Source organism: Anastrepha obliqua, chromosome 5, assembly GCF_027943255.1.
Source record: "Anastrepha obliqua isolate idAnaObli1 chromosome 5, idAnaObli1_1.0, whole genome shotgun sequence".
Taxonomy (NCBI): domain Eukaryota; kingdom Metazoa; phylum Arthropoda; class Insecta; order Diptera; family Tephritidae; genus Anastrepha; species Anastrepha obliqua.
In genome coordinates, this window is record NC_072896.1 from 48,565,603 (window position 1) to 48,637,691 (window position 72,089).

Here is a 72,089-nt window from a genome sequence, read left to right on the forward strand (position 1 = left end):
CGGCTGTGGAGGTAGAAGCCGCTGACGGTGTCGGCATCATATTGGCTTCCATCTACATGGCACATGATCGGCCAGCACCACCCGAGAAGGCTCGTCGGCTCGTGCGTGAAGCCAGAAACAAGAACCTGCTGCTCGGATGCGATGCCAACGCGAGGCATGCGTTGTGGGGAAGCTCCGAGACAAACGACCGAGGTGAGTCTTTATATAATTTTATTATTAATACTAACTTATCGGTATGTAACAGGGGTAACTCTCCCACTTTCACCTTTCCTAGTACGGAGTACTTCAGAGGATGGGAGGAAGTGATTGATGTTACTCTACTGTCTGAAAATAGCTCAGTAAGGGTAGATAATTGGAGGGTATCCAATAAAAGGTCCTTTTCTGATCATAGTTGGATCCTGTACGATTTGGATCTTAAGGTAGATCCACCCCTACCGTATCGAAATCCTTTACGAACCAACTGGAAGAGGTTCAAAAATGTAGTAAACAAGAGGATAGGACAGACTCCTATCCCTCAAATCACTCTCACGGAAAACCTTGAGAGTAGGGTCACAACACTGGAAAAGGCATTCAGTAGGGCCTACAAAACGTCCTGCCCCATAAAATTTAGCAAAAAAACTCACCCTCCTTGGTGGAGCAGTGAGCTCTTAAAACTAAGGGGAAAATCTAGATCAACGTTTAACCTCAGCTACTCGACGGGAAATTGGGAATTGTACAGAGAAAGTCGGAGACAGTACAAGAAGGCAATCAGGGCCGCCAAAAAAGAGAGCTGGAGGGAATTTTGTTCGTCATTCGAATCCACCAGGGATTCTGCTAGGCTCAGCCGTGTTCTTTCCAAAGACCACTCAATGGCTTCTTGGGTCAAGAAACCTGATGGAACTTGGACTGCTACAGCAGAAGAATCGCTAGAGCTTCTGCTAAACACGCATTTTCCGGGATGCAGTGCTTACGAAAGTGAGAGGGGAAACATTGGGCGGAGCTAATATAATCCACAGCATCTTGCAAATGAAATTGTTACGAAAGAAAAAGTTGCATGGGCAATCAAATCTTTCTCACCCTTTAAATCTCCGGGGCCAGATGGGATCATTCCAAAGATGTTACAGGAAACCTTGGACTGTATCCTACCATGGCTAGAGGAAATTTTTAAAGCGTGTTTAAACTTAGGCCATATTCCAGATAGCTGGAAAATAGTCAAGGTCGTCTTCATACCAAAAGTAGGTAGAAGAGGACATGAATCAGCGAAGGACTTCAGGCCAATCAGTCTTTCGTCTTTCCTGTTAAAAACTTTTGAAAGACTTTTGGATACGCACCTCAGAAGCTCTTTGGAGAGCTCTGGTATATCAACTGCACAACACGCATACCTTAAAGGCAAATCTACGGAGACAGCGCTTCACGAGGTAATCCGAACTATAGAGGGCTCTCTAGAGAGCAAACATTATACCATGGCGGCGTTCTTGGATATCGAAGGCGCCTTTAACAATGTTAGCACAGATGCCATCCAACAGGCGTTGATAGACCTGGAGGTGGACAGTTGCATCAGTAACTGGGTCATCTCCATGCTAGAAACCAGGATCATCAAAGCTAACATGGGTAACATCAACATAACCAAGAAGGTCCACGGGGGCACTCCACAAGGGGGAGTATTATTTCAACTTCTTTGGCTATGTGTGATTAGCAAAATCTTAATAAAACTTGATGGAGGTGGGGTAAAAGTGGTGGCGTACGCTGATGATGTGGTGGTAATGGTGTCAGGACTGTGTCCAAATACGATCAGTGGGATCATCCAAAGGGCGTTAGGCGAGCTTAACTCTTGGGCCACAGGATGTGGGCTAAGTTTAAACCCGCGTAAAACAGAACTTATGCTTTTTACCACCAGATACAAGGTACCAACTTTTACCCTACCAAATATCAACGGACAAACTCTGTCTTTATCAACCAGTGCAAAGTACTTAGGGGTAATTTTGGACTCCAAACTTAGCTGGAAGTTAAACATCGAAGAACGGGTAAGGAAAGCAGAAATTACTTTATATGCCTGCAAACGTATGCTTGGAAGAAGATGGGGTCTTCAACCTAAGCATACATTATGGCTGTATAAGGCGGTTATACGACCCATTTTAACGTATGGTTCGGTAGTTTGGTGGAAAGCTCTAGGGAGAGAGTACAATACCAAATTACTCGGCAGAATACAAAGATCAGCCTGTGCAATAACGGTCGGTGCAATTAGATCATGTTCTAGAGAGGCTCTCAATGCACTGACACACGTTATTCCAATAGACCTACATATAAAGAAGACGGCAACCATGAGTGCATTTAGGTTAAATGAAGCGGGTCGCTGGAAAGGAAAAACTTATGGTCACGCTAGTCTGTTATCGCGACAAACTCAGTTAACCTCGGTGAGGACTGACTACATCGTCCCGATGGTAACGTTCAATAGGAATTTTGCCACTCTCTTTCCATCTAAAAAAGAATGGAATAAGGGATTCTCTCTAAACAACTTCGATACCACAGTCTATACAGATGGCAGTAAAATGGGCTGTGGTGTTGGAGCTGGTATATATTCTCATAGACTTGGAATTGAAAAATCTGTGCGTCTCCCTAATACCAGCAGCGTCTTCCAAGCGGAAGTACTTGCAATTGGGGAAGCCTGTAGGTTACTAATCGCAGATTTCTCTTTTAAGGGCAATATCGCTATTCTTTCGGATAGCCAAGCCGCAATCCAGGCGCTGGACGCGACTATAACAACCTCTAAAGTGGTGGAGCAAAGTAGGAATAGCCTCACCAACTTGAGTGAAAACCATAGAGTAACCTTGATTTGGGTCCCGGGACACCGGAACATATATTAGAAGGTAACGAAAAAGCTGATGAACTGGCAAGAGGGGGATCTGCCATGAATAGCGCTCTTGCAGTACCAGTATTCACTCCACTAGGTGCGGTCAAGAATGCAATTTCCCTAAAATACCTTCGAATTGCAGATTGTAGATGGAGAGACCAGACGAAATGCAAAATCAGCAGAACGTTATGGCCCACCTACAACCTCAAGCAATCGTTGACATTAATAAACATGAAACGACGGGACACCTGCAGACTTACGGCAGTCATAACTGGCTTCTGGTCTATCGGAGAACAAGCCGCCAAAATGGGCATCCCTCACAACACATACTGTCATAGTTGTAAACAACCGGAGGAAAAAGAAAAAAATCTTCCATTTCCTCTGTGAGTGCCCTGCCCTATGGAAGGACAGAATGTTAACCCTGGGCAACCCGCTGTTCGAGAGTCTCGAGCAACTGTCTGGCGTAGACGTCAACAACCTAATAAGGTTCCTAAACCGCACAGACTGGATATAGTCCTGCTGCAAATAACTGTTAAGCAATTTGGTAACGAGGATGTGGCAACAAAATGGTGCGGAAGCGCTAGTTGTGGATGAATCACCACTCTAACCAACCAACCATTCTAGAGAGTCGTGGGCAGACAATGAACGTTTCAACAGGACTTGGCATTATCTCACAAAGCTCGAGTGAAACAAGAATGGCTAAAAAACAACGTTCCGAACTTCATAACGTCTACAAAACGTCTCTCAAATTTACCAGACACGAATCCGATGGATTACTCTCTTTGGCCCACCGGGCCATTTTAGAGAGCAAAGTCCGAACTAAAAGATTCACTAGTCTCAAAGCGCTGGAAAAAGCCATTAGCCGTGAGTGGGCCCAAAATACCTGCAAGCCATATTCGGGCAGTTTGGGATTCATATCTGGACCGTCTCACAGTGCGGCCGATTCCCGAAAAGCTGGCCAAAACTCAAAGAATTAAGTAATTGATTCAAAATTTCTTACTCGGGGGTGGTCGGGGTCGCTGATTATGAATTTGATCTTAAAATTTTGAAAGTCCACCCCCTTCCACCCCTATTGGCCACCCCCTCACGTGAAATAGCGTATATTCAAGAACATAATCAAGATGCATGTAAATTTATATATTTTCGGGGTCGCAAGGTAGCAAGTGGTAGCAGCTGAATCTTGTTTTATTCAGTAACCATTACTTTTTTGAGTAACCTTTAATAGGTTTCAAAGCAGCATATGACGGCGTTGTATTACTATACAGTTTGAAAACTCAAATTTTATAAAAAAAATGCAAAAAATGTATCTACGTATTGCTGCAGCTAAACATTTTGTGTCGAGGTATTGATATGTACTAAAGATTTCTCGTATTTTACTAACCTTCCGAAGATGATTCCATTTGGTTTTGTTCAATTTACTCCATTACAAAATCTTTCAAATGTGTACAACTTTCACTATTCATCGACAGTAATACGATGCTCAAACGAAGGCCACGTTGGGACTGAAAATACAGAGGATACTTAGGGTACAGGACGTTGCTATGAACGGTTTTCACTACTCAAGGCATTACTGTAGCCAACCCAAAGACAAAAAAACTCTATCTAGAAACTTTTTTTTTGACTTTTGGCCAGCTTTTTGGGAATCGGCCGCACTGTGCGTCTCAAGGCCATATATGTATATAAATTGGAGCGTACACCCTTTTTGGGTGTTTGGCCGAGCTTATCCTTCTATTTGTGGTGTGCGTCTTGATGTTGTTCCACAAATGGAGGGAACTATAGTTTTAAGCCGACTCGGAACGGTAGATATTTTTATGAGGAGCTTTTTCATGGCAGAAATACACTCGAAGGTTTGCCATTGCCTGCCGAGAGGCGACCGCTATTAGAAAAATGGTTTTCTTAATTTTGGTGTTTCACCGAGAATCGAACCTACGTTCTCTCTGTGAGTTCCGAATGGTAGTCGCGCACCAACCCAATCGGCTATAGCGGTCGCCGCGACATAGCTAAGGCAAAAGGTAAATTGATTCTTAATTTTGTATTATTTTCACCCAGTTTTTACTTTGAATTGAATAAAATTAATTTTCCAAACTAAATTTATGGCCTTAACAATGGTTACACTTCGAGTGCCGGACCCTGTACTAACTCTAACTCTACTAGATGATGACTGCCGATTCAGAAAATTTTGTATTATGCGAACACAATTACTCATATTTAATCGAATTATCCTCAATTGTAGCCAAAAACAAAGGAATTTGACTTGTCTGTATAGGAATGATAATTTTTCATTATTTTCCCCGGGGGAATAATCACGAAAATCCTTTTGAAAGATATTAAAATTGGTATTTAACAACTTCAAAATCAAAATATTTCACTTTCAATGGCGTAGCGACATAACCTGCGTATTAACAACTTAATGCATATGCATAAATGATAAATAGCTTGTTCCATGAACGAACATAGCAACAATGCTTATGATTACTGGGTAGTCTTAAGGAATTAACAAAATGACAGCGGCGCGTTGGCTCGTTGCATTTTGCCTCGTGTTAATGCTAACGTCCCGTGCACACACATTAGCCTCGCACGCCGCTCCATCCAAAGTACATATTTTAGCAGTCGCACTCTCTAAGCTGTGGCCCCGTACTCTGGCGTGGTGTTGCAATTGCAAAAGCCAACAATTCACACTCGACATGCCGCCAATTCAGCTCTTAAAGCCGCCATTGCCATGCCGAGCATCCGTTGCAGTGTTGCATTTGCAGTGCTTGCTGTAGGGGCGAAGGAAATGGAACGGCAATCTAACGCCCAACGCTGGAAGTTTCGACACTAATGCGATATCTGCTGCCTAGAAACAATAGCGCTGGCCGGCAATGCTCACCCGTCGCGCTTCGCATCATTTCCGTTCGCTTTTGCCTGTCAGTTGCAAGCCGCAATTGGCGCGGCTGGGTGCATATCGATGTGTTAGTATTGTTGTTGCTGTTGCTGTTGTTGATATAGATGCTGAGGTAGAAATTGTTGCAGTTGCAAGTTACAAAATAAAAATTATTATTATAAACGGAATGAAAACAATGGCGTAAGTAAATAAATGCGGGAATTAAGTCGAAATAATGCACTCAAATGCTAGCGGCGACAACGGCAGCGGCGAGGAAGAGTTGCATTTTGATTTCGTTTTTGTTTTAAGCTTGTGCAACTAAGTGGATTCTGACGATACCATTGTTGTTGTAATTGTTTATTGTAACTGTGCAGAGTGGCTTTCTGCAACTGGATTGCTCTAGTAATTGTTTGTTAGTTCGTGTATATGTGTATTTCTATGTGTATGCGAATGTATATGTGTATGTATGTGTATATGTATGAGTGTCTGTATGTATTTGCATTTGCGTCCACTCGAATCGTCCACGAATGTATTTGTGTTGCGGCGTGTCGAGTGGCGTACTGGATTATGCCCGTTTACTGTAAATGATGCGAAATGGAATCCAGCTTTAAAAGAGAGGAGCAGCTGTAAAATAAACGGAGTTGAGGAATTGAATTTGAGTACTTGGAAATAAGTTATGTTCACATTTTGGCCGGTTAGCCTGCGGATGTCATGAAGTGTGCTTTCCCCTCGAATGACTGCTTGCTAGTGCATTGAGAAAAACAAGAAAAGTATAACACCGCTCCACAGAAATCAAGAAAATACCAAACACACGCAAAATTCAGCGTATTTTCAAAATTAGGGGTCAAATATAGCAAAATTGCGTATTTATATTTTCCCTTTGACAACAGAGCTCTTTTTAAAGAATTTTGAAAGTTCACTCATCTGATTAATTCAAAAAGCTGTTTAAAAAATTTAGTGAAATGTAGAATAATAACATTTGTGTCTAATGAAAGCGACAATTCAAAATTTTTTTTAAGTAAATCGGTGGTGGTAGCAGAGGAAGAGGAAGGCCTCCTCTGCGTTGGAAAGATCAGGTGGAAAAGGACTTGGCTTCACTTGGTGTGTCCAATTGGCGCCGGTTAGCACGAGAAAGAAACGACTGGCGCGCTTTGTTAAACTCGGCCAAAATCGCGTAAGCGGTTATAGCGCCAATTAAGAAGAAGAAGAAATCGGTGGTTTGGTACTCTTTTAATTTTCATTATTATAGTAGAGATCTATGGAATGAACTTAAATAAAATATATGCCTCATTATTGCACAAAAAAAAGGTATATAAACATATACGGCGAACTCCAAAATAAACAAGACTGGCGTCATTAAAATGGCGCCATCTTTTTAATAGGTTTTTTTTTTTTTTTTTTTTTTTTTTTTTTTTTTTGTCGGGACAACTAGCAAGTGCAGCACTCAGACATTAATTGAGTCCATTGTACTACACTTGGATTCCCTTTTAATTTTCTTTAAATCTACCCGATCTCCGAAGAAATCTGAGTAGATCTTGTGGTGCCAAGGAGCCAAGATGGTCGCTTCTTAACACATCAGTGCCAAAGACCTCAAACCTGATTCGGGCGAAGGCGGGGCAGACACACAGGAAGTGATCCGCCGTCTCATCCTCCTCTTCACAAGCTGGGCAGAGTACACTGTCTGAGATGCCCAACCTTTCCATGTGCTTTGCCCACAGAAAGTGGCCCGTCATTAGTCCAACCAGCCGTCTGCACTCCCCTCTGCCTAATGACAGAAGGGTTTGCGACAGTCGATCGGACATGACAGGTAACATCAGTTTTGCCCATCTGCAGCCTCTCTCAGCCTGCCAAGCTCGCTTGTGGGTAGTAGTTACCCATTTGCTAACCGTGGCCGTGATGGCCGCAGAGGGGAGTGGCAAAGCGGGCTCTGGGCCAAAGAAATTGGCCTCAGAGCCCATCTTAGCTAAGGAGTCAGAGGTCTCGTTACCCGCGATACCCACGTGTCCCGGGACCCATGTTAGCATCAGGCTGTTATGTCTGCCGACATAGTTCAGCCTGGATTTACAGGACTTCACTACCCCTGATGTGGTTTGAGGGCTGTCTAAGGCCATAAGCGCAGCTTGGCTGTCGCTGCAGACACATATAGATCTGCCTCTCCATCGTTTTTCCACAACAAAGTTCATCGCTTCTTGAACTGCATACACCTCCGCTTGAAACACAGATGCATGCATTCCAAGAGCAAAGTGCAGTTTTGTCCCGCTGGATTCCACGTAGACCCCAGAGCCGGAGCCATGCTCGGTCCTGGAGCCATCCGTAAAAATGCGAAAACAGTGTTTGCCGGGCTCATTTTCTGAGTCTCCCCACAACTGAGCCTCTGGTAGCACTACACTGTATCTCTTTTCAAGTACGACTCTTGATGGCATTGAGTCAAGGGGCATGGAGAGAATCGTTGGATCGATGTCCATACCTTCTCTGTGTTCCAATGCCGGACAAGGGCCGTACCAGTTCCCACTGTGTTTCAGTCTGCAGATGGCCTTCAGGGCCTCTCCTCGGATGAAAGCATCAAGTGGTGGTAAACCAATCAGAGCATCTAGTGCCGGGCCTGAAGTAGTCGGAAAAGCTCCGGTGCAACAGATGGCCACAGTGCGTTGTAGTCTCGATAAGGTCCTCCTGACTTCCACTAGGGATAGTCAACTCATCCAGACCACTGATGCATAGGTGATAATGGGTCTTATCATAGCTGTGTAGATCCATAGGACCTTGCTAGGAGAGAGACCCCACGTTTTCCCAAAGACACCTTTGCACTGCCAGAAAGCTGTCAGCGCTTTGGATGCCTTTGTCTCAACGTGTGATTTCCATAGGAGCTTACTATCGAGGATTACTCCTAGATATTTAATTTCCTTGGATAGCTGGATTGTGACTCCTTTTAGCTTTGGCAGAACGATTCCGTCAAGCTTCCTCCTTCTGGTAAAGAGGACAATACCAGTCTTGGCGGGATTTGCCGACAGCCCGTTCGCACAGCACCAAGTGTCAATCCGATCCAGAGTTTTCTGCACTTTCCTGCAGATGTTCATAAGCGAAGAGCCTGTTACCAAACAAGCAACGTCGTCCGCATATGCTTGTGCGTAGACTCCCGAATCGTTTAAGGTGGTGAGTAGAGGATCGATTACCATGCACCAGAGCAACGGAGACAGCACACCGCCTTGGGGGCAGCCTCTGTTAACCCCAGATGACACCAGCAGATCTTCCTCTGCTCGCACCGAAACGATTCTTTGGGCCAGCATCGAACGAATCCAATTTACTAGCACCCGGTCTACGCCGTGCCTTCTAGCAGAGTTACACATACTATCAAAAGTGGCATTATCAAACGCCCCCTCTATGTCTAAAAAGATACCCATAGCATAGTCCCTCCTGTCGATGGCCAGCTCTATCCTTGCAACAAGGTTTTGCAGTGCCGACTCGCAGGATTTTCCACTCTGATAGGCATGCTGAAATAGAGACAGAGGGTGAGCCTTCAGCGACTTCTGACGTATGCGCAGTTCCACTAGTCGTTCGAGACTTTTCAGCATGAAAGAGGTCATGCTGATTGGTCTAAAGCTTTTGGGGCTGGTGTAGTCGTCTTTTCCAACCTTTGGGATGAAAGCGACCCTCACCATCCTCCAAGAGCGTGGTATGTAAGCCAGTGCCAGGCATGCCGAGAAGATTTTCTTCAGGGCTGCTGTCACGAACTCTGCACCCTCCTTCAGCATGGCAGGAAATATGCCATCTGGTCCGGGCGACTTGTAGTCGCCAAAAGATTTGATGGCAAATCGAATGGCGGCCACATTCACCACAGATCTGGCAACGAACCAGTCATGCCGAGAAGGTGTAGCAGCTCTGACAACTGCCTCTATCAATAAGGGCTGTTGCCGGCTGATGCTTATCTGATTACCAGGAAAGTGAGACTCCATCAGCAAGCTGAGTGTCTCACTTTTCCGCTCCGTGAAGGAGCCATCAGATTTCCTAAGTGACCCCAGCTTTGCCGTTGGGTCCCTTTTCAGGATCCTAACCAACTTCGCCGTGTCACTCAGAGATTCAATACCGCTGCAGAATTCCCTATATGAGGCTTTTTTCGATTCCCGAATAAGCCTCTTGTAGTTCTTCTGAACATCACGGTATCGCTCCCAGTCCTCTGCAAGGTTAGTCTTGAGGGCCCGGTTTAGGAGTTTTCTCGACTCACGCCTCAACATCTGGAGCTCTTGGTTCCACCAAGGAACGGGAGTCCGGCTCGGGAGAGGTCGAGTTGGACAGGCTGACTCAAAACAGTCGGTTAGGGCAGCGTTGAGTTTCTCAACAGCCGCCTCAATGGCCTGTTCTTTTCGAAGTCTTGGTGGCGCAACGTCAAGGTCCCGCAACGCCTCCCTAAACTTCTGCCAGTCTGTTTTTCTTGGGTTTCTAGAGGGCAATGGCATTTGTGCCTCCTCGCCACACTGAAACTCAATGTACCTGTGGTCCGAGCACGAATCTTCGGCAAGGACTCTCCAGTTCTTGATTGACCACCCAAGTTTTGAGTTTGATAGGGTTAGATCAATCACCTCCTGTCTTCTAGACGTTACAAACGTTGGCTGTGAGCCCTTGTTTTGTATGTCTAGGCAGGAGGACGCGATAAATTCGAATAGTCGAGAGCCCCGTCCATTGCACTTGCTGCTGCCCCAGATTGTATGCTGGGCATTAGCATCGCAACATAGGATGAGGCCCAGACTGCGCCGCTCACAGAACCTCACGAGACTAGTGGCCTTCCCGGGTGGTGGCCCTTCCAGAGCATCGTAAGGAAAGTAAGCAGATGCAATCACAAACTTCGACCATCCGCGTCTACCTCTATAACACGCCTCAGCCGCTACCAGGTTAGTTTAGGTTAGTGCGTTGGAAGTTACATCCCTAGTTGCGCTAAAGTGTCAGTATATTTGTGTCATCGGTTCAAAAATGAGTTTCGAACAAAGAGCTAATATCAAATTTTGTTTTAAAATCAGTAAAACGTTTACCGAAACATTTGAATTGATGAGAAAAGTTTATGGCGAAGATTGTCCATCTCATGCCAGAGTTTTTGATTGGTTTACACGTTTCAAAGATGGTTGTGAGGACATAAATGACAATGAACATACGCGCCGCCCAAACTCAGTAATCACCAAAAACTACATCGAAATTGCTCGCAAATTTATAAAAAAATGAACCGAAATCATCATTGAAACTCATGGAATCGGAATTGATTATTTCCCAAGCATCGATTTATCGCCTTTTAGCTGACCAGTTGGCCTTACGAAAGGTCTGTGCACGTTTAATTCCGCACAAGTAAACTGAGGCCCAAAAAATTGCTCAGAATTAAACATTCGAAACAACTCATTAAAGAGGCGAGAAAAGACGAGAACTTGCTTTACAACATTGTATATTAACTGGATAAAAGTGGTGTTTCCAACATGAACCTGAAACTAAGCGTCAAAGTGCCGAATGGAAGGTCCCAGATGAGCAAGCACTCAAAAAATCACGTTTGGAGAGGTCAAAAATCAAGTCGATGCTCATTTGTTTCACCTGATATGGCTCCCTGTAACTTCTACCTATTCGCAAAATTGCACTTGGCATTGAAAGAAAAACGTTTTGCTTCCGTAGAGGCCATCCAAAAGGCTTGTACCGACATCCTGAAAAACATTCCCGTCAATGACCTGAAACACTCTTTCGAAAAGCTTTTAGATCGCGCAAAACAGTATATCGAGGCCTGATGGGACTATGTTGAATAAATAAACCCGAAGTTAGTAGAATAAAGCTCCAGTCGTTTCTATTTTAGCACAGTCTTGTTTATTTTGTATAATTTCCAGAAGGATTAAAGTTCACTGGCATAAATAAGAAATAAATCTATGCAAAAATATGTATTTGGTATTCTTTTATTTAAAAGTACGGTACTTTAACTCTCGAAAGGAAAATTTGAATTCCTGAAATGAAGCCAAAATCAATTTGTTCACTAAAAAGTATTATTATTGAGAATGCTAGTAATTGTATTTATATACAAATGTAGAAGTGCAAGAAGGAAAAAAGGTTTGTGTTTAGAAGGGCTACGGTGAATGCTCCGCTAGTTTGTCTGAAACAGTAAATCTAATTGAAGACTTTTTCAAATCTAATTTTGTTAGTGATCCTGTGAATAATGATAAGTTATACTGTGCTGCTCTTATATATTGGGGCGATGTCTACGACTGAATTAAATGTCTATCTCAAGTCATCTTTAAAAAGTAACTTTGATTGACTCCTTTTTTTTTAAGAAATGTAGTTCATCTCTTTCAAAGCCTCTATCCTACATCATAAATCTTTCCCTCGACTTTCACAGTCTTTTAAATTTGGTAACAAAAATAATTCTAGATATTACAATACAGTCTGCGTCAGAAGAAAATAACCGGTTTTTTTCTTATAACTTCAAGATATATTTCGTTCTGCTTTCTGCTGCGTAATAGTCCCACTCAAGGGCTACGACGCCCGTGCTAACTCAGGTTAGTGTCACTCGAAACTTTCCGTAAACGCAACCAAACAAAAATGAGTTAAAAGTACGCGAAGCGTTTTGAGGCGGTATTTTAATGGACGCATTCGAAAGGGCCGAAAGTATCTTACGCCGTAACTGCCAATTTAATTAATAATGAAAAAATTCAAAAGAATTGTTTTGTGATATGGTATAAAGTGGACGTTACTGACTTTTCCGAACGCGGCTTGAAGCGCATGACGACAAAAAAGCAGGATAAAGTGATCGTCCAACTCTTTAAGCGGGACCCTTCTTTGTGACTACGCCAAGCACCCATAATTCTTGCTAAAAAGGGAATAGATGTGAGTATCAACACCATCGAACGAAGACTGAAGGAGGCGAACATATCCTACCGCCGCACATCATCAGAGCCACTGCGCTCAGAAAAACAAATTGAATGATGCAAGGCTTGGGCTACCTAAAATATGGAACGCGGTTAGAGTAAGGTTTTTTTCACGGATAATGCATATTACTGGCCTTGGGTTTCACATAAGCAAGCTTGGTCCACGAGCCATACTAAAATCGTATAGCGCATTTTTAAACACGCGGTGAAAGTGAAGATTTGGGGCTGTCCAGGGGGCAGCCAGTCCACGATTTAAAGCAACTTATGCGTCGAGTTAGCAAAATCTGGTCCTCTTTGTCGACAAGCTACGCAGAAAAGCTATACTCGACGACGATGAAAGGCAAATTAGTTTTTGACGTGATAACGTCTTATAATTCGATTTAGCCGGCTGCACGCACGACAAAATGTGTCGTTACCTTGCTCATTAGTGTTACCTTGCTCATTTGTCGTTACCTTGCTCAATTGTCGTTACCTTGCTCATTGCCGTTACCTTGAATGAACCTTCGACATCTTGCTCTCTCCTACTTAAGTGAGCGTATATATGTATGTATATGCGCATATGTACATATATAAATTCACGTATTTGTATTTGCATATGCCTTCTTATTGATTATTATTAATTTGATTTACTTGAAGAATTTAAAATAAAACCAAGTTTGTTAATAATACCTGTTGTTTGAATGTTATTATTATTAATTTTTTTATTATATATGAAGGAAAAAATGTATGGTAATATTTACCATATACCTTATAAGATATGTTGTATACTAATATATGTATATAAACATGCATATACATATACAATTTCGCGCAATTTGCAAAAAGAACAAATCTATATGTAAAGATGCATACAAATCATATGGGCATATCAAATATACGAATCTATTCCGTATGCAAGTAAATGTAACCTAATCTGGTTGAACTGCAAGCGAGAGCGCGGAACGAACGACAAAGAGCACAATCGGTCCCCGCGATCGCCAACGTTCGACATGTTGCTCTCTCCTACTTGAGTGAGCATATCTGTATATGCGCATTTGTATATAAATTCACATACTTGTATTTGCATATGCCTTCTTCCTGTGTGCATGGTAATGAACCATTTCCTGTTGAGAATAGGACGATGATAGAAAAAGTAGGAAATGAAAGGGAGTGTTTCGAGTGTAAAGTGTCTTGAAAAAGGCAAATCGATGATGATGCCTCTTAGTGTTGTTGACTTATTAACGTCTGATGCGCATTCGAAATTGAAGATATCTTTCATAAATTTGATAAATGTTTCGTCATTTTTCACGTTTGTGTAAATGTAACTTGACCTATTCTATTGCAATTCCATTTACCTCCTCCTCTATATCCATACAAAATATCTATCAAACAAATAAAATTAAAATTTTGTTTTAAAAATTGCCATTCCATCAATATTTTCTTATGACGTCGTCAGTAAACCGACTTTACAGACAACCTCTTTTTTTCAGTTCAGTTGAACCAAATCAAACTGGTTTTGTCTCAGGTCGCCACATAGTTAACAACTTGATAGTTTTCTTCGGGACCTGCGTTAATGATTCTTACGTGACTGCAATATTATTTCACCAATCATAACCCCTATTGGCCTCGTCTGGTGTCCCTCAATGTAATATTTTTGGACCGCTCGTTTTTTTGTCCTCCTTATTAATAACTTTACGGCTTGTTTTAAGCATTCTTATTTCGTACCTTACCTAGGTGACTTGAAGCTTCATAGTGGAATTACATGCTTATCAGATATTCTTTTACTATAAAAGGAGTTAGATAATCTAAATGAGGGAGTATCAAAAATATGTTATTACATAACATAAATAAATGTTTTCAAACGCCACAAATTGTTCGATCCTAAACTTTCAGCTTTCTTCTGTTGAAGAATTCCTGGAAATCTGGGGGTCCTTTCTGACTCAGATATATAAACAGCGAAAATGGAAACTTCTATTAGATGTACACTTCCTTTGGGTGGAAATTTTAGCCTTAGTCGGCGGAGAAAAGTTGACAGCCGATGAGCGTCCGCCCAATAAACTTCAAACTGTGTGATCGATACAGTCATCTACTGAGAAAGTAATGGATATTTTTTCCCCAAACTAATATTTCTGATCACATGAAAGGTATAGATTTTAGAATTACAGTTAAAATTTAAGTTCAACACGGCAAACCCATCATTAATCCGATCAACTATTACCAAATCAACCATTTTTTTTGTAATAGATTTAAACTACCTGTATGCTTGTGTTCTTTTGCGCACCGCTACCAAGCTTGTACCGCTGCTCATTTCTGAAATAAAATTTCTTCGTAATCAAAACCAGCTCCTACAATATCCAGCATGTGGTCCCCGGGATAAATAAAGTCCTTCCTATGCATATACATATTTTTTTTCGATGTCAACTACGTTCCAATATTAAGATGACTAGCTCAAATCGCTAAAAATAAAATAAATATTTCAAACACAAAGGTGATAGACTTACAATATTTTCTTCATTAACTATGGTGAAAAAGGAAATTCTTAGGGAAAATTCTGCTGCCACGTCACTTGGGAGATTCGTCAGCCGGAATTTGCATGACAATTTCACACATATTCACACACGCGTCCATTCAGTCGTTGTTCAGACGGCAACGAAGTGTCATTGGTTGATTATTTTCATATATAACCAACACAATCTAAGTTTTTTTGCAAACACATCCCCAGTGACGTTAGCCCATCAGCTGATTCGGTCAAATTATATTAGATTAGAGCCGAATAACGGCCTATTAGGGAGTATACCTTTAAAAATCTTTCCACCTTGGTTCAAAGCCATAAAAGCACAAATACATTTTAATCTTGTAAATTATTGAATAACTTTGAGAAGGCCCAATGGGTTTAAAAAAAGTTGTGTTGTTTTATTAAGCTTGCCTTTTTTCAATCTACTTCAACCGAGAATTGAAATTTGAAAAAGCGAGCCAAGAAGCACCAAGAGAATGGTAACTCCTAAAACACTTAGATTAAAAAGCCACCATTGCATTCAAAGCTCTGGAAAGTAAAACGTTAGATAGTCAAGGGAGGAGAGGAGTAATAGAGCGAAAGTGATAGAACAGGATAGAGACAGAGACAGATATAGCTAGTGTTTGAGAAGTTTCCAAATTCTTTGGCAAATCTGAAAATATTCTTCAGTTTGAGAGAACGAATATTAAATTCGTAGCTGTGCTCTAGCAAAGGCAGTACACTCGCACAGAAAATGTACAGTGCTATTAGTCTCCTTTAAGCAAGACAAATCGGGTCTTCAATGATTCCAATGCTGGTCATACGCTGCCCCCATGAGTTGTGCTCTGTAATAATCCGACCATCAATCGAACGGCTTTTCTTCCAAGTTTTAGTTCGACAGTTCTCTGTTCAGGCTTGTCACAAAACACTTTGCAGTTCTGCAGCGTTCTAGAGTGGACCTTCGCTCTTTCTTAATCGCTGATCCAATTCATGATTCTTATAGAACTGATCCCGATTATTGGCTCTGGTTCTTGTGAGGTAACCGCTGATCGATAGGTGGCCAATTTAACGCCAATTTAATTTCTTTGAACACCGCGGTGTCCTGGAACCCAGACGTGTGAAAGCTTATTCCATCTGGCAAACGAATTAAGCCACTTCTTACATTTTTGAATAATCTTTAAGAGTTTCTTCGCGTTTTTCAGGATCTTCAGTGCAGTCTTTTTCGAACCAGAAACTTTCCACATATTTTTCTAACTTCGATATGGCGATGTGGGTGTATGTATGTATTGTACAAGTAGATTGGGTGGAGATTTGAAGATCAATTAGACCCATTCGTTTTAATTTTTGGTTGCAAATATTCGCTTCATTTACATTTTTGTGGGAAAAATCGTCTACACAGGCAAAAGTGAACAGTCATATTGTATATTACAGATATATTTATGCCTTCATTTCAAATATATTTACATGTTTGCATACCTCTGCAACCATGTGTTTATTTGCTCAAGTCTGTAATGGCTTATACTCATATCCATACAAACATAAATATGCACGAACTCAACCGTAATAGCCACCATGTGAAATATGCGAGCTTATGCTAACCAACTATGCGAAGTTAAGTCTACAGCGCAAGGGTATCAGAGCTGCAGCCAACACCGTTGCCACCTTGTGACCCCATGCACGCAGTCAACAGTCAACTAGATGATGTGTTTTTGCCGTATTGTATTTCATGCATTTTGCTCCATGTGATATGGCGAATGAGTGCCGCGCTGCTTAAATGCATCAACTTCTAATTTCACGTTTGTCACAATTCCACTAGATACCTGTGCAAGTGCGACTTAACTGTTTACGCTGAAATGGGTAATAGCCAGAGGAGTTGGATGTGTTGGTGGATGCATGGCATAATTACGCTGTGCTGTTGAATGTGACTATCCTGATTGTTTCTTAATTTAGAAATTTTCTATGGTTTGTAGCGTCGCTGGGAGGACGTGCATTATACTCCGTCTCTAATGAAAGCATTATGCATAAAAACAGTCGCACATACATACGTAAATACTTGGCGAGTAGTGGTGTGGACCCACTGCTGATGTCGTTGCCATTTGCTTAAGTAATTGTCTGCGCGCCCAGCCTTTTTTGTCGTGACGGAGTGAGTGAATTGCTCTATCTAGCTGGCGAGGCGTACATACATACATTCACACATATATATGTGTAAATGAAATTATCACATCACTGGTTCTATTCGAATGCACGCGTGACCATGCTCATTTACCCTCTGCGGATTATATCAATTTAATGCGCTTTAATTATCTGATTTATGTTTGTTAGATCGCACGACTCCATTAAATGCAATTGAATTAATTTTCATTAAAGGCGCTCTACCGCGTACATTGCATTCTTATGGAGAGTTAATTAGCCACTGTGGAATGTTGCACAACAAGTAGACAAACTACGCCTCATTTATGAACTCTCTCTTATTTCTACCGCCAATGCAGTTCGGATATTCTTCAGATATAATTCTATACGCCGCCTTCAATACCGAAATGTGAAATGAGTGGAATGTTTAAAAGAGAATATATGACTCCACTTCATAAATTAATGAATTTGGAATAGCGGCTTTATGAAATATAATTTTTTTATTGATTTTTATGTATTTTTTTATGTATTGTAATACTCTGCAGTACCAATTACCCTACAGACTAGACAAAAATGTAAAGAAAAACAAGCCAAATTGGCAAATAAAATATTAAAAGAAACGAAAATTCAATATTAAGCAACTAAATTTAAATTTTTTACAAAATTAGGCTTAGATAAAGTGAAATCAAGCAGGCTGGAATTGAATAATGAATTTCATTGCAAAGGGGAATAGGTCCATAGCGTTTTTTTTCTCAAATCGCTTTTGAAGAAGAACGGTCACCAAACCCGTCGTGAATTTGCAGAAAAAATGAACTGCGATTATAAAACTATTCCCAATCCCCTTCATTAAATGGGATATGCCGAAAAATTGGGAACCTGGGTGCCTCACGAGCTCAACGAAAAAAGCAAAGAAAGTCGCCTTCAAATTGCTTCTCAGCATCGCGCGGTCATAAATAGCGCTTTTTGTGCCGAATCGTCATGGGAGATTAGAAATGGTGCCTATACATCAATATGAAGCAAAGCAAGTCGAGAGTTAAGCCGAATCTTCATCTAAAGAATATCATGATATGTGTTTGGTGGGACTGGGAGGGCATGGTGCACTGAGGAATGCTCGGAAAGAATGCCACGATCAACAAGCACCTCTACATTGTCCAGATACACCGCGTGAATGAGGTTACTTGACTGAAACCCCCTGATCTACATAATTAAACCATATTCCTTTACGGCAACGCCAGGCGCCATGTTGCACAAGTCATCAAATCCGCACTCCAAGCGCCCGAACGGGAGGCCCTTCAGCATCCGCCGTATTCTTAGGACCTTGCACCGACCTCTCCCTGTCAAACCATATGAAGGTCGTTACCTTCGATAACAAAGAGGTCCTTAAAAACTGGCTAAGCCACTTCTTTGAGACCAGACTAGGCGATTTTTGGCGGAACGGCATCAAGAAATTGGTCCAGAGGTGAGAAGAGTTTAGAAACAGCAACAACGAATATATAATTGATTAACTTTTTGATATAATTATTGTGTTTTGTTAAAATAAAAGTCTTCAGTAAAAACGCTACGAACTTATTCCCCAACGCAATATTTTTTAAACGCGATTTATTCCATTAATCGAAAGTTGGTCGTAAGGTCTGCAAATGATAACAGTGTATTTTAAGTGAGAACGAACAAGAGCCGTGAACAGCAGTTTATAGGTATACGGATTAGAAAATTCGAATATATTGCGTCCTACCTACCTTGCGACGAATGAAGCCCGAAACCGAATACGATTGAATACGATGAAAGATTTTGATTTGACTAATGTGACCACTGAAAGAAAATTTCGTATCCAATAAAACTCCTCCTTAAAACTCTGTTACACTCTGTAGTACCTTATTAGAAATACCGTTGATGAATGACAATCAGCGTAAGAGCAAAAATAACATTTTTCGTTTCAAATCTTTCTTATTTTTAACTCTCCTGGTTCGTTTTAAGTGTCTGATACAAAAACAAAAATTATTTTGAACTTATCTACTCGATAATTTTATTGGCTCTCGAATGATTCTATTTATTTGATTTTATGTCCATTTGTACTATTTTCTGAAGCAATTACCCTTTGAATCGGATAAGAAACGTGAGAGTTTCCATCAAGTGGATGCAACGATAGCTGGTCATTAGGAAGACACAAGTGTAGGCTAGGTTAGGCTAAGTTAGGTTAACTTAGGTTACAGCATTTATCTATGTACTATGGAACACAGTCTGGCTCATAGCCTTTTGTGATGACGCGTGGCGAAGTTATTCTCTTTTCTTCTAAAACCAGTGTGAACTTTGCAAACATTTTAGAATATCCCTGATTTGGATACTTTATGAGGTTTGCCCTTCGACCTAATGGTCTTTCGTGCCCTTGACCCTGATTTTCACAGTGCTGAGATCCTTCAACTCATTAAAAAATTCTCTAATTGAAATGGTGAATCTTCGAACAGAACTTTTCAAATATCTTAAAAGATCCCTGATTATAGTGAGTACTGAGAACTTCCAGCACATTAAAAATTGCCTACCAAAAATGGTGGCACAGATGGTGCGAGATCGTCTCTTCCTCTTCTTCATGCAGATAACTTCTTTAAAAAAGGAGATAAATCCTCTGGGCATGCCTGCCTATTAGATAGTGTTGCCCTATAACGGAAATCAGTGTGCTAGGACTATTTTTATTAGTTTTCTTTCTTAGTGTGATCGACCTGAGTGGACCTTCATAGTCTGGGGATTGTGAAAGTCGGCCATATTGCATTTGGTGTCCTTAAATTTTTTCAAATAAAGTAGCCCTCACATATGTAAGGGTATGCCTATATCACTGTTTGTGTACTCGTGCAGTCTGGGCAGTTCCGAAATGCCAGTTAGGATCTTAATTTGGTCTTACCGTGGCTGCATCCATTGTCTGACCATTTACTTGTGGTGTTCAGCGTTATTGCCGCACTACTAGCGGTATATCCTGCCTGCAGATCTCCTGGAAGGAAGTCTAATATCGCATATAAAGCGTTTTTCAGTAAGAGCGCTTCAACTTAATAGTAATGCTTTCGATTGCGCGGTTGGCACTGCACTAATTATGAGAACAGATGCGAGGCTGTGAACCTTGTCAACACATCTAATGCTCGTACCCTTCTCAGGGGCATTCTATCATACTACAATGCCATAGTACAGAATTGGCGGAACTACCGCGGTATAGAGACATTGTATGATTCTGGATTCCAGCAATTATTTTTCCCAATTAGACTTCTGCAGTATTACAACGCCCCTATTGCTTTGCCTATTGTATCTGTAACTGTGAGTCCCTAATTTAGCTTCCTATCCAGTACAAGGCCTAGATATTTAGCCCTTTATGTTACTCTAATGGTTTCTCCCTCTAATCATACTTTTTTAAGAGCAGGAAACACAAGTGTAACTTATTTTTTATATTTTTTCAGAAAATATAAAGACAATGTGGTGCTGGAAAGTGTTTTTTTGTACAGATTTGAATACGTAGTGCTACGTTTTTCTGAAATAAAACGTCTCTCTAGAATTTCTCTGAATCTGATCACTTAATTGCTGAATCAAAATCATAAACGGGTGGCAATACAACTTGCTCGCTTTATTTAATTTTAATATTTAATCACTTTATATCCCTTTGCTAGACTTAAGACTGAATATTCACAAATAAAAGTCTGATGATGCTAAGCGGTCTTTTGTTCTATTCTTACTGGTAGCAGTTAAGTGATTGTTCGTCGAGCTGTGCTGCTTGTAGCGCCGTATAGTTGAAATGAACAATCCCCAATCCATTTTCATAAACAAGCCGTTATCATGGCTTGATAATGCTTTCAATTTTTTTTTTTTTTTTTTTTTTTGCGGATAATGAGGAGGCTTAAAATGCCTAATGCACCATCAAAGCTGTCGTCGCAGCAGCGGTATGTGAGGAGACACTGAAAACTTCCTCTCGTTTGGAACCGTCACCCACCCTGGAACCGCTTTCGTATTACTTCAGAGCGGCATTGCATCTCTCTTTTCCATTAACAGAAAGTTCCCCACGAATTCACTGATGATTTCACACGTTTTCTCGTTGCTTAGCTCTTCTTGTCGATGACATTTTCGATGGCTATATGACTGACTATATTCTCCAACGTTCGCCGCTCTAATTTCCGGCGCGTGAATTGGAAAAAGATGAGTTCAATGTCATCTTCGGCTGCATCATGCTGACAATAGTTCCATTATCATTTTCAAAGCAATACGGCCCGTTTATCATATCTGCGTAAATACCGCACAGAACTGCAAATCTTTCATGTTAAAAAGATTGTTATTGAACTAATTCACGGTATTCACGGAAAATTTTTCTAATTTATAAACGTCTGCATTCAACGACAAATTCGCCTCGTCAGGCGTAGTAATTTTTAAGTTTAAGTTTTAATAAAAGATAATTTATTTTGATTGCATTTCAGCGCGTCCTTTCGGAGTGTACAAGTCTGCTTCCACTGACGCCTCCCAAGCGATATGACATGAGGCGATCTTACCAGACTGTCAAAATTCATACGTCCAAACCTGTATAAGCACAAACAAAAAACTTGATTAACTCTGTCGCTGATATTCAATAAAGTCGAATGTGTGACACATTATGAAAGCTATTATTTGTTTGTCCCTTAAAATGGCGAAAAGTTGGTGATCCATAACCGCTTAAATGATGGTATAAACGGCCAGTGAGTAATTTCTGATTTTTTAAGCTCAGTCAAGAGCTTTCAGTGCACCAACAGAAATTGTAAGCCATATAGAAAGCGGAGGCATGCAAGGGAAGAAGCTGCAGTGCTGTTGGGAAGAAGCTGCAGTTGGCAGCCAACCGTTCGTTTATTGCGTGCGCAACTACACGTTGGCAGCACAGCCCCAGTCGATTGTGAAATAAAGCCGGATGACAGCGTTGCATGCTGCACATATCACCGCCTCCCTCAGGTAGTATACAAGTATACATATGCACATATGTTTGTAAATATGTATGAACATTGCTGCACCAGTCCCGGTCTACATGGGGCACATCCATTAAAGGCAATTGGAATGCGATTAAAAGTGAGCATTGCGTACACAGCCAATTTTATGGTTGTTATTGTTTGAGAGTAAAACGTTGATATTGGCGTTAAATTTCGGCGTTCGTTGAAGTCTGCGCTAATTGCTACCCAGCAGCCAACAAAATTAGTCAATGGTGAAAATCAGTGAAGTGTTGGTGCGAAATGATGGCGTCAAATATTTTCAAATAAATTATTGTTTTAAAATAATTTAGTACTGAGTTTAAATACAGTGTAATATTATGGAGAGTATCACTTTGAATGATTCTGATTTTGAAACTTGTTTGGATAACAAAATCGTTAGGAAAACGTACCACCACCATCTGTCAAATTATTGGAAGATTTTGCTCGGCAAAATACCCTTTAAAAATAATTAGCTGACCCGTGTGAATTATTCACAGCAACAATAGTGAAAATTATTGACGTTAGGAAAATACTCATTTAACGTAAAGTTAGTAATTGCAACAACATAAGAGTATGCCATTTCAACATTTTGCCAATAGATAACATAGCCACATTTTATAAAAAATTCAAAATCAGTAACATTCAATTATTTACGAAAATTCGTGTTTTAGAGTACAAGGTGGCACAAAATTAAAATTCATAAAAATGAAGATTTAAAATTTTTGCAAATGGCGTCGTACGTCAATAATATTTGACACTTACGAATTAGACAGCTGCTGCATACAAAGAGACAAGCAATGGACGCAAAAGCGTTAAAATAAACATCGTCAACACTCAAAACTAAAAGTTACTTAAAAAAAAGTTACTCAAAAACAAACTTGTATTATTGATTTCGCGCCATCTTGTAAAATCAGTCGAAATGTTTTGAACGAAATCGCTAATAAACCAAATCATATGACGTTATGTTTTTCAGCAGCTTTCGTATTTATCGTAACTGACGTATTTAAATCAGTTAATATTTCTAGGTAGGTTTCAACCCGTTTCTAAAATTTGATTGAATTTAAGGGGTTATATACAATAAGAATTTTCAAAAAATCGATGTTTTGTGTTTTTTTTTGTTTCCTTAATGTACATATATTTAGAAATACACACAGAAAATTTAATATCGTTCCCGTGAATATTTTCGAAGTTACACGCAAACGTGAACATTTTGATCCTACATAAACGGCTTTTTAAACTTTAAACGCGTTTTTCTCAAAATGGTTTTTTAAAAGTCAGCGACCAACATTACTCGAAAACGGCTAAACCGATTAGTCTCAAATTTTAACACGAGCTTCTTATATATATTTTTTAGTAATTGTGGTCGATTTTTTCTCAACGATAATTTGTTCTTTTATAAATAATTGAAAGCCGAAAATTTTAGTCAAACATCGATTTTTGCTTTTTTGCGTATTCGTTCCATTAATTACTACATTTAACATTGCTTTAATGAAATCTGTTTGGTTTTTTAATTTCAGAGGATCCAGTTCAGAGACATAGTGGCCTCCGCGAAACGTCTTTTTTGAGAGGACCTCCCGGAGATCAGCTGTAGCTCCTTTACAAATAAATATTTTTACAAATACTAAATCTTAAAATACAGTTAAAATACAACATAAAATGTGTGTGTCCAAATTTTTAGATCAATAAATGTAAAAGTTTTCTCAGAAAAAATTCTGGAAAATTCGCTTTTTGTAGGCCTTCTAACTGTAGGTATATAATGTATATAATTGGCGCGTACACCCTTTTTGGGTGTTTGGCCGAGCTCTTCCTCGTATTTGTGGTGTTCGTCTTGATGTTGCTCCACAAATGGAGGGACCTACCGTTTCAAGTCTACTCCGAACGGCAAATATTTTTTATGAGGAGCTTTTTCATGGCAGAAATACACTCGGAGGTTTGCCATTGCCTGCCGAGGGGCGACTGCTATTAGAAAAATGTTTTTCTTAATTTTGGTGTTTTCACCGAGATTCCAACCCACGTTCTCTCTGTGAATTCCAAATGGTAGTCACGCACCAACCCATTCGGCTACGGCGGCTGTATATATCCCCTTAATTTAAGATTGAAAGTTTACAAAAGTACCACTCGGAGAAGAAAAATTTACCAATTCTAGATATATATTTAATAAAAAACGTTAAGTAAGTGGCAACCCTTTAAAAAATAATAAATAAAAAGTGCATTCAAGTGCCTTTCATATTTGAATATTTTAAAAATATTTATTACATATGAACCGCTTAAGGGTACGTAGGTTTGCGACTAAATTTAAAATGTTTTCATATTAGTTGGCAATGCCATCCTCTTGTTTGTCCGACTGCTTCGACTTCCTAAAGATTTCAGCAACTCTATATTAGCCGCACTACCCTGAGGGGAATTCTGCATAAAGACCATGCAACCGTCGCTTGTAAGATTAAGTAAACTAAGAAATTGAAGACAAACAAAGACTAACTAACGATTTATTAAACAAATGGCACAAACCTTTTTCTTAATACAGGGAAATCTCTTCTAACGGACACCTCTATTAGACTGACAATTCCCTTGTGCGAACATTTTTTCCTATACCAACTTTTAAGTATAAATTTCGAAACACATTACTCTCCCTTAAGCGGGCACTCGCTTGGCCGGACACGAACAGTTATTTTTCATAAAATTTACACAAAAATCTCTATTGAGCGGTTGTCCTCTTATCAAAGGATGGAAAAAGACTATTATTTCAAAATAATTAATCTATCTAGTAATACCACTTCAGCGTTTAGATCAAAGAGTGATTTGAAATTTCAAAATTCATTATCGAAACTTTGAAGTTAAGCATATCTTGGTGAGCTTAGAGACTGGCTCGACTGATAAATTGTAAATATTTTAGAGCAACACATTTCGTAAAGTCTGGGTAAAGGTCCGAACGGTAACCAAAAAAAGCTTCTTCCAAAAAGGAGAGTTTGTCTAAAATAGAAATGTGTCGACTGAATTTGAGCCCAAATATGTTTTGCCACTAGACACGCTCGCTCCGTTATTTGATTTACCTATGTAAATTTCGGGTTGGAGTTTTTTACTTATGAAAACATGGAAACTATTGATGCTTATATTACTAACACTGAGAGTATTACCGAAGAGTCTAATGAAATCTTCTCAAACGAAACGGCTCTGACTGCAGTTTCAAACTTTAAGCGATTTTACAGCGATGAACCAACTGCTTTCGGATTGTTAAAAAATGTGGAAAGCCAAAGTCTATCTAATACAAGATGAAGTCCAAAATAAACAAGACTGAGCTAAAATAAAGACGACAGGAGCTTTGTACTGATAACTTCGAGTTTACTTATTTAAAATAGGTCGTCCCTCTGGCCTCGTGAGGGAATTGTGATTTGACGATTCTCCATAACAATTTTCTTCACTTTCTCAACGATTTCATAGGGCTGTTGATGTGCTGCGGCGTCCAGAGCGAGCATCTTCTCGACTTTCTGTGAAAAGCTATCACTTGTGAACATTTTTTTGACTCAGAGAGTCTTCCGTATTCCACTGTCAACATTTCAAGTGTTTTTTGAGTACTTAATTCCATTTTTACACAAAGTTTGATGCAACTTCTTTGATCCCTTTTTTTCGGTAGCAGAAAGTCGCCGAACACGCAAAACACTTGTCTAATTTATGCCTCTCAGAAACAAACTAAAGATGCTATGTTGCTAAAACCGTAAACATATCTTGAGACGAGTGTACTAACATAAAACAAAAAAAAAAAAAATAGTAATCGAAATTCGAATGTACGTAACCCGCGAAATTTGAAAATTCACCTTATTTTTTAAACACACCTCGTATGCCATAATCTTAAAACGGCTGAAAACATATTTAGGGAGTTCGAAGGATACTGTACAAGCCATATTAGGCATTTTCATACCGTTAAAAAATAGTTGGTTATGTTTTCGACTCCTCTAAACATTTATTTAACTATTAAAAACTTTAGGACATATGGCAAAACAACACTTAGGACAACTTGTGAATGAACTAAATGTAGTTCATACTATTTTTCACTTAAAAGCTTATTAGTAATTTCTCGAGCTTTGCACGTAATTTTTTTCAACGCGTAGTAAACAATTTCAAGGAAATGGGGATTTTAACCTCTAAATAAATGTAGGGGCATACAAGACCACTAGAAAAAATACAATAGTTCGACGAACAAAACTAATACTTTATAGGCCTCTCAGCATGCCCATCTTATCGGTGGCGCAGAAACTTGGACGATGACCACATACGATAAGGCGTCGCTTGGAGTGTATGAGAGAAAGATTCTGCGAAAGATTTTGGACCTTTACACGAACGATGAGCTGTATGAGCTTTACGGCGACATAGGAATAAAGATCCAGCGGCTTCGTTGACTGGGTCATGCTGTCCGAATGGATACAAATGCTTCAGCTCTGAAAGTACGTTAGAAAGATCAGATGGAGAAGGACTTGGCTTCACTGAGTTTCCAGCTGGCGCGGGTTAGCACGAGAAAGAAATGACTGGCGGCGCGCATTGTTAAACTCGGCCAAAATCGCGTAAGCGGTTATCGCACCAATTAAGAAGAAGAATAAACTGGTGATTGAAAGTACTTTTTTTGCAACGCTCAAAATCATTTTTTTATTTACAGGGTCTGACACTCTAAGTGTAACCAATCAAAAAAGACATAGATTTAGTTTGGAAAATTACTTTTATTCAATTCAAAGTAAAAAATGTGTGAAAATAATACAAAATTAAGAATCAATTTACTTTCGCTTTGGCTTCTTTCAGCGCCTCGAAACTGGTGAATCTTTTAGTTCGGACTTTGCTCTTCCAAAAGAGAGTAATCCATCGGATTCGCGTCTGGTGAATTTGAGAGCAATTGTGTGGACGTTGTGAAATTCGGAACGTTGTGTTTTAGTCATTCTTGGTTCACTCGAGCTTTGTGAGACGGTATCGTATTCTGTTGAAACGTCCATGATCTGCCACTACAATTTTTTGTCTGCCAACGGCTTCTAAGCAACCTTCAGAATACTTTCCCAATTATTTTTCGCATTTGCCTTAACGCCAGGCTCTATGAAAACGATTGAAAAGCGCCCATCTGCGATTGCAGCCTCACAATCCACTACCTGTGGCGGGTGCTGCTTCCTGGTGGCCAATCGATGACTCAAATTCTCGTATGAACGTTTTGGGAGTTTACGAATTGCTCAATTTATAAAAAACTCTCGTCAGATTCAAAAATTGACCCGAATACTCGGAAATCGACCGGTTTCAGCCAAGTCAATCAACTCCCTCACTCTCTCAAGTCTGACTTGTTGCTGCTTTGGAGTGAGATCATTCGCCGTTTGTATCTTGCAAGGCTTGACTTTGAGATCATTTTTTAGTACGCGGCGGATGCTACGGTCAGCTATTTTCAGTTCCTTTGCCATTTGATTGGCACTTCGTCGAAGATTTCGATGCCCGTGCATCAGCTGCGCGAGCGGTCTGAAGTTAGTTGCACTTCGAGTGCCGGACCATGAATAGTAAATGTGAACAGTTGCCTGGTTACCGAGGCGAGAGTGCACTTACTGTGTGTTTGATTATGGGAGAAACTTCAACTTGTCGCCGTTTCAGCCATACTCACATCAATGCGATCTGTGATCAAACTCTTAAGTAAAATTAATGGTATTGCAGTTTAGCATTTTGAAAGTGCCAAAATTAGGTAGTTACCGGATATTTGGCGTGAAGTAAAGTGTGCCTACGACATTTGGTGCAAGTTTTCTTTATACATATGAAAACTCTTTATATAAATATATATACAAATACATATATACAAGATAATCAGAATAAAATTTTTTTCACTAAGCAAAAAAGTTATTCGAAAACAAAATTGGATGACTAGTTTTGCGCCACTTTGTATAAAGCGTATAAATGCTAAATGCATTTAACCAAGTTGCTGTCTCATACCATACAATTCATTTTCCACATTGGTAAAATACTGGTGCTTACCTAAATTACTTTAAGAATTATGTACTGACATTTTCTCCACTTGACTTTCAAACAGTTGATCATGGTGAAACTGATAGTCAGTTAACACTAAGGGATACTAGTTTGAATGTAGCTCGTGCCATTGCTCCTAGATTTCAATTAGCTTATTTAGATTTGTTTTCCTAAAATTAGCTATTTGGCATATTTCACTCGAATGGGTGAAACAAAACCGATCATTTAAAAATATTTACCCTCGTGCATTAAAACTAAAGCTTAATTTCTCTACCTATGAGACGGCGAAATTCACATAGGTTTTTACATCAAGTAATTTTCAATATTTTCGCTCGTTTCAGTTTCGAATTAAAAAATAAAAAAAACCCTAACAATTCCTTATTTGGCTTGACTTATATGGGTCCCATTGTAGAGTGGGTGTACTGTAGTCGAACATTTTATACTTCGCTTTAAATACCTTTAATCACTTGTAAAATCCTTTTCAAACCACTCCTCTTTTACTTACACAAACGCACAAATCACCTGAGAGCCACTGATCGCCATCGATTTACTATCAGCACCTCCCAGTCTCGCCCTCACCGAATACTGAAAAAATATATTAACGGATATCTCAATATGTATAAGTGTGTGTAAGCATGCACGCTTGTATTTGTATGCGAGAGTAAAGCGCGGGTTCTAGGTTGCGCGGTTGACTGCCGTCTGTTCATGCAGCTACTGCCCAATTCAAAGCGGCATTGTTGGCGGTCGCACACAGCGTATGTTCGATTCGTGTATTTGCTTGCAATAAATCAATCGGCTATTTGAAGTAGATTACACGTTTACGAGCACTTTGCAGTTTTCAGCGTACATACATATTTATATATATAGATGTGTATAAGGTACATTGGAGGTGCTTTCCAAAGTAAACGGTAGTTTTTAAAAATAATCCAATGCACTTAGTAAACGACTAAAAAGATAAAGTGCATTTTATTTTTACTATTGCCATGGGCAGTCCATTGTGCAACCAATGTTTGATTAGTCCCACTAAAGTGGCAACGCTGCAAAAATATCTGGGCGAAAAATATCATAATTCAACTGGTGAACATATTTAACTCTTTGCATCATTCGACGGGATAATTCACGAACAAAAAATCTGTCTCATCACCAAGAATGGAATAGCCCGCAAGTTTGAGAATAAATAATTTTTGTAGACCTGTAACCTTCTTTTTCATTAGAACAACCAGTAAACGTCTTGCCGACGCAAGATATTGTGGACGTAAGGTATTTTGAGTACATCGCGCATTTCGAGCGGTAATACAAAAGTGTTAAGCAAGGGATTTCTTGTTTATAAATGATTAAATTTTCAACAAAATAAGGTTTTAACGCTAGGAACTAATAAACCAAATTTTAAGCGAGAGTCTGTGCTTTGCTATGAAACAAAAAAAGTCGCCACCACCTTCAGGAAATTCAAAATTCGAATTTATTCATCAAAACTGATATTATCCACTTCAAAGTAAACCCAATCAACTGCAACACACTTATGCCGGAGTTTGATCCAACTCTCGAAACATTACTGGAACTCTATTTTCGGTACAGTCATCAAAACTGTCTTCGATATTTCAAGTGAATTCTATGGCTGCTTGATGGTATTTGTTTCGTTCTTGGTCAAAAATTCACGGCACTCAAATGGCACTGTGGGACGGTGCAAAGTCCCTATCTGTTCTCTCACAAATCCTTTCATTTTGGCGAATTGTTTCACGTAAACGCCTCATAAAGCCTAAATAATGGTTTTTATTAACTGTTTCCGAGCTCTCCATTCACTCGTTTGATGTCTCGAATGCGCGTCGTACTCATAAATCCACGCCTCGTCTCCAGTAATGATGCATTTGATGAATGGATTCAGCCTTGGAAATCATGTCTTTGGTGATATGAGCGCGGTTTTTGTTTATGAAATTCAGGCCCTTTGGGATCAACTTTTCAGCAAAAGGCGCAAATCCAAATCAATAACTACAATGTCCTGAATGGATCCATAAGCAACGATATTCTCAGAATATTTCGCATTTTTGTTTAAATCTCTTTCGATTTAAAGTTTAATGAGTTTTTTGATTCGTTTTTGTTTCTTGTGGCAATGTGGCAATTACTGCGTGCTGACCTGTAGGCGTAAACAGTTTGAAGAACTCGTCAAATATTCTGCTACTGTTAAGCCACGACAGTATGCCAGTAGAGTATTCTCTAATGTTTGAAGTTTATTATAAGTAAAGCCATCAAACATGGTACCAAAAGCCCAGTATACATGACGATAGGGTTGGTGTCGAAATTCTGTATGTACAAAATTCTAAAAACAAAATTCAGCTTTTTAAAATTCTGCTTTTTAAAATTCTGCTTTTTTAAAATTCTGCTTTTTTAAAATTCTGCTTTCTAAAATTCTGTATTACAAAATTCTGTATTACAAAATTCTGTATTAATATAATAATGTTAACAATGTTAAAGAGGTAATGTAATTATTTTGAAAAAGTGCGCACTTGTTAAAGAGGTAATGTAATTATTTTGAAAAAGTGCGCACTTTTCCAAAATAATTACATTACCTCTTTAACATTGTTAACATTATTATATTAATACAGAATTTTGTAATACAGAACATTGTGGGATATTCATTGTCAAATTTAGGTATGGTTATTTGTTAGTAAAACTTTTTACACAATTTGAGTATATGCGCCCCATTGTTTTTAACATATTCGTACATACCTATGCACATACCTACGTTAATTATAGTTGACAACATTTATATATTACATTGGTATGTACATAGGTATGTTTGCAATCAAATATTACCTGGAGATGAGAACTTCTATCACAAATGAGGAATTACAATTTCACCACACCTGTCTACAACGGTTCTTATATTGTTTGTTTACCTTCTGTTAAGTGCTGACTTTTTGTGAAAGAGCGTGGTTTAATATTATATTGATAAAAATGTCCGAAATAAGAATTTTGAAAACAAATAAAAATAAGGAAATGTTGGGTGTTGATGGGTATTTCTATTATTTAGAAAGAATAACAAAACAAAGGACATATAATTGGTCGTGTTCCAAGAGAATAGCGTGTCACTGTAAATCTCGATTGGTGATTGAATTAAAAGACGGTATCCATTGTGTGATTAAAAGGTCCGGTGTACATACCCATAGCCCTGAGGCAGTGGAAGGTTTTGTCCGCGATGCTAATATAAAGCTTAAAGAGTTATCTAAAAAAACATGCTTGCCGGCTAGCCAGATAATTCGAGAAACCATTGTGCTAACTCCGAGCGATAGCCGTGATGCTTTACCTTCTAAAATGGCCCAAAAAAGTAAAATAATGCGGACTAGAAAAAAGAAATGGAACATGAAAGAACCAAAAACTGTAGATGATATTGATATGCCACTTAATTTATATGTCCTTGAAGGCGAGCTTTTTGTCTTAGCAGAAAAGTGGGTCGATGATGAACTTTTTATAATATTGGGGACAAAATCTTCATTGGAAATGCTGAGTAGCAGTGACTGCTGGGCTGTTGATGGAACTTTCCATGTTGTTCCTCGCGTTATGAGGCAACTTTTTTCCATACATGGCAGAGTACATGGCGAAATCGTGCCTCTCGTTTTTTGCTTGATGAGCAAAAAAACGTTGAAGTCATATGTCGCTGTTTTTAACGAGTTGCTGACGATTGCAGGTAACCATGAACTAAATTTATACCCTCAGCGTATAATTTGCGATTTCGAAATGGGTATCATATCGGCAATTAAGCAATGTTTCCCAAATACTGATTTACGCGGCTGTTTGTTCCATTTTGGACAAATAATATGGCGAAAGGTTCAGAAGGAGAGGTAATTAAAGCCTATTTTATGGTTGTGTATGTATACTAAGTAATAGTATGTTCTTTTTATGTATAGACTAGCAAACCCGGCCCCCTTCGCTGGGCACACTAAAATAGAATAGATATGGTTTAGAACAGAAAATATATGATTTTCATATTATTTATTTCTTTATTCTTTATTCAAGCGCTTTGGCATAAACAATATTTTTTGTTTTTCTATTTGTTTTTGAGTAAATATAAAATATAAATTGAAAATCAGGAAAAAAGAAGATTGTTTTTAAATGTCAAATCAACGCATATGAATAAACAATCGTCTTTTTTCCTGATCCATTGGAGCTTTTTTAACCATTATCCATTTATATTTTTCAAAAAAAAAAACGAAAAAAATTTTTTTTTCACGAACACATAATTTCATTCGGATTTCACATTAAATTCTCAAATTTCGTAAGAAATTATTCACTGTTCCAAAATCCACTCCAAAAAAATTCACAAACAATTTTTACATGTTGCACTTACGTTTTTTCCTTATGGCATCCAAATCAGAAAGAAATATAGACCCATTGTAACTCACACTGTCAATTTGACAGTTCAGTTCCGCCCCAAGCGTTAAAAAAGTAAGCGACATTATGGATGGTTCAAAAGAACGCTGTACCCGTTGCCAGTGCTCCGAATTACAACCAAACTTTACGAAACCCATTTTCAATACTTACTTAACAATGTGCGTAAGTTTGGTTTAATTCGGTGCAAAGACATGGCGGGTCCACGTTTTGGCATATATTTCGAGACCCTAGTCATCAATAGGTATGAAAATTACCCCGTATTAAAGCACTTATCAACAGCTTTCATTTGATACCCATATTGTACATACACAACCAAAGGTTACCCGGGTCCACGTTTTGACCTATATCTCGAGACCCCAGTCACGGAGCGGCATGAAAAATACTCTGTACTAAAGCATTCCCCAACAGCTTCAATTTGATATCCATATTGTACATACACATCCGAAGGTTACCCGGGTCCACGTTTTGACCTATATCTCGAGACCCTATCTACCAATAGGTATTCAAACTATACGGAAATCATCTTCAATATCTACTTAACAATGTGTGTAAGTTTGGTTTAATTCGGTTCAAAGACACGGCGGGTCCACGTTTTGGCATATATTTCGAGACCCTAGTCATCAATAGGTATGAAAATTACCCCGTATTAAAGCACTTATCAACAGCTTTCATTTGATATCCATATTGTACAAACACATTCTAGGGTCCACGTTTTGGTCTCTATCTCGAGACCCTAGTCACGGAGCGGATGGAAATACTCTGAACTATAGCATTCACCAACAGCTTCCATTTGATACCCATATTGTACATACACATCCGAAGGTTACCCGGGTCCACGTTTTGACCTATATCTCGAGACCCTATCTACCAATAGGAATCCAAACTATACGGAAACCATCTTCAATACCTCCTTAACAATGTGTGTAAGTTTGGTTTAATTCGGTGCAAAGACACGGCGGGTCCACGTTTTGGCATATATTTCCAGACCTTAGTCATCAAATTACCCCGTATTAAAGCACTTATCAACAGCTTTCATTTGATACCCATATTGTACATACACATCCGAAGGTTACCCGGGTCCACGTTTTGACCTATATCTCGAGACCCTATCTACCAATAGGTATCCAAACTATACGGAAACCATCTTCAATACCTCCTTAACAATGTGTGTAAGTTTGGTTTAATTCGGTGCAAAGACACGGCGGGTCCACGTTTGGCATATATTTCCAGACCCTAGTCATCAATAGGTATGAAAATTACCCCATATTAAAGCACTTATCAACAGCTTTCATTTGATACCCATATTGTACATACACATCCGAAGGTTACCCGGGTCCACGTTTGGACCTATATCTCGAGACCCTATCTACCAATAGGTATCCAAACTATACGGAAACCATCTTCAATACCTCCTTAACAATGTGTGTAAGTTTGGTTTAATTCGGTGCAAAGAGACGGCGGGTCCACGTTTTGGCATATATTTCCAGACCCTAGTCATCAATAGGTATGAAAATTACCCCATATTAAAGCACTTATCAACAGCTTTCATTTGATACCCATATTGTACATACACAACCAAAGGTTACCCGGGTCCACCTTTTGACCTATATCTCGAGACCCCAGTCACGGAGCGGCATGAAAAATACTCTGTACTAAAGCATTCACCAACAGCTTCAATTTGATACCCATATTGTACATACACATCCGAAGGTTACCCGGGTCCACGTTTTGACCTATATCTCGAGACCCCAGTCACGGAGCGGCATGAAAAATACTCTGTACTAAAGCATTCACCAACAGCTTTCATTTGATACCCATATTGTACATACACGTCCGAAGGTTACCCGGGTCCACGTTTTGACCTATATCTCGAGCCCTATTTCCAAAATAAAATATAATCCATGTTACTCGTGGATAATGTAGCTTTCGAATGGTGAAAGAATTTTTAAAATCGGTCCAGTAGGTAGTTTTTGAGCCTATTCGTAACAAACAAACAAACAAAGTTTTCCTCTTTATAATATTAGTATAGATTGGCTCAAAAATATGGGACTTCGGTGGAATTCGCACTGCAAGTCCGAATGATTAAAAGCTTAGCTTTCGTACCGCCAAGCGAAATACCGAATTACTTTCAAACATTACTTAATAACTGCGATGATGAAAGTGTAAAAAAATTACTAGTTTGGTTTGATAAAAATTATATTGATATAAATAATAATAATTCCAAATATTCTCCCGAGTTTTGGTCAGTGCATGACCATAATGCATCGCAAACAGAAACGTTTCCTAGAACACAAAACAATATTGAAGCGTGGCATCGGCGGCTGAAAGTTATTGTTGGAAGAAGAAATTCGCAATTTTACCATCTTGTGCTAAGTTTGCAAAAGGAACTTATTTTAGCGAAAACTCAAATATCAAGAAAAGAAAATGGAGAAAGAGTTAGAAGAAAAAGGAAAATAATTAAAAAAAACAAACAGCTGCGAAGAATTATTAAGAAAAGAAATGAATTAAGTCACACTAAATATTTAAAAAGAATTGCAAAAAATATTGTAATTGGCTAAACTAAAATATTGTTATCGCTTAAACATATATGTATATTTATGGAATAAATGTTTATTTTGGTACTTCTTGTATGACGAAAATCACAAAATTTAAATAAAGCAGAATTTTTCGCATTAAACATGCAGAATTTTGAAAAAGCAGAATTTTAGAAAGCAGAATTTTAAAAAGCAGAATTTTAAAAAAGCAGAATTTTAAAAAGCAGATTTTTTTTGCAATTTACAGAATTTTGTCACCCAGAATTTTGTAATACAGAATAATGACACGCTCCCATGACGGGTTGGTGTCGAAATTCTGTATGTACAAAATTCTAAAAACAAAATTCAGCTTTTTAAAATTCTGCTTTTTAAAATTCTGCTTTTTTAAAATTCTGCTTTTTTAAAATTCTGCTTTCTAAAATTCTGTATTACAAAATTCTGTATTACAAAATTCTGTATTACAAAATTCTGTATTAATATAATAATGTTAACAATGTTAAAGAGGTAATGTAATTATTTTGAAAAAGTGCGCACTTGTTAAAGAGGTAATGTAATTATTTTGAAAAAGTGCGCACTTTTCCAAAATAATTACATTACCTCTTTAACATTGTTAACATTATTATATTAATACAGAATTTTGTAATACAGAACATTGTGGGATATTCATTGTCAAATTTAGGTATGGTTATTTGTTAGTAAAACTTTTTACACAATTTGAGTATATGCGCCCCATTGTTTTTAACATATTCGTACATACCTATGCACATACCTACGTTAATTATAGTTGACAACATTTATATATTACATTGGTATGTACATAGGTATGTTTGCAATCAAATATTACCTGGAGATGAGAACTTCTATCACAAATGAGGAATTACAATTTCACCACACCTGTCTACAACGGTTCTTATATTGTTTGTTTACCTTCTGTTAAGTGCTGACTTTTTGTGAAAGAGCGTGGTTTAATATTATATTGATAAAAATGTCCGAAATAAGAATTTTGAAAACAAATAAAAATAAGGAAATGTTGGGTGTTGATGGGTATTTCTATTATTTAGAAAGAATAACAAAACAAAGGACATATAATTGGTCGTGTTCCAAGAGAATAGCGTGTCACTGTAAATCTCGATTGGTGATTGAATTAAAAGACGGTATCCATTGTGTGATTAAAAGGTCCGGTGTACATACCCATAGCCCTGAGGCAGTGGAAGGTTTTGTCCGCGATGCTAATATAAAGCTTAAAGAGTTATCTAAAAAAACATGCTTGCCGGCTAGCCAGATAATTCGAGAAACCATTGTGCTAACTCCGAGCGATAGCCGTGATGCTTTACCTTCTAAAATGGCCCAAAAAAGTAAAATAATGCGGACTAGAAAAAAGAAATGGAACATGAAAGAACCAAAAACTGTAGATGATATTGATATGCCACTTAATTTATATGTCCTTGAAGGCGAGCTTTTTGTCTTAGCAGAAAAGTGGGTCGATGATGAACTTTTTATAATATTGGGGACAAAATCTTCATTGGAAATGCTGAGTAGCAGTGACTGCTGGGCTGTTGATGGAACTTTCCATGTTGTTCCTCGCGTTATGAGGCAACTTTTTTCCATACATGGCAGAGTACATGGCGAAATCGTGCCTCTCGTTTTTTGCTTGATGAGCAAAAAAACGTTGAAGTCATATGTCGCTGTTTTTAACGAGTTGCTGACGATTGCAGGTAACCATGAACTAAATTTATACCCTCAGCGTATAATTTGCGATTTCGAAATGGGTATCATATCGGCAATTAAGCAATGTTTCCCAAATACTGATTTACGCGGCTGTTTGTTCCATTTTGGACAAATAATATGGCGAAAGGTTCAGAAGGAGAGGTAATTAAAGCCTATTTTATGGTTGTGTATGTATACTAAGTAATAGTATGTTCTTTTTATGTATAGACTAGCAAACCCGGCCCCCTTCGCTGGGCACACTAAAATAGAATAGATATGGTTTAGAACAGAAAATATATGATTTTCATATTATTTATTTCTTTATTCTTTATTCAAGCGCTTTGGCATAAACAATATTTTTTGTTTTTCTATTTGTTTTTGAGTAAATATAAAATATAAATTGAAAATCAGGAAAAAAGAAGATTGTTTTTAAATGTCAAATCAACGCATATGAATAAACAATCGTCTTTTTTCCTGATCCATTGGAGCTTTTTTAACCATTATCCATTTATATTTTTCAAAAAAAAAAACGAAAAAAATTTTTTTTTCACGAACACATAATTTCATTCGGATTTCACATTAAATTCTCAAATTTCGTAAGAAATTATTCACTGTTCCAAAATCCACTCCAAAAAAATTCACAAACAATTTTTACATGTTGCACTTACGTTTTTTCCTTATGGCATCCAAATCAGAAAGAAATATAGACCCATTGTAACTCACACTGTCAATTTGACAGTTCAGTTCCGCCCCAAGCGTTAAAAAAGTAAGCGACATTATGGATGGTTCAAAAGAACGCTGTACCCGTTGCCAGTGCTCCGAATTACAACCAAACTTTACGAAACCCATTTTCAATACTTACTTAACAATGTGCGTAAGTTTGGTTTAATTCGGTGCAAAGACATGGCGGGTCCACGTTTTGGCATATATTTCGAGACCCTAGTCATCAATAGGTATGAAAATTACCCCGTATTAAAGCACTTATCAACAGCTTTCATTTGATACCCATATTGTACATACACAACCAAAGGTTACCCGGGTCCACGTTTTGACCTATATCTCGAGACCCCAGTCACGGAGCGGCATGAAAAATACTCTGTACTAAAGCATTCCCCAACAGCTTCAATTTGATATCCATATTGTACATACACATCCGAAGGTTACCCGGGTCCACGTTTTGACCTATATCTCGAGACCCTATCTACCAATAGGTATTCAAACTATACGGAAATCATCTTCAATATCTACTTAACAATGTGTGTAAGTTTGGTTTAATTCGGTTCAAAGACACGGCGGGTCCACGTTTTGGCATATATTTCGAGACCCTAGTCATCAATAGGTATGAAAATTACCCCGTATTAAAGCACTTATCAACAGCTTTCATTTGATATCCATATTGTACAAACACATTCTAGGGTCCACGTTTTGGTCTCTATCTCGAGACCCTAGTCACGGAGCGGATGGAAATACTCTGAACTAAAGCATTCACCAACAGCTTCCATTTGATACCCATATTGTACATACACATCCGAAGGTTACCCGGGTCCACGTTTTGACCTATATCTCGAGACCCTATCTACCAATAGGTATCCAAACTATACGGAAACCATCTTCAATACCTCCTTAACAATGTGTGTAAGTTTGGTTTAATTCGGTGCAAAGACATGGCGGGTCCACGTTTTGGCATATATTTCGAGACCCTAGTCATCAATAGGTATGAAAATTACCCCGTATTAAAGCACTTATCAACAGCTTTCATTTGATACCCATATTGTACATACACAACCAAAGGTTACCCGGGTCCACGTTTTGACCTATATCTCGAGACCCCAGTCACGGAGCGGCATGAAAAATACTCTGTACTAAAGCATTCCCCAACAGCTTCAATTTGATATCCATATTGTACATACACATCCGAAGGTTACCCGGGTCCACGTTTTGACCTATATCTCGAGACCCTATCTACCAATAGGTATTCAAACTATACGGAAATCATCTTCAATATCTACTTAACAATGTGTGTAAGTTTGGTTTAATTCGGTTCAAAGACACGGCGGGTCCACGTTTTGGCATATATTTCGAGACCCTAGTCATCAATAGGTATGAAAATTACCCCGTATTAAAGCACTTATCAACAGCTTTCATTTGATATCCATATTGTACAAACACATTCTAGGGTCCACGTTTTGGTCTCTATCTCGAGACCCTAGTCACGGAGCGGATGGAAATACTCTGAACTAAAGCATTCACCAACAGCTTCCATTTGATACCCATATTGTACATACACATCCGAAGGTTACCCGGGTCCACGTTTTGACCTATATCTCGAGACCCTATCTACCAATAGGAATCCAAACTATACGGAAACCATCTTCAATACCTCCTTAACAATGTGTGTAAGTTTGGTTTAATTCGGTGCAAAGACACGGCGGGTCCACGTTTTGGCATATATTTCCAGACCTTAGTCATCAAATTACCCCGTATTAAAGCACTTATCAACAGCTTTCATTTGATACCCATATTGTACATACACATCCGAAGGTTACCCGGGTCCACGTTTTGACCTATATCTCGAGACCCTATCTACCAATAGGTATCCAAACTATACGGAAACCATCTTCAATACCTCCTTAACAATGTGTGTAAGTTTGGTTTAATTCGGTGCAAAGACACGGCGGGTCCACGTTTGGCATATATTTCCAGACCCTAGTCATCAATAGGTATGAAAATTACCCCATATTAAAGCACTTATCAACAGCTTTCATTTGATACCCATATTGTACATACACATCCGAAGGTTACCCGGGTCCACGTTTGGACCTATATCTCGAGACCCTATCTACCAATAGGTATCCAAACTATACGGAAACCATCTTCAATACCTCCTTAACAATGTGTGTAAGTTTGGTTTAATTCGGTGCAAAGAGACGGCGGGTCCACGTTTTGGCATATATTTCCAGACCCTAGTCATCAATAGGTATGAAAATTACCCCATATTAAAGCACTTATCAACAGCTTTCATTTGATACCCATATTGTACATACACAACCAAAGGTTACCCGGGTCCACCTTTTGACCTATATCTCGAGACCCCAGTCACGGAGCGGCATGAAAAATACTCTGTACTAAAGCATTCACCAACAGCTTCAATTTGATACCCATATTGTACATACACATCCGAAGGTTACCCGGGTCCACGTTTTGACCTATATCTCGAGACCCCAGTCACGGAGCGGCATGAAAAATACTCTGTACTAAAGCATTCACCAACAGCTTTCATTTGATACCCATATTGTACATACACGTCCGAAGGTTACCCGGGTCCACGTTTTGACCTATATCTCGAGCCCTATTTCCAAAATAAAATATAATCCATGTTACTCGTGGATAATGTAGCTTTCGAATGGTGAAAGAATTTTTAAAATCGGTCCAGTAGTTTTTGAGCCTATTCGTAACAAACAAACAAACAAAGTTTTCCTCTTTATAATATTAGTATAGATTGGCTCAAAAATATGGGACTTCGGTGGAATTCGCACTGCAAGTCCGAATGATTAAAAGCTTAGCTTTCGTACCGCCAAGCGAAATACCGAATTACTTTCAAACATTACTTAATAACTGCGATGATGAAAGTGTAAAAAAATTACTAGTTTGGTTTGATAAAAATTATATTGATATAAATAATAATAATTCCAAATATTCTCCCGAGTTTTGGTCAGTGCATGACCATAATGCATCGCAAACAGAAACGTTTCCTAGAACACAAAACAATATTGAAGCGTGGCATCGGCGGCTGAAAGTTATTGTTGGAAGAAGAAATTCGCAATTTTACCATCTTGTGCTAAGTTTGCAAAAGGAACTTATTTTAGCGAAAACTCAAATATCAAGAAAAGAAAATGGAGAAAGAGTTAGAAGAAAAAGGAAAATAATTAAAAAAAACAAACAGCTGCGAAGAATTATTAAGAAAAGAAATGAATTAAGTCACACTAAATATTTAAAAAGAATTGCAAAAAATATTGTAATTGGCTAAACTAAAATATTGTTATCGCTTAAACATATATGTATATTTATGGAATAAATGTTTATTTTGGTACTTCTTGTATGACGAAAATCACAAAATTTAAATAAAGCAGAATTTTTCGCATTAAACATGCAGAATTTTGAAAAAGCAGAATTTTAGAAAGCAGAATTTTAAAAAGCAGAATTTTAAAAAAGCAGAATTTTAAAAAGCAGAATTTTTTTGCAATTTACAGAATTTTGTCACCCAGAATTTTGTAATACAGAATAATGACACGCTCCCATGACGATATCGTCTTGCGGTATATCTAAAGCCTCATATCATATTTTTGGCAATAAGCTTTTCACACGAAAACATACAACTTATCCTCCTAAAGAAATTAAAAAAAAAATAAAAAATTTTATTTTATTTTTTTTTAATTTAAGTTTGCCAACTTTTTGACTATACAAGTAAAAGGGGAATCTAACTCGATTCAAGGATGGTAGATTGCCAGATTTGACCATCCGTAGCAAAATTGTGAGAGTTACATAGGCTGCCACTTCCTTAGGGACTCGGCAGCAGAACTCTGCCTGTTCATTTCACACGTTTTCACACGTATTCACGTCGTCCAATCAGTGGTTATTTAGATGCCAACGAAGTCATATGTATTATATGTATATATGTATTTTCGTGTATTACCAACACAATCTCAGTTTTTGAAGTGAAAACTTCTTTAGAATCGTTGGGAGTGATTTGAGGAAAAGTGAAACGAAAAAAGCGACCAACTTGGCTACGAAGCGTTATATTATATGTTGATATAAACGTAGCGACGAACTAAATAAAAATAACTTTTATTTTTTCTTGTGATTCGAACCAAGGATTTTGGATCGGAAGCTCACATTGCTAGTCGCTCGGCTACCGCTCCATGCTGTCGTTGCTGGCCTAAAAGTTATTTAGTTACGAAGCGTTATATTATATGTTGATATAAATAATTTTTGTGAGCGTGTAATTCTCAAAAGGTTTATTAGGTTTATTATTTAAAATCTATTGACTAGGTAGTGTGATATCTGTTCTTATCAGCTTAACATCTGATAGATCCTCCATCGGAAGACAACAAATGTTAAACTGATTTTTGGAAATGGGCGGAGTTTTTTAGGGGCTTGCTCTCCACCTCTGCCACGGGTTGGCGCGGTATTACAGTACCGCCGAGATTTCGACCTTGAATAAATACAAGAAGAAATATACTAATATACATTTAGCTTTGGTGGGAAGAGACATAAATTTTTATATGAATACAAGTAGACGAAAATGGATTTTTTTTTTTTTTTTGAAATTTGCATTGTAGGACATTTCTGATTATTTATTGAAAACAGTTTTTTTTTTATTAAAATTGATTATAGAAGAAAATTGAATTTTTTCCAAGGTGAATTCATACACTAAGCTAAGTAAAACGTTTCTTAATTCAATTTTGTGTTGACATCCAAATGTACACGGCGGAAGAAAAAAATAACAAATCAGCTGTGTTATTGCTACCACCTTCAAAAGATTCGCCTTGATTTTTCATATAAAAATTATAAATATCATCACTTGTGACAACTGTACCCAGTCGGTCGACAGTGTGTGAATCATCTTTAAATTCTGCAAGAATACCCTAACCTGCGCAGCGCACAGTAAAATCGACACGAAGCTGAGCGCAGAGCACAAACGTACAAACACACTAACGTACATACATACATATATACGCTCGAATACATTTTCTTACTGTGCTCAGCCAAGGCTGGTAGTCATGCACTGTGGCGATATGAACGCACAAATGCACATACACAGGCACGAACATGAATCAAACAGCTCGCCGTGTTTAAGTGAATCGGTATAAATATTTCGTACATTAATTTTTGTGAGCGTGTAATTCTCAAAAGGTTTATTAGAAAATGTAATGACAAGGTAGTTTGTTGGTTGTGTATGGTTATCGCTTCTCGGCCTTATGGCTAAGATCAAAGTGTAGTTTAACATCTGATAGATCCTCCATCGGAGGACAACAAATGTTAAACTGATTTTTGGAAATGGGCGGAGTGTTTTAGGAGCTTGCTCCACCTCTGTCACGGGTTGGCCCGGTATTGCAGTACCGCCGAGATTTCGGCCTTGAATAAATACAAGAAGAAATATACAAATACATTTAGCTTTGGTGGGAAGAGACATAAATTTTTATATGAATACAAGTAGACGAAAATGGAAGAAATTTGTAAGTCTGTTTCTTCGGTCCGTTTGGGTATTTTTTTTGACAACATCGAAACCAAAGCATTTGTATCATATTTTATCTATCATAAGCCACTCGTATCATTTGTTGAAATTGAAAATATTGAGGATGAATAAAATAAAATGAAGAAAATAAAATATGAACTTTAGAGCAATATTATAATGAACCTATAATTATCCCGCTCCTAATGCTGCTTTCGTCTTATTCTCTCTCAGTTTGTCTTACGGAAGGTTTCACTTCTATCCCGTCTAACCGTTAGACTGGTATTTTTTTTTCGTAAGCAAACCGTTGCCATTACCCCGTTTACGTCTGCCAATCAGCTGATTCCTTTAAAGTCGCTGAGAGCGGGTTAACGGTCTGATCTCGGCCACACCTCGAGCTTCTGTATATCGTGACTCGACTATTACTAAGTTATAGCATTTTTTAATAAGAGCCTTCCTTAACTTGGATAGGACTATTAACTAAAAAATCTTTGCAGATGGGCTGCAGTATAATTCATTCGGATGCGTGGATTTCTTGAAGTAGTCCAACTCTTTTGCTACAAATTTCTAGGCCATTGAGAAAATCTCCTCAGTACTCGTACTATATGCACATAGAAACACCAAAATATTATATTAAATTAAAGTTTTCATTACAAAAAAAATGTCATAGATAGATTTGAATTTTCGCTTTTTTGACTTTAATAATTAAAATAACATCTACGATATGTTAGAAATTTAGTGTAAGGTTTGATACAGGGTGGCTGATGAATTTTGCTACATTAAGAAACTCAAATAACTTTTTTTTTTGGTGTATGGAATTCATTTTTTTTTTTCAAGTTGAAGGTCATTAAATTTTATTAAATGTAGCTTAACTAGTTTTAAAAATAATTGAATTTAAATGCCCCCCATGCTCGTTGACACAAGTGCGGCATCTTAGTAAAAAGTTGTTCATTGCTGCTTTGAGAGTTGCGACAGGAATAGCCGCAGTTGTTGCCCGAATGGATTGTTTTAGTTCATCCAAATTTGTTGGCTTTGTTTTATAAACTTCTTGTTTACATATACCCCACAAGAAAAAGTCAGGTGCAGTAAGGTCAGGCGACCTGGGGAGCCAACGAAATTCGGAGTTTCTTGAAATCAGTTTATTGGGAAATTTTCGTCGCAACTCTGTCATAACAGTCTGGGCTATGTGAGACGTTGCCCCATCTTGTTGAAACCACACAGAGTTGAAAGGAATTCTCTTTCGGCGTAGTTCTGGATAGAAAAATTCTTTCAGAATTTTCAAATAACGGTCTCCAATAACCGTAACGGTGTGAACATTTTCTTCAAAAAAATAAAGCCCGACAATACAGCGTGAAGAAACCGCATATCACACTGTCACGCGAAGAGGATGCAATTCCGTCTCGTGGAGTATCTGTGGGTTAGAAGTACTCCATATTCGACAATTTTGTTTTATCACATTGCCGTTTAAATCGAAATGGGCCTCATCAGACATGAAAAGGCAGTTTAACATGTTTTGGTCTTCTTCCACCATTTGCAGGATCTTCTGGCAAAATTCCAAGCGAATCGGCAAGTCTGCTGCATTCAGTTTGTTAACCATTTGAATTTTGTAGGGAAATAAGTCTAAATCTTTGTGCATTATTGTTTGCAAAGACTGTCGGCTGACACCAAGTTGAGCAGATAAGCTTCTTGTTGAAAGCCTTGGATTGCTTTGTATAGCTGCAGCTACAGCAGCGATCGTTTCCTCCGTCCGAACTGGTGGGTTTCGATGATAAGGCCTTCTTGCGACTGTTCCTTGCTCAGCAAAATTATTCACCAGTCTCATTATGGTCCATCTGCTCGGGGGATCGCCGCCAAACATCCGCCTGTACTCTCTCTGTACCAAAACTACGGACTCCAGTGCGTGATAGCGGCGGACTATCCAAATTCTTGTTTGCGTGTCCCAGTTATCCATTTTAATAAATTTTAAAGATCAATCTGCAAATTAAAACAAAAATGGAACAGATAACTTAAAAAGAAAAAAAGTTAGTCAATTTTTTTTGGTAGCGGCTTTCATCAGCCACCCTGTATTTACAAAGGAAATCGCGTTTGAGGTTTTGATATCACTTGTCCCCCTATAAGGTGCGGTTTTACTTTCATAGACTATTTTTGTGGGACGCTGTGAAAGATAAATTTTATACCAGCTGTCCAGAGATGATTCAAGGATTGAAACGCGAAATAGTTCCGGATAATTTGTCATTGAAATAAGCACTGGAACTCGCGAAAATGTATTGTCATTTCGGAAGAAATTATTTTCATGCACTATTTGTACAAGAGGTTTAAGAGAAACAAGTTCTCATTACAAGCAACAAAAACAACATCATTTGTTTTAGGCAAAAAGAGAGTAAAGAAATATAACTGTTGCTAATTTATGAATGCAATTGTATGGTTGTTAAGAAATGTAGATATTTGAAGGTGTTTTGCCACTTTTTATCAATTTGCCGCGTGGTACACAACTTACGGAAATGGAAAAGGGTAACATTTTAGATTTTGCTTTCGAATAGGAAGAAGGAAATTTGAAAAAAAAGGAAAATTACGGAGCTACAAATAATCAGTGGACGAAAAGAAATTTTAAATACCCGTGAGGTGCGGAAAATTATTCGGGTGGCGCGAAACAGAACAAAGAGCTTACGTTATATTAAGACTGAATGTACCTCAATGTATCTCGGTCTACGTTAAGTCGAACTTTAAGGCATTCGGGGAGTATAAAATGAAGCCACCTCCAAAATTTACTGCTGAGCATAAAATGAGATGGAAAACCGTTTTATTCTTGATTGGCGTGAGAACCGCATAAGCGATTTTGGACGAATTTAACAAAGCGGCGAGTCGTTGCTTTTTCGTGCTAACCGACGCCAGTTGGAAACATCAAGTAAAGCCAAATACTTCTCCACCTGATCTTTACAACGCAGAAGAGACCTTCTTCGTTTTCTGATACCATCAGCTGGTACCGCATCGAATACTTTTAGAGCCGGAGCGTTTGTTTCCATTCGGACGACATGACCCAGCCAACGTAGCCGCTGGATCTTTATTCGCTACGCTATGTCTATGCCGTCGTAAAGCTCATACAGCTCATTGTTCCATCGCCGTATAAAAATCTTTCGCAGAATATTTGTCTCAAACACTCCAAGTGACGTCTCATCGGATATGGTCATCGTCCAAGCTTCTACGCCATATGTTAGGACGAGCATGATGAGAGCTTTATAAAGTGTTAGTTTTGCTCGTCGAGAGGGGACTTTACTCCTCAATCGTCTACTTAGCCTAAAGTAGTACTTGTCGGCAATAGAGATTTTCCGTTGGATTTCAAGGCTGGCATTGTTATCGGTGTTAATGTTGGTTCCTCGATAAACCGAGTCTCTGACCAGCTCGAAATCAGAATTGTCAACAGTGACGTCGGTACCCATACGCGAGAGCGCCGACTGTTTGTTTGATGACAGAAGGTAATTCCTTTTGTCCAGGTTCCCCACCAGACTCATTCGATTTGCTTTTTTACCCAGTTTGGAAAAGGCAGAACCAACAGCACGGTTGTTAAGGCCGATGTTATTAATACCGTTGGCATACGCCAGTTATTGTACGCCCTTATAAAAAATTGTGCCTGAGCGATTAAGTTCTGCGGCTCGCACGATCTTCCCCAACATCAGGTTGAAGATGTAACACGACAGCGAGACACCTTGTCTGAAACCTCGTTTGGTACCAAACGGCTTAGAAAGATCAACACAACGCATAAATTCGCAAGAGTACACACATTTATTTTCGGATAAATTGCTATCATTTTCCCAATGTGCGTTCTGGCGAAAGTTTTCTTTTCCAGCAAGATAATGCGACCTATCATTCATCTTATCGCCTTCTAAGTGGGTTTGCTGAAAAATGTATGCCCTTTCTTTAGTGACCATCAATTTCGCCAGATCTCAATACCATGAAAAACGTGTGGGGTGAAATGGTTCGTATAGTTTATGGAGGAAATAAGCAGTATTCTACAAAGGAAGAGTTGGAAGATGTCATGGGACTCCTTTAGTATGTAACTAGTGCAAAAGTTGTTTGATTCAATACCGAACATGATCTTCAAAGTTATTGATACTAATGGAAATAGCACACATTGCTGGGGAGAGCAAATAAAAAATAGTTTAGAAGAGTCCCAAGCGTGCGGTGGTCCTGGAAAATGTTTTTTGAAAAACGCAACAAAAAATATTTGAATTTGGTGCAGAAATGACTTCTGTTGGAATCTTCATGGGCGGATTGATTTAATCGCGTAGGTTATCACCATCACCATGGCTTTACAGTTCCAATTCGGATTGAACCAATGCTATCGTTGAAATTATCCTCCACGTCACTCGGTCTTCAGCTTTTTTTCTGACATCAGATATGCTCATAGCTCTTATGTGTTCTTATGTGTTCTTCTATGTTATCTGCTGTCTTTTTTATTTCTTTTACAGTTCTATTGCTGCTCATTTGCAGAATGTGACCAGGACATCGAATTCTTTGCGCTTTAAGGTATTTGATAACATTAAGTGTGTTTCGCTCGTCATTGTACCGAATGCGGTAGGTATCATCTTCAAGTCGCACAGACTGCGCAACCGTATGTAAGTTGGTCTTGTGATAGTTTTATCAATTCGAAGCTTCAGGTTTCTCGAAAGTAGTCTCGACCTCATCAATCTTATATGCGCTAAATAAGATTAGAATGTGAGAATTGAAAATGAAGTTGTTCGATTAAGGATGAAGTCACCAGAAAACTTTTTATATAATTGGTTAAATATCATATTTTTCTACGATGTAAATTCCGCACAAATGGCGTTGGAAAACATTTTGCAAATAATTGATTGAACATTTCATAATTTCATATTCAGAGGACATACGTTTTAATCACACGTAAAGTGCGTTAAATAGTATCAATGGATCTAAAACGGTAATCTATTAAATAAAACATCAATGAAATGCATGAGAATTACATTTGGGAAATATAGCCAGTACTCGAAATAATTATTTAATTACCGCTACGTTGCGAGTTACAATGAAATTTAAATGTAAAATGTTTGCTATGTATAAATCCTTGGACAATACATACATATGTCCATATCACAACACGTACGAATACGCAGATATATTACATATTTTACGTACTGTATACCCAGCAGTGAAAATCGAGATGGAAAGCAAGGCTATTAGGAAATAGTAGACTAGTTAGTCTTTTAAGAATATTTACATATACATATTTTTCTATGGTTTCGCGAGGGAGCAAAGACCCGCAACAATCTATTACGAGTAGTAGCAATCTTCTTCAACTCGTGTCAGCTTTTGTTGATTTTAATTATTTCCGTTTCTAAACTCCTCCTCCAAGTCAGCGATGGTTTACCTTTTCGTCGGTTTCCTTGTGGATTCCAATCAATTGCAGTTCTCTACTAAGACTGTGTTCAAGCCAGCCCTATTTTCTTTTCAGGACTTCTGTTTGTATTAGAGTTTGGTTGGTGCTATTCCGCAGGCTGCTGTTTGTTATAGTGTTGGGCCAGAAAATGCGAAGCATTGTCCGCAGGCAGCGATTGACAAAGACTTGTAGACTGTTGCATGTCTGTCACTGCAAAATTTCAAGTTTCGCAGCCGTCCAGTAGAACTGACGTAATGTTCGAACTGAACATTTTTTTCTTGGTGTTTCGAGTAATTATAGACGAGCAGCAGATGTTTTTAAGGGAGCTGAAAACCTGATTGGTCTTTTTTATGCGATTTGAAATATCTTCTTTTGAGCCACAATTTCAGGTTATTACGCGGCCAAGATAATTAAGGGAGTTCAAGCTTTGTCCCGTCAATATCGAATCATTGTTTGCAGGTGGAATTCAGGCACATTACTTTGGTTTTACCGATGTTTATCTTCAGGCTTACTTGCTGGCTTCTCTTCAGTTGTCGAATAAATCTTTCTTTATTAGCGGTAAAGAAAGCTAGTACTAGTAATATTATTTATTTTATATGAGGGTATGTTGTACCCAGATATGGGTAGGTTCACGTTGGTATTGGTCGTCAATTAACAGGAAGTATCGCCGTAGATTTGCTACTTTTTAATTTGTTTATATTTTTTTGCTAAAGATTCAACTCACACTTCACAGAGATCCAGTAAATAAGTAAAAAACGGCTAGGTTTTAACAGTACCGTTTATACGCATATCCAACCCTTGTTTCTTGAGGAATGTCGTAGTCACCTCTACATGAACGAGGGTCGTTTGAGAAGTCCATGCAAACTTAAAAATGATGGTACTACTGACGCATATTGAGGTTATTTTTAGTTAGTAGCATCTCTTGGAAGAACATACACCCTGATTCAGCCAGACCAGCCAGCTATTTCTTTGTGTTTTCATTCGTTTGAACTGAGGAAGTCGAGTGATTTTCCTTTTCAATGATGACAATGCATCAGCGCACGCCTCAGTAGTTGTGGTCGCAAAATTAATGTGGTTCCAACTCGTTTTACATCCTCCTTTTCTCCAGACTCGGGTCCCTCAGATTCCTTGGCAGATCCCTTGGCAGAGACGAATGGCTATTTTTAAGACTTGAACGAACGAAACTGATCAACAAACTAGAACAGCGTTGGACGAAATGTATAAGCTTAGAAAGAAATTTTGTCCAAAAATAAAAAAGGTTTGCCCCAAACAATTAATTAGTTTCTATTTTTGCACGAACTTTTCAAACGCCTCTCTTAGAGTTCATTAAATACATAGATATATCACAGACATTTACTGAGAAGTCTTGAAAATGTTTTTCTTATTCCATTTTAATAATTTTTTTATGAACAAATAGTTAATTTTTCTAAAAAAAAAAACTTATAAATCTATGTTTCAAAATTTGTGCAAATTTTCATCAAAGTTTTACACTTTTACTATCTTTAGAAAAATTTCGAGTTTGCAGTGTTACCGCTTATTGAATTTATGTACAATAAAGTGCAAATTTAAAGTGACGTAAAAACACGTTGGGTTCTATTTAAATTTTTTCCATAAATGTCCTTTATTTCCACATGGGAATCTACCTAAAATAGTAAATCTGGATTGAGAAGGACAATGGCACAGGAGGTGCGAGATCGTATCTTCCTCATCTAGATAGCTTCTGCAGAAGTCTTGTGTTTACACGAGCGACCTCTGTAGGTATGTGCCTGTTAGGCTCCGATGTAATAGAAGTCAGTGCGTTTAGCTTTGAGAGTCGGTCACAATTGTTGGGCCTTTCTGCAAATGGTTTTATTACGTCATCCTTCATTCACTGCTCTTATAATTTCCTGCAAAATTAATAGATTACAAATCTGTAAGAGTATGCCTGTGTCATTGTCTGTGTACTCATCAGTCAACTTGGTGCCGAGTTTCGCTAGTTCATGCCACTATGGCCAGAACTCATGTTACCTTTAGGTAAAATAACTCAGACGCCTCGTTAAGAGATGTACGGTATTTCATAGCTACCTTGGAAGTTGTTGACTGCTTTGTGAGGGATTTTATGGTCGCCTGGCTATCAGTGAAAATGTAGATCTCATCTCCCTGTAACGCATCATACTGTACCAGTATCACGGCTTTTATTATCGCCATCAGTTCACCCTGAAAGACACCACAGTAGTCGGGGAGCCGAAAACTGAAGGAGATCCCCAAATGTTCGGAATATACACCTCCGTCCACTCTGCCCTCGAGTTCGGAGCCGTCTGTGTATACATGGATGGACTCACCCTGTCTTATATCGTCCCGTTCCACTTTTCCTTTGAAGGTAGTGAAGATTGTAGTGAAGAAGGTAGTGAAGGTGAAGACGGTAGTGCACATTGTAATGGCAATTGTAGGTGGGAGTGCATAGTCCACTAATGTCGTGGATCCAATAATATAATGTTTATAATTGATAATGGATACATACAAAATTTATTGAACATAACTTAAGTAAAATAATTCTGTTCTTCAACCCGAATTTATATAAAAACAAAGCAAACTCCTCTTTGAATATTAAATTTCAACCTTAACTGCAATAATATTTTTCTTACATTCGATATCAGCTTTTCTTCACTTCTGTATTGATTGGTAAGACATCGAGTATTCTGATTCGGTGAATCCATACCGTAGACTCAACAATTTTCAAGAGCTGTTATAACAGTTAATATCGTATGGGTGACCTGATTTCGTAGAAGTAATCTCCACACAGTTAATATGTACTTGAAAGTACCATGGTATCGGGCACTGACTGACTACTTGGTATATACCAGTAGTCCCAACCTAAACAACTTGCAATGATTTCGACACACGCATTGAATGCTTGCATGTTCTAGGCAATAGGTCACCGCCACTACAGTATTATCATGAAGATAGCAAAATACATGCAGGGGGACAATCGTTATTTGACATTTTTCAGCATAAACTTACATACATATAACGTTTTCCCTTACGAGCTTTATTTGTTCTTCTTTCAGTGAGTTGGAAAATTCATCTCTCTCAAAAGCCGGAATTTACTACTGAACATTTCCGTGCGATGATTTATTACGATTTTTGACGTGGATTATCGACACAGGAGTCCGTTGATCAACTTATTTTGACTTTTGACTTTGAAGATCCACACTTAGCCTCTGTGAAACATTGGAACAACGAGCTCCGAAGTGGGCGTCGATCTTTGCGTAATGAATTTTGAGAAGGCCATCGAACATTGGTTGTTGTGTCGGAAAAAATCAATGCTCTGCGTCAATTAATATCGCAAGGTTCTCATGTAACATATCACTAGATAAAGACATTCTTGGGCATTAGTGGGACCATCACTAAAGGTTGTAGTAAAGAAATGTGAAAGAAACTCAGCTGCGGCGATTCAAAGCATGTCTATGACATTGTAGGATCTGACGAATCCTGGATTTATGCATATGAGCTGGAAACAAAACCGCAATATACAGTATGGGTGTTCCAAAATGAGTTTATTCCAACAAAACTAATTCGCGTAAGAAGTACCTCAAATTAAATGGTCACCTTATTTTCTGAGAATCTGGTCATGTCGCAACTGTCCCACTTGAGAAACCTGCAACAGTTAATTCTGATTGTTACACAACCATTTGTTTGCGAGAAGTTTTCGGTGAATTACGGAAAACCAATCGCCGGAAAGGAATTAAGCTTCACCACCTTCACCAATTCAATGCGAGCTCTATCGGCTCACACAAGAGAGTTTCTGCGCACTCAAAAGTTGGAATTAATGGATCATCCGCCTTACTGCGTTGATTTGGTACCGAATGATTTCTTTTTGCTTCCGAATATCAAAATTAAAATGCAAAGTCAACGTTTTTCATCGCCTGAAGGAGCTGCTGTCTTTAAACAGCTCGTTTTGGAGATATGCACTACTGAGTGGCAAAAGTGCTTTGAAAATTAGTTCAAGTAAATGTGGAAGTATACTGACTGCCAAAGAGAATATTTTGAAAATTAATAAATCCATTTTTATTATTACTTTACAGTGTTTTCATTATTGGGCGCAAAATACAAAACGCAACTCTCATATTTATGTATACAGTGTGTGATTGAAAAGTAATGAGCCTAATTTTTTTAAGCAGTTTTATTAAACCTTTTGGTTTACTATTATATATACAACTAATATTCTTCAAAATAGGACCCTTGAGCGTTAATACACCGCTGGTAGCGGTCCTTCCACTGCAGGAAACATTTTTTAAACTCATCTGCCGGAATCGCGTTCAATTCATCTGCCACAGTTTTTTGGATCGCCTCGATGGAGTCGAAACGCCTGCCCTTCAGCTTTATTTTCAGGTTTCATCTCCTGTGATACAATTGTCTAAAGTATTATCCTGTTCGTCTCTTTCCAAAACTTCACGACTCTTTTTCACACGCAATTGCTTTTGTTCATCAGTCAAAACCTTTGGAACCAATTTGGCACACACTTTGCGCATTTCAAGTTTTCCGGCCACGATTTCCCGCACGTTGTAATAAGTTAAATTTAACTCTTTACTGATCTCACGTAGACTAGCACGACGGTCAATGTTCAAAAATTCACGAACCCGGTTCACATCTTCGTCTGTTTGCGTCTTCGAAGGCCTTCCAGATCGCTCTTCGACTTCGACGTCCTCTCGGCCTTCTTTGAACGACTTGTGCCACCGTTTTACCTGGGCACTGGACAGAGATTGGTCCCCGTAAGCCTCCTTAAGTAGCCCAATGGTTTCGGTACTCGTTTTGTTTAGCTTTACGCAAAATTTGATCGAGTAACGTTGCTCCAACGATCGCTGCATTTTCGCCACTGCAAAATCCTAACACACTTCTAAAACAGCTTTCACGCGTGGAGCGATGTTGACTGCACCGCTGTTGCCAGCGAACTGGAAGCAGTTTCTAGTGGAAGGGGAAGGTCCAACGATAATTTTCCCCCACCAGCCGATTCGGTTGATCGCTTGGCAGACGCTCCGCGCGGGATGGCTCATTACTTTTCAATCAAACCCTGTAATAAGACAGTTTAGTCCATTTAAAAAATTTTAGAACTTGATTTCGTACAGTGCACTGGTACAATTATAGTCGGTCTCGCACTAGTATGCCAGTATCCATCACAAACCTGCTCATGAGCTGTGCTGAGTACTTTGCTTTTGACTGCAGGGTATGAGCCGATATGAACGTGTGATTTTCCATACTACTGTGTGGCTGAAAATTGCGATGGTATTGAATTTAAATGCGCAGCACAAGCGATCGATTAGCCTTTGGTTCAACTCACACCCACGAAAATTAACCACATTATCACCCCCTTTGGATGGCCCAAAAGTAACGGAATAGCTCGAAATGCAGCGCCTGCAGATACGCATTAAAATAGCAGCCGTGTAATTTACGCGCCGTTTTCCGTGCGTGCGCTAAAGAGAGGAAGCGGGAGGAGGAAATGTTGGCGGTCTGCTTAAGTGTGATAAGTGTTGTTGCAAAAAACAAACACAGTTTCAAGTGCACACGCATTTTCCAACACGGCCATAACTACTGATATATGAACAATTGTGTGTATGTGTGTGTGTGTGTGCATATCTACAATGGATGTGCACATATATTCATGAGTATCAGTTTGCAATTGAGAGGCGCATTTATTTTGCATTAGTGCGCAAAATTCCAAAACAAGCACACAAATCGCAAATCGTAAAATCCCTAAATGCAGATAGCACACGCTTGGTCGCTGGGGTTGCCAAAGCCAACACTAACATTGAACTCAACACCTCCCTCTCTATCCGTTGTGCGTAAATCTCTGCAATTTTCAATAAATAGCCCTATAAATTGCAGTAGCAACTCGCGTGATTCTGGAACCCGAATTAGCAGCACAACCATTTAGGGGCATGGGCCAGAAACCAGAGTAGTAGGCATTGTGTGCAAATAGCCCGCTCCTATCCACATTTTTGTTATATTTGGCACACATCCAGTTTAAATGGCAAAATGGAACTTGTGGTAGGGTATTGCATTTTCCAATACAGCTGTGGTAAATAATATGTTTGTTAAAATAGTATTTATTTAATGCCTCAATGCCAATCTAAATATTTCACAATGTCGTAAACATCGCGATTAGTTAAAACGACCCCTCAGCAACGAAATGGTACTTATTGGTAAAGAAATAGAAAGGAAAGGAGTGGATTTATACACTTTTCATTCAAGTCAACTTTTTGGTATCAATATAGGTTGAAAGCCCGAATGGTACCGAAGAGTTAAGGAAAATTCCTGGGAAACTGTCACTGAATTATGGCCGCAGATGGTATAGTATATTCGTTGATCAGCGCTTTAGTAGCCAGGTTGGTTGATTTCTTTGACACATCCCAACTTGTTTAATGGTTATTTACAGCATCACTATATCCAGTCTGTGCGGTTTAAGAATCTTATAAGGTTGTTGAGGTCTAAGCCAGACAGTTGGTCGAGACTTGTTGTTGTTGTTGTAGCAATACTAAACCCCGTTAGTGCAATGTAAATCACCAGTCAGTCGTCTTCGTCCAGTTTATCTAGCGGTAGGCCCAGGACACTTCCTGTTTTGACTGATTGGGTCCAGAGGAAGAGAGGTGTTAGATGAGTGGATTTGATGGGGCATAGGAAAAGGCAGCCGGTTCTACGTTACCGGAATGGCTCGGGTTTTTCCCGACCAAGGGCGGCCGTTCCAGTAAACAAGCCCTATTTAGTGCACCGTACCTTGTTCGAGACTCTCAATCAGTGGTTTGACAAGGGCTCGCTTTCTCTTCTTCCTTTTTCTTCGGTTGCATACAACTGTGACAGCTATGAGGGATCCCCATTTTGGCTGCTTGTTCCCCGATAGACTAGAAGTCAGTTACCACTGCAGTGAATTTCAAGGCATATCTTCGTTTCATATATGTCAGTATTGACGTTTGTTTGTCTTTGCAAGTTGTCTGGTGTCTCCCTCTGCCTTCCGCAGTTTGTAGATATTTTAAGGAAATTGCATTATTTACTCCACCCAGTGGTGTGAATACCGATTCTTCAAAAGCATTGTTAATGGCAGATACCCCTCATGCCAGTTTGCTCGCTTTATCGTTTCCTTCAAAGTTCTGATGTTTCGGGACCCAGATTAAGGTAACTTTATGGTTTACACTCAATGCTTTTTCTGTTTTGTTCCACCAGTTTTGAGTTTGTAACTGAATCCAGTGCATGGATTGCAGCGTGGCTATCCGGAACATCAGCGATATTGCACTTAGAAGAGAAGTCTCCAATTAGTAGTCTACTAGCGTCCTCTATTGCCAATACATCCCCCTGGAAGATACTGCAAGTAATGGGAATTTTCAATTCTAATTCAAGAATTTTTCAATTCTAAGCCTATGAGAATATATCCCAGCTGCAAGATCCTAATCCATTTTTGAACCATCTGTGTGGACTGTAGTGTCGAAGGTATTTAGTAAAAGTCCCTTACTCCATTCCTCCCGAGATGGCAAGAGAGGGGCAAAATTCCTCTTGAATGTCACCATTGACTTTTGAAGTTCGAGTTTTCTTCTAGTCAATCCTTAAAGAATACTTCAGGTTGGTGCAATGCAATCAGGATGAATGCAACACTGACCTGAATGAAACTTAGATGTGCAGATGATGCAGATATTGAACCGTTGGGCGACGCCGAAGTTAAGAGGATGTGGGTGTGACTACCAAACGGCTTGTTCGGATTCGAAGCCCATTGTGGATATGAAATATCAAATGATAGAACAAGTTTTTTATTTTTTTGAAATCCCTCATAGGGGCTCTTCTCTGGCCTTACAGGCTGAATTGACAGTAATATTTGTCTAAAAAAACGGCTACAGGTGTGGCCAAAAGCCAGCAAAAACGGTCTTTACAGCTAATCTAACTAAATGGTCTCTCTATAAAGTCAGTGGCCGATGTAATAACATGGGTATCCACCTCAAGATTATGGGCTGCAGAGACTAGAAGTAGTGAGTGTTAAATATCAACCTTGCACTGTCTCGCTCATGGCCTTTCCGAGAATTCACAACCTTCCGCGATTCATATCTACCGCTTTGTGGTTCAATTTCACGGTAAGGTAAAGGAACAGCGTATGCATTTCTCTCTAAAGCCACTAAACATCTCTCGTAATGAGGATTTTCAAAGCCAGTTGCATGCTCGGTTGGTAAAGGAGAGTTGTTTTGGTTGGGTGATTGCAAGGAAAATTGTATGTGTCTTCTAACAAGCCAACAGCTTCCCAAAGTAGTAAATGTCCATTATTATGATGATGTGTAAAACACGGTGATACGATTTCTAGTCACCCTAAGAATCACCAAATTTCCCACAATAGAGAAGAGTTGACGAGTCGGCTGGTTTCTGAAGACTTTGTTCATAATTATATCGTACTGTGAAATGCAGGAAGGACTTACAGACTGATAATGTAGATTAAACATTTATAAAGAAATAATAAAGCGATAATAAAATTAGTAAATCTATGAAAATTGATAATATTATATAAGGCAAAATACTCCATTTCTCCCTGTAACAAACGAAAACATCGACAAAGTGAAAAAAACATATTAGTACATAATATAAAAACAAAATAAATAAATAATTGGCGCGTACACTTTACCTTAGGTGTTTGGCCGAGCTCCTTCTCCCTTTTTGTGGTATGCGTCATGATGTTGTTCCACAAATGGAGGGACCAATAGTTAAACCGACTCCGAATGGGAAATGGTTTTTTATGAGGACCTTTTTTAGGGCAGAAATACTCTCGGGGGTTCGCTATTGCCTGTCGAGGGGCGACCGATTTTAGCAGCTATTAAGTATGATAGTACAGATATGAGTCGATATTACTGTTTCGCTCCGCAATGCCTTGCGAATGAGACGTAGTCATTTTTTTACGCCACGCTCCAAACTGAAAATAAACTGTATCATACTTATACGTATGGTATATGAGGGCACCAAAGCTTTTGAAGGGGAATGTTCGTCGCCCGCAATTGTGGAGAAATAGGAGTGTCTTTCTCCACAGGACAAACTTATATAAAGCCAAGTGACAAAAAACAATATATTGCATGTAAATACAATTCGGTATTCATTTGATATGATCTTGATTTCCCCTTATACCACATGAGCAGCATGAATAATACCTCGCGATAAGCGTTTGAGATGACAGAGATAATAAAGTAGAATTCGCAGAAGTAGCTAAAGAAGTTGAAGGTGGTTCCAGAATTGATCTATGCACATTGTCTTGAAGATAAAAGAAGTATGAGATATACAGGTGTACGTGTATTGGTAACCATGAAGACTACCTGAATGAAGTAAGCGCAATGAGTATCAATTAGTAATTAAACCCTTATCATTGCTGGTAAAATTCTGCGTACTTTTTGAACAGAGAGTATGCAAGTACACACACGTACTTACATATGTCTTTATAAGTGCCTCAAAGGACAGTATTATTTCCCATTTACTGGTGCATTTCTTTGTATGTATGCTTTTAGTGTATTTGTAAATTATTCATTTCTTTCGAAAATTCTTCACTCAGTTGTATTCTGTGTTCGTTGACTGACACATCCATCTTTGTTTTCGCTTTACAACAAAGGGTTTATGAAGACATTTGCTGCAGGGAATATTAAAAGTACGTCGTAGGGCTTTACCAGCAACTTACTTTTCGACTTTATAGCTGACCAAAGAGCGCAAGAACTAAATAAGACAGATGGCAATGAATGTTTATAAGTAGTTGCCTTCTCCGTAGTGGAAAACTTTTGTCGAATTTACTTCTTAGCTTACGAAAGACTTGACAAAGAGGTGAACATTTTTGGAATATGCCGCTGCTGCCTCTGCTAGCCAGCGGAGCCACTGAATCTTAATGACCTGCACTATGTCTATATCGCCCTAAAGTTCGCAGCTTTCATCGTGCAAAGATCTAAAAATCTTCCCCAGAATACTCCAAAATCCATCGTGTGACGTGCTATGATCGTCCGAGCTTCTGAGCCATACAAAAGAACGGGCATAATGAGAGGCTTTCAAAGTGCAAGTTTTGTTCAACTTTTGAAACTTTTCAAACTACATTGTCGTCAACCGCTTGAGTGGAACAGTTCACTGTTAGAACCTCCTGATAATGCTTATCTTTAACGCTGTTGTACATTACAAAGTATGCAAAGCATGCTCCCTTGGTGAGAACTCTCACGGAACTAAACAATATTTAAAGTTTTGGGATATATAATATCTAGCCTGTGTAGTATTACGTAGCCTACTATACTTTTAATTAGTTTTAAGTACTTTTCATTTATAGTCAGTAAGAATTTGTTGTTCAATGGATTGAATAAATAAATACACATAAGTAGCTACGCCTTCGCTATACCAACATTAGTATTTCTCAATTAGAGAATAAAATTAGATTCAAATCGGTATGTTTCATTGAACGCTGAAGTGCGAGGTTACATTTGTGGGTGTGACATATTTATTTATGGTATGACGAATAAGTTAATATAGTTCGAAGTTTTTTTAAGTTCTGTATATCGCAGTCTATTTTATATAAGAATAGACATAAGTGCGTACCATTTTACTCAGGTAACTAATGAGTGAAAATTTTTTAAATTTTCAAAGTAAGCCCTCTCAGGTGAAATACATGTTTTACTTAGTGAATATAATACCTTTATGCCACTGAAAAAATATTCATAAGATTTCCCTAAAAAAATTCGCCGAAAATCTTCGTTTTCGTATATATTTTTGTAAATAAAAAAAACAAATTATTTGAATTTGACTTTCCGGATTCATTTTAAGTGAATCCCGATTTTTTTACAGCTCCTATCGCAATTCAATTTTTCCAACTCTCCAATCGCCGAGTGGCGGGAACCGATGATATATAATATTTTTCGTGTTCAAATTTTTATGTATAGTTTCTCTAAATCATCCTCCGCTAATTTGTTTTTCTTCTGCTGCCGATGACAGTTTAAGTCTTCCATCGGCTAGTACAAATTTTTTTGGACTTTTTGAACATTTTCTTTGGTCACCACCGCCACTGTACGTCTTGGAGGCGGTCATTTCACAGGTCTGTCGTCTTTATTGAAATAGCCGAGCGCATTTCTTTACGAATTTGTATGAAGATACAGAGTCCTCAAGAACCGTATTTTTTCAAAAATTTATTTTGGTGTATTTTTTTAAACGAGAAAGATCACTTTAATGATTAACGTGCAAAGGAAACAATTTGTATTATCAGTAATGAGACGATGAGGCATCGCATCCTCAGGTAGTAGCATTATCAGCAGCCCCTCGTATGTATGGATGTAGATTTATTTGACGTTTTGTGTTAATTTGAAGACATGCAGTGTAAAAGTGTTGTTGCATGTAAAATACAAAAACACTACTTTCCGAAATACACACACACACACAAATAAATATATATGTATGTGCACATACTTTGAATTCGAAGCAGTGCAATATAATTTATGTATGACGACTGCTGATGGCAATATTCAGGTTTTTTTCGGGGGGAGGGGTTACATTTTATAAAAGTCCGAAGTGTATTCGAAGCAGCAAGGGGCGACATTCGCAACTTTGATATCGAAAAGCGATGTGATTTCATGGTATGCAGAAATAGTGATGGTGATGTAACAGCTGCTACCATCTGCAAGTGCTTAAAAGACAGGACGTCGGGCTGGACAACCACGTTGACAACCATGCAAAGGGTACGTGCGGGTAGACAAATGTACTCACCAACTCACTATAGTTGCTTTGAATGCACTTCTACTTCGATACATAAACTTGTTAAAATACATACATACACGCAGTTTGCATTGAATTTGCTTTTGCTGGCATCAGCAAATATTACACAGGACATCCGGTCAGCGTCGGAAATAGTTGTCTGTATATAGGAGCATATATATGTATGCATATACATATGCACCGGTTAGACAAACACTCGCTGGCACATACAAGCGAATATACATAAGTACGTAATTTACGTCAAAAGTTGGCGGCCTTGCAAGTTCACGCTTCGAATACTCTTATCTATTGAACCAGTCTGCGACCTACAGATATCAATTCAATATGCATGCTATGTTAGATCCCGTTTTTGATTGCCGAATGAAAGGGTAAGAAACAGTTTTACAGATCGTGCCTTACTTTCAACGATATAAGTGTAGATCTCTATGGGCAATAGTTAGCTTAGCAGGCATCTATTCCACTAAAGTCCTTGTCAAAGGACTGTGAGTTTTGCTGAGCGCACTAAATAAAATCGCTTTTAAGAAGATATGAAAACTCTGCACGCAGCTAACGATAAATTAAGCTGTTTATTATCATGCTTCTCTAGATTAGGTAAAGGAGTTTATAACATAGGGGTATTTTGATTGATACTTCAAATTCACTGGCGCTTATTTCTGCTATATAACGCCAACAGAAAATTAGGCAAAATTCATAAGGTATCTTCAAAGCTTTAACTGAACATATCCGCGGTGATTTTTTCCCAATTGTTTACTTAAATAACATTTTATCATAAACAAATGGTATGAAACATGCAACGTGCAGTAGTTTCATAAACAATTCGTGATTTCTCAACAAATTGGCCGGATACGAACGACCCATCCACCTGAGGTTAATATTCCATAAATTTGAAAGCACAAATTAATCTACAGAAGGTCGCCGTTGTCGAATGGTGGTCACCCATTTGGTAGGGCTTGGCTTCGACATCTATTGGCGGCATGAAACACTCGCTAGAAAAGACTTTTTATAAAAGCAGTCATCGCTCGACAGACAATGGGAAACGTCCGAGTATGTTTTTGCTGAGAAAGGCATCTCATAAAAACCATCAATTGCTTGGAGGCGGGGTAAAACTGTAGGTCTAACCGTTGGAACGGTATCAAGACGCCCATCACATATTGGTCAAAACCTTCGTTCTCATAAATATGAGTTGTATATGTATGCATGTATGGTTCCCATAGAATTGGGAATATTCTTTCCGAATCGTTTGATATCCACCTTTGAAGGAGGAAGAAAATGTGGGAATATGTGCCCTCTCCCTCATGTCGTTGTTGTTGTATCAGTTTACTAAGCCCTACAGGTGCGATATAGTCCCCGACCACCATCGTCTAACTCATCTAATTGTAGACTTAGGAAGCGTTCTGTTTTGACGGGTTGGGTCCAGAGGGAAAGAGTTTTTAGGTAAGTGCCTTTGAGAGAGCATTTGAATAGGTGGTTAGTCTCGTGTGGTGTGCCTCCACATGCTGGACATATGTTGAGTATGTTGTGGTCTATATCCAGAATGTAATCGGGACAAAGTTCCTGGGGTCCCGAAAGACAGCTAAATATCTTCGTATACAATAGGGGGTGGTTTGTCTTCGATAACGGGGTTTTCTTTGTGCAGGAGAAAACCATCGAAAGCCTATGGCCATTGCGGCCGTCAGTGTAGTACTTTAACCCGAACTAAAATCACCTCTTATCCGAAAGGTTGCTCCTCCCGGAGCCTTTGCCGTTGAGTAATGCGTCGGGAGGCCGTTATGGAATATGTTAACTCAAATCAGTCAGTCTCTGTCAGTACGAGAATCTGTTCGGTGCTCGTCTAGCAGCGACTATTCAGCATCTCTATCAGCTTGGAGTTCAAGCTGTAGTTGGCGCAGGTTCGCCTTTCGCATCCATTCTTCATCCCGCAGCGTTTTCATTATACGCGCTGTTACGCCACTTAATGCTCGCCATTTTTAGAGGTTTATCGCACATTTGCATAGTAAGGTTTGTCTCTGTGGAATGCTTACCAAAAACCATGCAAAGGTCTTCTTTCTTTCTTTCTTTCAGTCTCGAATAGGGCACCGGAATAGCACATGCCTTGCACACTCTCTGGTTCGGCAGGACAGACCGGGTCCAAATTAAAGCGGTCTAGGTACTCTTTAAAGCATCCGTGACCGCTCAGCAGTTGCGTTACGTAGAAGTCAACTTCTCCTTGTAGCATTTCGCAATGTGTGGTATCAGCTTGTTCGACCATTTTTTGAAAGGTACCAGCGTTGCTGTCACTCTCTGATGGTACGGTGCCTCTCTTCTTCTTTAATAACACCGAGCAGTATTTCTCGCGCTATGTTATACAGCCTCTGCAACTCTTTGACCGACAGATCTATACGGATTTTCCTCGATATGTGTGTGGTTCATATTTCTTTTATACGTGATTTTTTTGCATTTTCCCAGATCGGCGCTGCGTATATTATCTCGAATGTGGTGACAATGGAAAGCAGCTGTCGTTTTTCTTCCCGAGGTTCTCCTATATTTGGCAAGAGTCTTGTGTACTAGCTGTGCGTTTTTGCTGACTGCCTCACAATGATCCTTGAACGTTATTCTTGAGTCAATGATGTCTCCTAGGTACTTAAGAACGGCTGGGATCTTATGATGTGCTCGCCTACCGTAATCACGATCTCTTCACGTGCCCTCCTTTTGCTTAGCGAGACTATTTCCGTATTCTGCGCCGCAAACTCCAGTTTTGGTGCTGACAACCACTTTCGTATTGCGTCATTGCATATGACCGCCAGTGGCTCGAGACGTTTGTCTATTACCACCAGCGTACCCAACAAGTGTTGCTCCTGTAGGCCATTTTATACACACCTTCGTACATTGCGTTGCATAGCGTTGTACCAAGTACGAAGCCTTGCAGCACACCAGTTACCTTATACATATTGTCTAACGCCAACCTACGTGTCGTAGAGCAATAGACTATAGTTGAAATAGTCGCCAATAATGCGCTGGAAATACGCCGGAACTTTAAATACTACGAGCGCGCTCAGTATCTGGCATTCGGGGGTCGGAAGCTTAGAAAGGTGGTAAGAGTCTCCCGATGAATGTCGTTTAATGTCTGTCTATATATTGTCCGGTCCAGTAGTTGTAGTTGTGTTTTGCCCTGGATCTCGTCATCGTAGTTGAAGATATACGCTCTAATACATCTAGGGGCGGGGTGATTCCTTCGGTAGCACGTAAGTAAAGGGTGATCAATTTAGGGATATTGGATTTTAAATTAATAGGGCAATCCTTACTATTTTGTGTCATTCATGACATTTACTTTTTTAAGATAATCCCTTTCAAATTTTGGCTGCAACTGCGCCATTTTTCGGCCATCCGTAAACACCAATTTTGAAAGGTGTGATATCACACAATCTTGGTGGCCAATCCACTGATCGGAGATGATCGGAGATAAATTACTCACCGAAACAACCACGTACTAAATCTATTGTTTCACGGGGTGTATGGCAAGTAGCGCCGTCTTGCCATATCGCCAGTTCGTTTGAATTACTTCAACTCCTATGATAGGAAAAATTAAAACTAATAAATATTTTTTTCCAATAGTGTTAGCCCTTAATTTTTTGAATATTTTTGTGTTTTATAGGTAGCACTCTTAGCCATCTTTCAATATTTATATGCGCTAGGTCACCATATTTATTGCGCCATTAGCCACCTGTTTGGTCTCAGATCTGTATTACCTACTCGTGCATTAATTTCATCAGTTCCTAGCGGTCTAAGTTGGAGCATTGGGCCACCTTTGCTGCTACTTTAAGCTGCATTACTCCAGTGAGCAAGTGATGGTCGCTAGCTCCATCAAGCAACGATCTGCGCCCATTTCTGCTTATTGCGAGATGATCTATTTGCCTTTCCGTTATGTGATTCGGTGAAGCCCACGTAACTTTGTGCGTGCGCTTGTGGAGGAAGATGGTGCCACCTATTACGAGGTTTTTGTTGTAGCAGAATTCCGTCAATAGCTTTCTTTTCTACTTCCGATTCCGTGACATCCCATTACCTGCTTGGTATTATCGGGGCCTATCTGAGTATTGAAGTTTCCAATAAGCAGCGTAATGTCGCCTTGTTTGATGCTTGAGGTAGCTTTTGTAAGCGTGCAGCAAAAAACTTCTTTGCAGGCGTAATTTTTGATGTTTTTAACGAGGACGCGAAATCTCGTCATGATAATCCGGTCAAATAAAGGCGCCGAGCTCATTGAAAGAAGAAAACTGAATCTGCTTGCTTTGGGCTAATCGGTAGGCTTTCATGAATACAAAAAAGTAAATTCTTCATCTCTGTCGATTACTGAAACCACAACACTTAATAACAACCAAGCGGATCTCAAGATGACGACCTTTAGCATGAAATGAGGAACACGTTTTTGGAACATGGAATACTCTCGGAACCATTGTGGTTGGCGCAATTACGTAAGACGTTTACGCTTCTTGGCTTCTGTACATAAACATAAAATAAACTTCAAAACTCAACTCGTTGAAATTTTCCAAACATTTTTTTTAGTGGAACAATTTAATCCCCCATCGAGAATGTGAATTTGATATTGCGCCAATTTTTTCCAAAAAAGACCCACGCCGATAAGAAATATTGGGTTAAAATATTCCACAAAATGTTATTATTTTATTATAGACAGTTAAATATGAGTACAATATTAATGATAAATCCAGTTTTATACGAGTCCTTTCAAATAATTTAGAAAAGCTTGAATTAGGAATATTCGATATGCTGTAAAAAAAAGTATGTCCTGTCACAAACCAGCATGTGGCGCTGGTGGTGATAGAGTTATTGTCTTAGTGACACAGCTCATACCCAATTAGCAAGTTAACCCTCGAAAATTCCACCAGCATTCTATGTCGTAGAGCACCAAGGCTTAGACACTCACACAGATAATGAAAGACTGGCTCCTTAGATTCTTCTTGATTGCAGCTTCTGAATCTATCGTTATACGGTCACCTCATCTTCCTGGCATGGTCTCCCAAGGACTAGTGGGCATTTATTGTTGTCGTAATTCTGAATAAATCTGCTGGTGACTTTCTTAACAACTCGTCAGTTCTGGATTTGTTGAAATTGGCCACGTTTTTTTTTTGGTCATTTTTCAGGTATCCGTGGAAGTCCATCTGCCAACGGCCTGCTTCTGGAATAAAGAGAAGATATGCCTTTTACGCACTCCTTGGGGACAGCCTATTTCTACTGCTTCGGATTCGTTATAGGGTTCCCCCTGTCTTGCCAATTCATCAGCTTCCTCATTTCCTTCTATGTTCCTATGGCCAGGTACCCAGATGAGAGTAATGGCCTCTCGCGCGTGCTAAAACATTAAGTTCTTCTTTGTATTGTTCGACAATTTTTTAACTGGTTATATGTGACTATATAGCTAAGATGGCTGCTTGACTATCTGAAAAAATATGTACTTCCAATAGTTGTTGTGGATGGTTTTTAATTATCCAGCAAGCTTCCGTTATTCTGAGAACATCCGCTAAAAAAATACTATTCTAATTCCTCAGGCGAAAATATTGGGAAGTTTCCAAGTTTTTCGAATATACACCGGCGTTGATGCCGCAATCTATCTTGGATCCGTCCGTGTAAAGTGCAGTTGTATTTTCTGTGACTACTGAACTCAAATTCCATTGCATTCGCGTGGCGAACTTTAACCTAGTCCCTATTCTAAAGTCTAGGGTAGCGTTAGTAAAATCTGATGAGCTGCTAGTAAGTCTTTGGCTGTTTAAAATAAACGGCAGGTAGTCCAATATTTTGGAGTTTTTCCTCTTTCTTGCAGCCTTTTTGTCTTCTTTTTCGTCCTATTCTTTAGCAGTGTGTTATTATTGCTAACAATTTCGACTTATTACTGAGTGGTTTGTGAAGAAATAAAGTGCTTTCTTGACAAATCAGAGTTAGATCCTGGTAAAACCTATAAGTAACTGCCCTTTTCAATGATGTTTGCTTCTGATATTTCTTCGTATTCGGATCCATGACTATAAAAGTGATCGAAAATATGTTCTGCAGAAGCCCAGAAATTTTATGGGGTGAGCTATTGTTGTTGACTGTTGCTGCGGCTGGTTATGTTCTCTTCCCAATGTTCCCAATTGTCATTTCATGTCATATCAAAATTATAAAAAAGTTTCTCATAGGAATGGCTGTCATGAAAAGGCTTCTCAGTAATCCCATTTGTGGCACAGAGGTAACATAAAAATATAGAATCCTCCATTTGTAGGGCAACATCAAAAATCACACTAATTATTATAATTTGGGGAGAAGGGCCTTAAACACTTGCTAAGGATATAGTCGTATATATAAGTACAAATACTTTTATATCTTCTAATCGTAGTGAAGGTTTTATAAGTACTGAATTTAATGGAATGTTATAACTCAGCTTTACAGGCGAACTGAGATTTAGCGATCCCGACGACTAAGACATGTCATTTCCATGACGGTTGGTTATAAGTTACCGGAACGGCCTGGATTTATATCCGAACAAAGACTGTCACTCCAGCAGCGTTCCTCCAAATGATATTTAGCGATAATATTGGAAGTGATAACGGATATTCTTAGCAGAAGAAAGGCATTTTCAGCGTTGGAAATATCAAATGGAAGAAGACTTATTTCGATTTGATTTATTTAATTTCTATCAGTTTTTTCGATGCATAAAAAATAGCTAGCGTCGTTAGGAAGGAAATTTAAAGTATTTCAGTTATCTAATAAAAATAATTTCTGTGCTCTCACAAATCTTAGAGCTTCATATTCAGTATCATATCTATTATCAAATTTAACAGTGAGCAAATTATTGCTCGAAAATTCCACGAGTGTATTTCGAATCTTGCAATGTATTTTTGATCGAGTCCCACTTCCTGCAGGGTGCATACTATATGCGCATTCGTACATTTGAATGTGTGTGTGTAAAGAAGCGCCAGCTGCTAAATTAATACCGAAAAAAGTGCAAGTTAAGCAAAATCGACAGCAGGCAATATTTTTTCTCGCCATTCTCTTTGTTCTTATTGATGGCGAATGTTTTTCACATATGACTCTTCTCACATAATTTTTTACTCCCACATACATTGGTATTATGGTGCGCATTTACATATGTATAAGTACGTATACAGTTACATGTATAAGTAGTTGTGTGGATTTGTAACATAGTTGCATACATAGACATATACTTGTAGATTCATCTGTAAATTTAACCAAAGTGGGAAATTCAGAAATTTACTTCATAGCCACATTGGCGGCTCTTTTAGGTTAGATTATGTTGAAGCGGTTGCCCACTGTGGGACACACTCAGACTCATGGCCCATTGTGATGCCGCATGGGGAACTTGTTCTTATATCTTCTAAAATCAGTGTGTACTTTTCAAAAGTTTTATAAGTTTCTTAACTCCAACAGAGCCGAGATCTTCCATTTCATTAAAGGATTGTCTACCCAAAATGGCGAGCCTACGTCTGGATAGAGCAGGACAGTGACACAGAAAGTACGGGATCGTCTCTTTCTCTTCCTCCTTTAGACAACTTCTGCAGAAGTCATGCGTTTGCACACCCATTCTCTGGACGTGCCTACCGATTAGGCAATGCTCCGGTATGACTGAAATCAGTGTGTTAAGACTGTGCTTATCTCTTTTTAGTAGAAGTTCCGTGCGATTAGCGTTGAGAGTTGGCCACAGCTGTCGGGCGATTTTGCAAGTGACTTCATTACGCCATATTTCATTCGCTTCTCATACAATTTCTACAAAGATAAGTAGTTTGTATCTTTGCAAGGGTATACCTATATCATTGTCTATGTACTCATCGCTCCATTTTGTGCCGATTTTCGCTAGTTCATCGGCTCTGCAGTTACCCTCAATGTCACAATGACCAGGAACCCATGTTATTACTAGGTGAAATGACTCAGCCCTCGCGTTAAGAGATGCGCTGCATTTCATTCCTACCTTGGCGGCCCTTTTAGAAAATTATGAGTGACTGTCATCCATGGTATTGCTACCTAAAAAATAACCGATATTAAAGGTTATAAGTCTCCAAAGCGGTATTCATCTCATTAATAAAACCAATATTTTATCGGGCATCTTCCTCGCTTTATGACTTTATTTGTCCTTCGTAAATTGAGTTAACCCCTTTGCTCAACTTGAATATTCGATTAAGGGTCCCGCTGCTCAAGAGTTCGAAAATTAAGGGTATTTTCAGGATTTATTTTACAATAAAAAATGAAAAACGTTATTTAAAATGTTTAGGCCTTTTAATTAACTTCTTTTACATACAAAAATGAAAAAAAAGAATTTTTTTAATTTTAATAATTTAAAAAATGGCGCTGAGATTGACCCTGCCTAAAAATTCGACATGGACGGTGTTTATTAATCAGTATGACTGTAGCGGCCGCCGCAGTCGAAAGGGTTGGTGCGTGACTACCACTCGAAATTCACAGAGAGAACGTAGGTTCAAATCTCGGTGAAACATCAAAATTAAGAAACACATTTTACTGGTAGCGGTCGCCCTTCGGCAGGCAATGGCAAACCTCCGAGTGTATTTCTGCCATGAAAAAGCTCCTCATAAAAATATCTGCCGTTCAGAGTCGGCTTGAAACTGTAGGTCCCTCCATTTGTGGAACAACATCAAGACGCATACCACAAATAGGAGGAGGAGCTCGGCCAAACACCCAAAAATGGTGTACGCGCCAATTACATATATATGTATATATAAACTATATATATATATATATGGCTGTAGCTCTGTCCCGTACTGGAATTAAATAAAAAAATTTGACAAAATGACGCGATTTTGAATTTGGCACTCTAAAAATAGTTTTTTTTTCGTTTTTTAATTAAAAAATACGAAATAATTGAAATAATACTATAATATGATTCTACTACGGGCGATAGCCATTGATGTTGAGAACAACATAAACATTTCAGTCGATTCGGTTGAATAGTTCTTTTTTTGACAACACCAGGACGAAAAAGGTAGTTTTGAGATAACTGAGTTTAAAGTTTTGACTATTTAAATGCGACCATTGATGCCGCCGCGTGACGAATCTGACTCTACTTGCTAAAAGGCTGTAGAATCGAAAATACTGGGAATATCTTTCCAAAAATTTTCGGAATACAGAAGTCAGTGCTTAATGCTCTAATAGGTTGTGCATATGTAGGAACCTTTTGTATATAACTCAAGGTTCTATCGTCCCATGTTGTGGGATTTGAAGGTTGCCTAAGATTCGTATATGACCGCATTCTGACAGTTATACTGCCATTGAAATATGTAGGTATACCGGCTTTTGTAGATACAGTTCTGAGTTTCACATGACGTCGTACGCCAATTATATAATATTTGACACTTGTGAACTAGAAAAAATGACAAGCAATGGAGTGCTTGAATCCCATCACTCAAAATTTTTTTTTTATTCAGAATTTGCAGGTAAACGTCCCCGAATCGTGTTTTTGAATATACTAACACCACTTTTCCTTGAAATTGTTGCAGCTTCACGCATCGATAGGTTCAGCTTTGCCACAAACAAATCAACGATCTTCTGATCTTGCTTTGGATAGACGTTTTCAACTTCAGTATATCCTTGCACCTATTTATAGTACTTATGAATGTCTTCGACTTCTTCAAATATTTTGCTGCAGATGCACGTGACATTTAGGGTGTATACATAGGAACAATTTTTCAAATCGGTTTTCGCAAGTTCTGTTTAGAGTACTGCCGCTGTAGTGCGAAGTCTTGCTGTATAACCTGCAACAACGATTTCTCGTCACAGCTAAGCATTCATGAATCGACTTTTGGCGGATTTTACCTGTAGACGCGCTCATGTTGGACATTTAAAGAGTTGTCGTTTTTCACGTATAACTGTTATTTTGAATAAAAGAAGTGAAATCTAAAGGTACTAAATTTTTATTTAAAACAACATCTAGGCGCGTCTCTTGAAATACCCATTAGTAGACAGACTATACATTTTATTTTGAAAACTGTAATCTATTGTGACTGTCACTTATAAATAATTATAAGGGTTACCCTAGTTGTGCTAAGACAGAATCACTTAATACAAAGATAAATGAATAAATAAATAAATTTTCATTTGCCTCTCTACTTTCTTTGCACTTAATGCCCTTTCTAATGAATTGATACTCAGGCAAGGAAAATTATAAGTGAATGAGAGGAAAAGCAATTGAAGGCTAAGTAAATGTAGAGTAGATTATATAATATAAAACTGTTAGAATCATCTAAAGACAGCTTGCAATGAATAATTTTAGAAAAAAAATTTTCGGAGTCGGAATCATCCTTAAACAATTGAGGCTAAGCTTTTGATTTGGACATACAAAAGGTATTCTAGATCGCAGTGCCCCCCAATTATTATGAGACCCAATAACTTAAAGTATAAGTCGTTATCTTATCACATCTTCACACCAATTCCTTGTCTTATCTTGTCTTATTTTATCTACCTTGTTTTATCGCACTTTGAAGTGAGGCATGTTCACATTACTTCTAATATTTTCCATGCGGAGACCAATATTTTTAATTAAACCAAAAATATGCCTTGTTGGTAAGATAAATATTTATTCTGATATATTTTAAATCCGAGTGTAGTAAATAAATGGAACATCACATCAGGGTTGCCATGAAAATTACGCGTAAATAGCTCAATTATGTCATGCATCTGCTTCATGTCGCAATTAATGACCTTTTAGTATGGCTATTGTTGAAGCGAAGTAGTCGGACATAATACAGAGGGCATGGCTTGATACTTTCAGTGGCAGAGAGCGCGCCAAAAGCGTGTCAGTGAACAGAAGTTGCATACAAAATAGGGTCAATGCAAATTCAAAGCACACAAATACAAACATGCATATACTGTGTATACCTATGTAACTATATGGATATATGTACATATGAATATACTTATATATGTATATGTAGATAGGTATGCTCTCATGTATTAGAGAGTAAACCTACTCTGTTGGATCAAATGTGGCTTCAAAAAGAACGAAATAGTCAGTAAGACTCTAAACTATAAAATTTGATGATACGAATGGGAGAGTTTCTGTAAAAAAGTGGAAAGGTTAGACTGAAACAGAAGCAGAAGTGATATGTAATCTGGCGTGTGCGTTTAACAAGGATTTTTGAACGACGATAGTCTTGCCCATAAGTGCTAAGTCAATAATCTGATCAACACCTGACGTGGGCAATGAAGTCATTATTGCTATCTACAGCGATAGTCTCCAAACGTTTCAAAGCAGTCGCATTTATTCAACATATCAGTTACGTACATACCAACAAGAGCCGGCTCTCAGCGAGTTTGAAGGAATTAGTTGATTCGCTGACGCCAGAGGGGATATCAGAGCGGTTCACTTATGACACAACTGAGATTGTGTTTGGAGTATAACGGCACATATGTTGGCAACGCGGGAGTAGAGCCGCCTTAAATGTGTTTGTTAGATAGTGAGTTATACCAGTTTAATGAGTTCTAGCCATACTCGCTAGCGGAAAATCTTACTCGATAACTTTGTTGTTGCTTTCGCATACAAATTTTTCGTCAAATTAATCGAGCACAGGATAGCGAGCGGGGAAATGGCGAATAGAAGAGGCTTACAGTCTACGTTGGTGTTGCTTCGTGTCACCTGAACAAGGACTGATTGAGGCAGTGTTAGAATACGAATATGAATTGAGGGGGCAAATTCTTCTGCCGAATCCCTTATGACGTGGTATCAGAAGCTACTCTTACAATTTTACTTCGGATGGCCAAAGCTTGTTAAGATTTTGTTTAGCATTCAAAACAGTAACCTAAATCATGGGTCTCAGCATACAAGCAGTGCAACTGCTTGTCTTAGTTGTTCAAGAAATGGGTGTCATCGAGAATACGAGAGATGAATAATTTAATATTGTAGAGGGCAGTCACTTTCACCGTCTCATCTTTCAATCTTGACGTACAGCACAGAGTTGACTAGAGAGTTAAAAAACAGCTTGTTAACAAACACACTGAGTGAGCATAACTCCATTTTTC

At 38.7% G+C, this 72,089-nt stretch overlaps 1 non-coding gene and 1 pseudogene across 1 annotated transcript; both read left to right on the forward strand.

The window, feature by feature from the left end:
• Positions 1 to 41,764: 41,764 nt before the first annotated feature.
• Positions 41,765 to 41,959, forward strand: LOC129249664 (U2 spliceosomal RNA). The gene has a single exon (XR_008582702.1). It is a non-coding gene; the product is annotated as a U2 spliceosomal RNA (small nuclear RNA).
• Positions 41,960 to 42,700: 741 nt separating this feature from the next.
• Positions 42,701 to 42,882, forward strand: LOC129249648 (U2 spliceosomal RNA; annotated as a pseudogene).
• The last annotated feature ends 29,207 nt before the right edge of the window (positions 42,883 to 72,089 follow it).